At 56.9% G+C, this 69,824-nt stretch overlaps 1 protein-coding gene and 2 long non-coding RNA genes across 3 annotated transcripts in view; 2 read left to right on the top strand and 1 right to left on the bottom strand.

Annotated features, from left to right (window-relative positions):
* The first annotated feature begins 10,663 nt into the window (after positions 1-10,663).
* RTN4R (reticulon 4 receptor) lies at positions 10,664-36,953 on the top strand. Its single transcript, XM_058693056.1, has 2 exons — positions 10,664-10,986; positions 35,277-36,953. Exons 1-2 carry the CDS (start codon positions 10,965-10,967, stop codon positions 36,677-36,679), a joined length of 1,425 nt encoding a protein of 474 aa, XP_058549039.1. The 5' UTR covers positions 10,664-10,964; the 3' UTR covers positions 36,680-36,953.
* A 15,535-nt stretch (positions 36,954-52,488) lies between these two features.
* Positions 52,489-60,148, bottom strand: LOC131490559 (uncharacterized). The gene is made up of 3 exons (XR_009251125.1): positions 59,990-60,148; positions 59,433-59,499; positions 52,489-53,238 (listed from the first exon to the last, which is right to left on the bottom strand). It is a non-coding gene; the product is annotated as an uncharacterized LOC131490559 (long non-coding RNA).
* A 4,097-nt stretch (positions 60,149-64,245) lies between these two features.
* The window catches only part of LOC131490558 (uncharacterized), a 10,169-nt gene continuing 4,590 nt past the window's right edge, over positions 64,246-69,824 (top strand). Inside the window, exon 1 of the long non-coding RNA XR_009251124.1 lies at positions 64,246-64,336. This is a non-coding gene — a long non-coding RNA (uncharacterized LOC131490558). The remainder of the gene's footprint in view (positions 64,337-69,824) is intronic.

Raw genomic sequence — 69,824 nt, 5'->3', positions numbered from 1 at the left:
CGTGGGTGGGCTCCATGGGGCTCCTGATCCAGGACCAAGCCCATCCCTCTGCTCTTCCATGTTTCCTGTGTGAAGCCTGTTTCTGAGTCACCCCATCGAGAGCATAGCAGGGTCTTTGAGGCTCTTGCACTTTCTCTATGTCCTGTGCATCACTCACACTTTTTATCTCACCATAATCCACCTTTAATCATCTCCTCTGACTCCTGCAACTAGAAAAATGTACAGCAGAATTTTCGGGCTGCAGCCACTCCCTCCCACCCACTCTGGCATGGCAGGGGGAGAGGTGGCCATTTGGGATTCATTGCCTTCTCAGTGTAGCATTCAGGCATACCTGGGACTACTTCAAGCCTCAGTTTCCTCTCCTGCATAATGGAAGTGTCAATCCACTCTTTAACAAAAGTCCACAGATGTGTGGGCCCAGGACAGGACACCCCTTTGCTTCAATCCTGGAACTCTGGTGAGGGTGGCCAGTCATAGGGTTCCCTCTTGTCCCCACCTCCAGGCCAGCTGGACCAGTCAGGCACTTCCCCAGGAGTTTACAAATGGAAGGAAAGAAGCCAGAGGAAGGCAGGAGAGCTGGCTGCACCCTGGGCTGACTCCCTTGGGCCTGAGCTTTGCACCCACCTTCTGTGGCCTGGTCCCCCATCCAACCTGAACAGCGTGGCCCAGGGTAGCTCTCATTCTCACAGGCTGCACAGATGGTGTCATGGTCTTGACCCCAGGAGCAGGCAAGTGGTGTGGACACAAACAAATTTGGTTGTGCAGGTCAGGTCCATGTGACAGGGCACAGCAAAAGCCAGGCAGCTTTGCTAGATGTTGTCCCAGCACAGCAACTAGGCGACCCTCCATGTTTTACCTTAACCTCTTGGGAGCAGGAAGGTGTCCTATGACTCTACTGGGCTCAATCCTAGCAGACAGAGGACCACAGCCACCCCTAGGCACTGCCTACTAGTGTCTCGGGTCCACGAATGGGCAGTTTAAATGGACGAGTGTGCCCCACGGCTGGGTCAGGGCTCCAGGCTCCCAGGTGGGCCCCAGGTGAAGCCTCCAGTCTTCATAAAGAGAAACAGTATGTGTTAGCTGCCCCCCTTCTCAACCTGAGGCTGAGTCCTGGCCTTTGTTGCTTGGAGGCCTGCCCATCAGGCTCTGCTGCAGTCTGAAGGTATGCCCCCCAAATTCATATGTTGAAATCCCAACCCCAAAGGTGGGGCCTTCAGGAGGTGCTTAAGCAAAAAGGGTGGAGCCCTCACAGATACGATTAGTGACCTTATAAAAGAAGGTCCAGAGAGGTCCTTTGCGTCTTCTGCCATGTGAGGAAATAAGAAGCGTGTGACGCAGCAAAGAGCCCTACCATGCTGGCACCTGATTTCAGACTTTAGCCTCCAGAACAGTGAGCAATAAATTTTTGCTGTTTATAAACCACCCAGCCTGTGGTATTTTGTTATAGGAGCCCAAACAAACTGAGACAGGCTCAGTGCCTCTTCTCTACCGCATGAGCCTCCAGCAGGCCTGACCTGGGCCCCAGGTTGTGTCTGGGACTGACTGTAGGGGCCTCCGGCATGGTGCATCCTAGGGCCTGGCACATAGCAGGTCATTAAAAGAGCTAGGCCCTTCCCCACCTCCACCCCCTATCACTCACTCACTCCCAGACATGAGCTCGAGGACATCACCAGGGCTAATTTAGGCTCCCCGGCCCAGTGAGTAGAGCCCGGCTTGGCCCCTCCTTGGGTGGGCACAGTTGGCTGAGCACCGCTGTCCCTAGCTACCTCCCCTGTTGCTGCAAGGGTGCTAAAGGTCGCCTGTTCTACCAAGGTCACTCAGCCAAGAAGGGTTAAGGGGGTTTGAACCCAGTCTGTCTGGGGGTGCCTGTCGGTCCCCCACCACACTCTACTTTCTGTAGAAGAAACAGGAGGCCAGAGAGGCTGGGAGACACAGCCACAGCCTTGCAGGAGAGAGTCAGCTGGGACTGAGCCCACTGCCCCCACCTCCTGGGAGTTCAGATGGGGCTACTCCCTCCATCTGCCATCTATATACGGGATCACCCATAGGGGAAGGGCTGACCTCAGTCCACCAGGAAAGGGGTCCAGGCAGATTCCTAGGTGCAGAGGTACCCTCTGCAGAGTAAGAGCCAGACCAACTCAGAGCTCATCACTATGTCCAACAATGTGGGATAGAAGGATGGATTACACTCTTGGGGCCTCCCACTGCCAGGTAGAACAGTCCTGAGGATGTTCCAGGCAGGGCAGGTGTGGGTGAGAGGAGAGCAGAGGAGGGTGCTATGGAACTAGGCCTGACAGGGTTAAAAATGGGCACTATAAACCGCTTGAGCCATGGTCTGGGTCACCACTGGAGGGAGTGTGATCCCACTGCTTAATTCTGTATATCCCAGATTTTTGCTAACAGACCTTTTTATTTTTTTATAATATTTTTATTTTAGAACAGCTTTATATTTATAGAAAAAAATTGAGAAGATCGTACAGGGAGTTCCCATATATCACACACCCAGTTTCTTCTATTGTTAACATCTTACGTTAGTATCTATAATTGATGAACCAATGTTGATACGTTATTATCAACCAAAGCCCATACTTTATTTCTATTTCCTTAGCTTCTACCTGATATCCTTTATATGGTCAAGGATGTGCCTGATTTTTAGTCACTGAGACTCCCCAAGAAACAAAGAAGTGTTGGGGCGCCTGGGTGGCGCAGTCGGTTAAGCGTCCGACTTCAGCCAGGTCACGATCTCGCGGTCCGTGAGTTCGAGCCCCGCGTCAGGCTCTGGGCTGATGGCTCGGAGCCTGGAGCCTGTTTCCGATTCTGTGTCTCCCTCTCTCTCTGCCCCTCCCCCGTTCATGCTCTGTCTCTCTCTGTCCCAAAAATAAATAAAAAACGTTGAAAAAAAAAAAAAAGAAACAAAGAAGTGTGGTTGGCTGGGTAGGCCTCCAGCGGCTACCTCCCCCAGCAGCACTGCCCGCCCCCAGTTCCCCAGGCACTCAGGGACTTCCCCAGAAGTCAGACCTGGACAAAGTGGAGAAAGGGACTCACCACACATCTGGTTTGTTGCCTTTCCCACTCCTTACTCCTAGGGAGACCTTCCTGGGCCTCAGTTTCCTCATCTGTGACAAAGGCCCAGGCTGCTGCCACATCCACAACCCACTTGGGCATACAGCAGAGCCTTCCTCCTGATTTTGGCTGTGGCCAGATGCTTTTGGGGCTGGACTACCCCCTCCCAGGAGCCTGGGTCCCCTAGACAGGGTGTCCCTGTCTTAGGGTCTAGGGGAGGAGGGAGCACACAGCCTGCTCCACAAGGGGCACATAGGAGACATTTCCTGACCTGGCAGGTGGCATGGATCCTGGAGGCGTCTCTCCCAGTTCATACTCCCCCAACTGGTGCTGCCATCCTCCCAGCTCCAGCTCAGACTCAGCTGAAAAGGTGACCTTTTCCCCAGAAAGCTCTGACAGGACAAGACAGGCTGGTGAGTTATGGGGCAGGGGAGAGCCACATGCTCTGCTTTGGTGAGAGCTACTCCCACATCACTCTGGTCCCTGAAGTTCAGCCCTAGGGCTGCCCAGAGCTCCAGCTTGTCAGGCACCCCCTGCTTGGATATGAGTAGATGAAGGGTGGACAGGCAGAAGTAGCCGGGTGGGTCCCTGCAGAGTGGACACTCAACCTTGGCTACCCTGGCCTGGCACTTAGGGACCAGAAATCTGGCTCCTCCAGGCAGCCCTCCTGGATCACCATCCCCTTGTCCCAGATGATTGGCATCTCTGCACCTCCCGGATGGACATCACTAGGTAGGCCCTGAAAACTCAGGGACCCTTGACCTGTTCTGGGACCCCCTGAGAGAAGCTGTTTCCCCCACGTTCCACTCCTCTTTCCCTCCCTGTTCCTGTTAATTCTCCCTCCTATGAAGTAGGTCTCACCCCATTTTGCCATCAGAGAAACTGAGGCTGAGAGGGACCGGGACTGCCCAGAGACCATGCCCAGTCTGTGGGAGGCCTGGGATTTGCTGCCCACCTGTGACACATGGGTCCAGACAGCTGAGGCTGATAATACAATATAGGCAAAGCTGACTGGACCCAATGAGGAGGGGCAGTGAGGGCCGGAGGCCAACTAGAGCACACCCAGTTGAAACTGGCACTGCTCCCCAGAAGCAAGACAAGAGACTAACTAAAGCAGGCCACTGCCAGCACAGTGCCAAATGAGGACAAAGGGGGAGCAGGTGCTTACGGGTGCTTGTCAGCAGCTCCCCACAGGTGGGACGGCCAGGAGAGCCCCTGCCTGCTGCCTTGGTGTTGGGGGGCAGGCAGGAGGAGATGGTGTCATTAGTTTTATTTTAAAATAATGCTTTATTTCCTATTTTGGATCCCTGGGCCTGTGACATGGAATAAAAGGAACACAAAGAAACATCTCCCTCCCTCCCCATTTCCAGCCACCTGACACCCCCAGCCCTACCTTCAGGTGTCCTCTCCCTCCCCACCCCAAGCAATACATGTGGGTGTCCCCCTCATCATTCCCCCCACCATTTATACAGGTGTCCTCTTCCTCCCCACTTCCAGCCATACATCCATGTGTCCCCTCCCTCATCTCCCAACAGTACCTGCAGGTGCCCCCTCTCTGACCAGAGTGAGTCCCCCATCTTGATGAACTCCGCTGCGCTGTCAGAGGGCAGGGTAACTGCATCTTACTGTAATTTAAATTCGCATCTTTCTCATTTCAAGTGAAGTTGAGCCTGTTTATATGGGTTCATTTCAGGTCTTGGTCCATTTTTCTCTTGGGTTATTGGTCCTTTTCTTACTGATTTGTGAGAATTTGTTACATGTAACAGTGACCATTTGTGAGATAGTTGCCTATATTCCCAGTTTCTTGTTTATCTTTTTATTTTGCCCCTCCCTCCATGCCTTTTATTTTTCTGAGGATGAATATACCCATCTTTTGTTTTATGGCTTCTAGGTTTTGTATAATTCTTAGAATGATTCAAAATTACAGATTTTTTTTATCCTTCTAGTAGTTTCACAGTTTCATTTTTACTTTTTAAAGCTTTGATCCATTCGATACTTATTTTAGTGTCAAAGAGTGAGGTAAAGATCCAAACATTTCCCCCAAATGTCTGGTTAGCTGTCCTAAGATGGTATATTTGTTATATATTTTGAATTATTTCATGAATAACCCATTTTTCCTCCTGGATTTCACCTGCTCCTTTCTCATATTTGCACTGGAGTCTCTTTCTGGATTTTTTCCCCTGTCATCTGACTGTCCATGGGCTGTGTTAATTATTGTGGTTCTAGAACATATTTTAGGATCCCACATGGCTGGTCTACCTCGGTTGGCTTATTTTTAAAAATTTTCCTGGATTTCTTTGCTCACATATTCTTTCATGTGAACTTCAGAATTGCTTTGGCAGGGCCTCTTGATTTAATCAGAGAACAAGCAGTTAGAACTTTAGCAAGGCCCGAGAATACGCAACACCCAGGGCCCAGTTTTGGGCTCTTCTAGACGACCTGCGTGCCGCCCGCCCCTCGCCCCCACCCCTCGCCCCCACCCCTCGCCCCCACCCCTCGCCCCACCGCTCGCCCCCACCCCTCGCCCCCACCCCCTACTCTCCAGGCCGACCACGCCCACCCCTCCCGCCGTGGAGCGCGCAGGCGCAGTGCTGTCCAGGGTGCTGGGCTGTGGCTCTGTTCCTGGCCGTGGGAGTGTCTCAAAGGAGTGGTTGAGGCAGAGGACCTTCTCTCTGGGTGTCCTCACTTGCCTATGGAAGGAGAGTTAATCGTGGGATTCTTTAGGCCTAAATGTGGGTCATTCTGTCACATGCACCTGAGCTGGACAGCAAAAACCCCCTCACTGTGGCCCCAGAATGGGTTTGTGATGCCTGCCCTGCCCTCCACTCCTGTCCACTCTAGCTGGCAGCTGTGGCCATACCAAGGTCTGCCTTCCTTAGCCCACTGGGTGCTCTCCCAGATCCTCTCACCAGGTGCCCCCCCCCCCCCGACCCGGTTTTGACCGCCCGCTGGGCTCCTAGTGTGAACAGCGCATCCCAATTTAGCTGTCACTGCTGGGTGGGTGGCTCTGGAAGGATCCACATTCCCTGCAGGGGTGGAGGAGGGGCATGAATCAAGCACTGATGCCTTGGGCACAGCCATGGGACCCCACCTTCTGGAGTTCTGCCCCTGCATCAGACTTTGGGCCCTCAGAGACAGAAGTATCTTACTTATCCCTAGCTGAGAGACCACCAACTACTGCACCTGCTGGGAGAAGACCCTGAGCTCACCCTTCAGTGACCGCCAGGGAGCCCTGCGGTCTCACTCCACCCTTTGGAAGCCAGAAGGGGCAGATCTAGCCTTGAGGTCTAGGTGACAGCAGCTTGAGTCTCCTCCCTCTCCAGGGTCAGGCTCCCCTCCTGGAGTCTGGCCACAGGGGCTCCAGGTCAGTGGCAGGGGGGTGGGGGTAGTGGGGGAGGGAAAGGTGGTGTGGTGAGGGCTACCACTGTGCAATGCATACACCTTATCCACAGTCCTCAGCAACCTCTTGGAGGTGGAAGGCCTGAGAAGCACACCTATGGGAGGAGGCCCCTGTTCAGTGCAGAGGTGGGAAGCACTTGGAGATGAGCAGACCAGTGGGATTCCTGGGAATTCTGCCAGGGGTCAGGCTGTCGGCCCCTTCCCTATAATGGTTCCGATTGCTGCTGTGTGTGGCTTTGATGAATAAGAGATGAAGAAACAGATTAATTATGGCTTAATATGCACCAAAATTGGGCAGAGGGACTCCTCAGGGGTGCAGCGCTGATGACAGAAGACCAAGACACCCCCTGAAGCCATGAGGTTGCGGACAGTGAGGGGCTGTGGGGGAAGCAGTGGCTATGGGCAAAGGTGGCCCTGGGAGAGGTTTCCAGGAAGTGGGTCTACCTAAACTCCCCTGACCTCCATTTTCCTGCCTGTAAAATGGGGAATGCTGGTGGTGTCTACACCACAGGACAGAATGGAACTGTGCACTTAACAGGCCTGGTGCAGAGTCGTCTCAGGCCTCAGGCAGGCAGCCACCCTCTGTGGTACCAGCAGATGGCAGGCCGGCGCCCCCTAGTTCCCTGGCACCAGGACCATATTCCTAGCTGCCCACTCAGAATGCCAGCAAGGGTCACATTGGAGCAGTGCCTGGGTGGTAAGCACAGGTTTGCAACAACTTTGAGCTTCCTTCCAGGTCTCTCCCTGCACTGCCCTGGGGTGGCCCAGAATGTGTGCAACAGAGACCATGTTTCTTGCTTCCCCACCCCTCCCTGGGAAGGGATTGAGGTACTAAATGCCTGTGGGTACACCTCTGGGCAGCCCAAGCAAAGCCACCACAGGCCTGTCTCTCCAGGATAGAAATAATCCTCTGGGAGCCTGTGGAAGCAGCAGCCTTCTAAAGAGGTTGAACTGTGTTCCTGTCAGCCCAGGACCAGCCACAGCAAAAGGGTCCCCTTGTCCAAGCTGGATTCTATGAGTAAATGTGGATGTTTGAGTGAAAAATCCCACCCTTCTTGTTAGGGCCCCAATTGGCCCTCCCAAGGGATAGGAGAAGTAGACAAAGGAGAGACATTGACCAGCTGACCCAGCCCAGGAAGCATTAGCATCTACCTTGTCTACAGGCTTCACTGAGCCCAGAGAGGCCAAGGGGCTGGGCTGAGGTCACACAGTCAGGAGAGCTGACTCACACCTGACATGCTGATTGTGAAGACTGGTCCCCAGGATGGGGGTGATGCTGAGGCACAGTACCAGGCTTCACTGGAGGGGTGTGGTGGGCTGGATGAGCTAGCAGAAGGCCATACCCTATGTGTGGTGTGTCTGGGGGGGGGGGGGGGGAAATTCAGGCAGAAGGCCAGCCCAGGCAGGCAAGACAGGTCTGTTTAGCCTAGAGAGTAGAGCTATCTATAGGCTTCAGACCATGCCTACTCTTGGTCCCCTGGGCCATGTGTCCAGAAAGACTAGTGAACTCAGATCAGTGGGGCCCAAATGGCCTATCATCTCTGCATCCTTCTGGGCCTCCCAGAAACTTATCAGTACAGACTGCATTAAAGGGGCAGTGTATGACCAAGCTCTTCCCATAAGGTCTCTGGCTTCCCACACACAGGTTGATCCCCTAGGGTTGGCTGCAGCCCCTGTCAAGCCCTCTGCCCACCCCCGACCCTTCTCCAATTGGGGCCCTCTCTCTGTCACTCTTTGGACCCTGAATAGTAATGGCTCCGCACCTGCCCTCCTGGGAAGTATACCGTCCCTCCTGCTGTCCTGCACCTGCCCACATCCTGATAAATGTGCCTCACCAAACCCTTCCCATGTCTCCGGCCTAAGGAGTGAGCCGTATCCTGCTGGAGGCCAACTGACCTGCCACCCAGCCCTGCTCGGCAACCCCTCTGTCTGCCCTGAGACCCCTCAGCACTGGCTCACACCTACCCAACCCAGCCAACACCTGCAGCCAACACCCTGGCATCCCACAGGCTGGGTGTCACACAAGGAGGATGGTGGCCAAGGTGCTGACTGGGAGCACAGGAAACCTGTCCTGTGGCCCAAGGTGGTGGGCTCTCACCACACAGACCTATGGGCAGGTGGGAGGCCCAGGCGCCAGCCCAGAGCAGCCAGAAACATCTGAGCTTGGCAGCTGGAGAGGATCCCGGTGCCAGAAACCATACTGCAACACTGGTCCCCCATTCCCTCTTATGTGCACTTGGGCCCCAGAATGGCTATCCCCAACTGCCACAGGGCAGTATTTTGAATCTACAGGAAGATAGGGTCACAGTGTTCAGCAGTGGTGAGCCAGCCTGGCGTCCTGGATCATTGTAGCCACCGAGGAGCATGAGATCCTGGTCCACACCAGCTCAGACCTCAGAATGATAGCCAGTGTCACATGACTTATTATTTGGTCTAAGGCCATGCAGACAGAACTTTTCCTGATTTGGGAGCTGCTGTATGCAGGGACCCTGCAGGAAGGGTGCTAGCATGGGGATAAGCCTCAGTCTCTTGCTGTCTCTGTGAGTTTGGCCTCAGGTTTCTCATCTGTACAATGGGGGGACACACCTCCTGTGTGGCTGTGCCAAGGATTCACTCATGGCACTAGCAACCAGCACCCACTGGAGAGGTGACTATGGGTGCATGGCTGGGGATAGGAGCAAGTGCACAGGCACTAGAGTGGTCTGGGCTCCACCTCACCTCCCTTATGTCTGGGAATTGAATGTACTCCACCATGACCTGGTAAACCAAGGCTAGGATGAGGACAAAAGGGACAGAGCAGGCAAAGATGTGGTCAGAGCCACAGTGCCGCCTGAGGGATCTGGGCAGTGTGGCCTCTACACTAGGTCAGAGGGCCAGCCCAGCATGGGCACCACCAGTGGTCTCCATCCCATGAGGTTGCCTGCAACTCTGTGCTCAGATGGGAGCACTGGGCTCAGAGAGTTCCCTGCTTTCCTTTGGTGAGGCCGGCAGGCCAAAAACCCTGTACTCTACTGACTTCTCCCAATGTCACCTCTATGGTCAAGAGGCTTGGTCTTATGGAGAGGCAGAGTGCACTGGGCTTTCCAGTGACCAGGTCTCTCAGACTCATATAACCAGGTGACACTGGCTGAAATCCCAGGGGGACCACCAAGCCCTTGGCCAAGATGCTGTAGTCACAGGGAAGGGTCCAGAGCCTGCCCTGGGCACAGGGTTCTGCAGACCGGAACCAATTTTGCCAGCCAGTCTCTCATCCACATGGTCCTTTTACCCACAGGGTAGGCTCAGAGAGGCTCAGGCAAGGCTAATCAGCTCCCATCACTCCTCCATGTGCAGGGCAGCTGCATGGATGCTGGCCTGACAGCTGGCTGAAGATGCCAGGATGCACTCAGGAGCTTATTCCCTGGTAGATTCCCTGAGGAGAGGGACGGAGGGAGGTCTGTGTAGGTGCCCAGGGGAAAAGGACAGGGTCAATGGGTTCTTTGGTCCTTAAGCCTCGGCTGGCTTTGTGGAGCATGGGGATACTCAGCAGGTGGGCAGCTAGGAATCACCTGGGTTTCCCCTTTCCGAAGGAGGGAACAGGTGAGGTGCACCTGTGGTTCAGGGCAGGACTGTGACTGTGTCACCTCCCTGGGTTGGTCCAGAGAGAGTTGGTGCAAAAACGGGTCGGGGCTTCAGAAGTCTCTTGAGCTTTGAGCCTCAGTTTTCTAACTGAAAAAATGGAGCAATCCTATTCCAATAAAGGGTTGTTCGGCCCTGGCGGCTCCAGAGAAAGCGAGGGGGCCATTCCAGGCCTCCGGACAAAGTCCTTACCGGTGGCTGGACGCTTCGGTGACCCTCATACCCCGGCCAGTCCGGGCCGACACGCCCTGGAGCCCACGCCCTCCGGCCCGCGCCCCCGGCCCGCTCCGGCCCTCGCCGCCATCCCCGCGGCCGCCTGCAGGGGCCGCCGCCTCTTCAGAAATGCGCCGCCTTTGTCTGGGGCCGCGCGTGGTACCGGTGCACCGGGCGGGCTGAATACCTCCTGCGGCCCGGCCTGCGCGCCCCGGGACCCTGAGCCGCCCACGCTCCCTTCCCTTTCCCCCGCTCCCCTACCCTCCCCCCGCCGCCCCACGCACCCTTCAGGGCCGAAGTCCAGGTGAGTGCCCCGCCCGCCGCGAGGCCCCGCCCCGCCCCGCCCCCGCCCCGCCCCGGCCCGGCCGGCGGGGGGACCGGGCGGATTCCTCGCGCGTCAAACCACATGATCCCATAAAACATTCATCCGCTCCCGGCCCGCGCCGCGAGCGCCCCTCCATTCCGCGCCGCCGCCGCCGCCCTCGCCCTCCGCGCCCGCGGCCCCGCCAGCCCAGCCGACCGGGCGGAGCGGAGCGCGCCCAGCCTCGTCCCGCGGCCGGGCCGGGGCCGGGCCGGAGCGGCGGCGCCTGGATGCGGACCCGGCCGCGGGGAGACGGGCGCCGGCCCCGAAGCGACTTTCGGTCCCCGACGCGCCCCGCCCGACCCTTAAGATGAAGAGGGCGTCCGCCGGAGGTGAGTGCTGTGCCGCGCCCGATCCGGGCAGGCGGGGTGGGGACGGTGGGGGCGGCCCCTCCTGGAGCCGCAGGGCCAGGCCGGGGCTGCCGAGGCAGGCGGAAGGGTCACCGGGCGGCCGTGAGGGCCACCGCAGTGCCGCGCCGGACTGGGGCCGCGGGCACCCCGGCCCCGGGAGGGCGGAGCCCGCGGCAGGAGGAAAAGTTGCCGCTTCCCGGGAAAGTTGGCCGCGGCGGCGGGGCCAGGGGCGGCGGGGCCCTGTGGCCCCGAACTCCGAGCCCGGGCCGGGTGGGTCTGCTGGCTGGAAGGGCGGGGTCCAGCCTCGGAGCGCCCTGGCCTCTAAGGGGTTAATGAGCAGGGTTGCAGAAACGTGGGTACGGAGCAGGGGTGGGGGTACTAGGTTGCTTTCACCTTTGCCCCTAGTAGTCCGCTCAGGACCTCTGGTTTCTCTGGGGTCAGGCCGCAGCGGGATGAAATGGGGGCGTTGGCGACAGTAGAGGGCGTGGGGGGGGGCGGGGCTGGCCCAGCGCTCTACCCCAGGGGGTTGGCGGTGAAAGTAGGCAGCCTTAGCACCTCCACACCCGCAACCTGAGGGCCCCTTGGGGGCTCAACTGAGTGGTTCCAGAAGTGGTGGGGCTGGCAGCACCCACTCCCTGACAGCCCTCATGGGACCCCTGGTGTGAGGTCCTGAGAGGTGGGGTCTGGAGGGTGACTTCCTATGGGGGAAATTGGGCATGCCCCGCCTGGAGGGTGCTCCCCTGGTGCCCACCCGGGCTGCTCTGCTGATGTCCACAGTGCCGCAGGCTGCACACACGTTTCCTTGCACGTGCACGTGTCTACAAGGGCTGCACACTTGTACATCGCGTGTGCACATGCATGCCAGACTGCCCCAGTGTGCCCGCGCACACATGCTGTGGATGCACATCCATGTCCTCACCCCCGCCCGCACGCCCACAGCCACACATGCGTGCACATAGCGTGCCTGCTGTGGTCTCCCCACTTGGCACATGCTGGGGCCCCTCAGTGGGACCCACTCCCTTGCCTACATGCACATGTGTTGAGGGGGAGGCTCTGGGCAGCCAGAGCTCACAGATGGAGGGGCGAGAAACAGGCTGCAGGAGCATGGCCCCACCTCTGTCTGCCTCTCCCCAAGTCCTGGGAGTCACCCCTCCACAGCCCCTTTGGGTCTGGGTGTGTGTGTGTGTGTGTGTGTGTGTGTGTGTGTGGTGTGTTCATGTGTGTGACTCAGTATGCTTCTGCACGTGTGTGTCTGCACACATGACCATATGTGCCTGTGACCACATCGGCATGTGTTTCTTTGCCTCCATTGTTGGTGCCCCTGTATGCCCAGACAGGCTGCGACCAGGTTTTACCCAAATCTTCAGCAGAGGCACTAAGGATGTGTGCTGGGGAGCTAATTCAATGCGCCCAGACTAGGGCATGAGGCAAAGGGGCTCCCAGACACTCCTCCCCTCCCCCCCTTAACGGGGCAATGGTGGCCAATGGGGGCTGGGACCACCCGGGCAGGGAAGGCTTATTTCAAACCTCGAGGTCAACACAGTGACACATAGACCAGACCCTTCCCCCATGCTGTGCAGTCACTGCCACTAAGCCCAATGGGGGACAGGTATGTGCCCACACCGAGGCTGACCCAGGGTGACCTCAGGAAGACCCTGTCCCTGTGCCTTAGTATCTCCATGGTAGGAGCCTTATTGACGAGGTGCTCTGTGGTGTCACCGGCTTCAGATGCTATGTGCGGCACTGAGGTAAGGATGTTGGTGATCCGCTCTCACTGTGGTGAGGAGGGCCTTGGGCCCGGGCTCAGAGAGGCAGGGCCGTACTGCCTTGTCCCCCAGCCACCATCAGTGTCCTTGTCTATAGAATGGGGACAAGTGGGTCATCCTTACAGAGTGTGTGGGAGTAAAACAGAGGGGCAGGCTGGAGGTTGGGCCCCATAGGTGGGCAGGCTGAGGAGCTGGCCATTCCTCTTTTGTAAGCCAGTCAAGGTGAGGAAGAAGCAAGTTCTATGGGAGGGACTGAGCCAGGTGGTGGTCACACCCTACCACCTGGCAGAGGGCCACTCATAAACCCTGGCTGCTGGGTGTGGGATGGCAGAACGACAGCCTGGATTTGGGTCCTGGCTACGCTACCCGTCAGCGGTATGACCTTGGGTGTGACAGTTCACCTCTCTGTACCTCGGCCTTCTCTCCTGGGCCAGTGACATGGCCCAGTAATCCCTCATGGGTTGTTGGGGATACTTCCAGGCCAAGGTCCCCATGGGCTTCTGATGCCAGTACTTTTGCCCTCAAAATACCCAAAACATCACCCCCCACGCCACCCCAGTCAGTGGTTCCCACAAATGGAAGTCCTCCCAGAAACCTTGCACTGCCAACTGGACCTCCCTTGTGCCTATTTGCAGATGGGGAAATAAAGGCCCATAGAGGTCACAGGGGAGTTGGAAAGGAGTGATGTGCAGTTGGGGGACAGGGAGCGAGTGAAAGCACTACAGAAGGTGGGAGGTGGCCAGCAATGTGCTTCCCAAGCTGGGCAGCATCTCTGCTCTGCCCCTCACCAGCAGAGAACTCACAGAATACCTGGGCCTCAGTTTCTCTATGTGAACATTAACAGCCAGCTGGGTGTCCTGCAGTTGGGACTGACCCTCTCTCTGTGGTCATGGATGAAAGGTAAGGGAGAGGGCCCAGTGGGTCTCAAGAAGCAAGAGGGCTTGTGGGGGTGTCTGTAGAAGACCTCCCCCCCACCACAGGCTGTGCTGGGGCTCTGGAAGGCAGAAGAGGAAGTACCGCAGTCCAAGGAACCTGAGGGCTGGCCTGAGACCCATCACAGGGCCAAGAGTTTGTTTGTTGTTACTCGCTGTGAGCAACAGACTATGAGGGCCTGGCCATGTGTGGCCCTGGCTCCCCCATGCTCACTGCACTCCAGCTCCCCTCCCTCTGCTGCCCCCAGGCCAGAGGACTTGTGCTCACCCATGAGCAGTGCTGCCTCCTGGCTCCGTTCCCCCCCTTGCTCCCTGCCCCAGGCCCGAATTCATGGCTTTGTGGCATGGATGCCTGTGGCAGCTGGTGCAGCACCAGAAGGGTCCCCGCTGGTGGAGGCAGAGGGAACCCATCTCCCAGGACTGCATTTCCTGCTCTCCCGGACCTGTGGCCAGTGTCTCCACAGAGCCTCAGTCTGTGCATCCAGAAAGGGGTCAGGAGAACAGGAGCACGAGGAAGCAGTTCCATGGTGAACGAGTGAATTGCGTTGAATGAGTGAATGGGTGTGAGTTAGTGTGCATGAGTGTGCGACACCCCTGCCCCTGAGCCCTGTTGTGGGGCTCCTGAGGGCTCTTGACTGTGCCTGGTTAATGAAGTTCGTGTCACCCCGGCCCTAGCCTGATGGGCCCTGACTCCCAGGCAGGGCTGCCTCCCTCGGTGGCCACCTAGGGCCTGGGCCTCAAGGTCCATAATGAGCCAGGCTGGCTGTCCCCTGCTCTCCCTCCAGCTGTGCCACAGCACTGGCCCCCAGCCCCCCCTTCTCTCTCAAGGTAACCCCTCAACAACCTCGACACCTCTCTGTGTCCCCCACCCTGTGTCCCAGCTGCCTCATCCCAGACACTGCGATTGCTCCTGATCTGTTTACTCAGACACCCGTTCATTTACTCACTCATTTGTCCCTGTTTGGAACCAGGCAAATAAGGGGATGTGATCCTTGCTCTCCTGAATTTATAGGACTCAATGCTTTAAAGGACAGCTGGTCACAGAGCCAAAACTGGAAGCCCAGCCAGAGGGTGGGCATGCTGTCCACACCCGCTCTATCTCCCCAGGCCGTCACTGGCATGTGTGGGCCCAGCCGGGTGTTGTGTGCTGCAGTTTCTTCTTTTGTCGCTGTATTTTAAACATATTGCACGTCGGGAACTATTCTTGTGCATCATGGGTTTACTGGTGTGTGTGGAATCCCTTCCTGAAGATTCGCCATCACTTATTTATCTGAACCTGCCTCAGTCTCTCACAGTGTCCATGGTCCTGGAGCTGGCCCTCAAGGAGATGCATTTAGTGTATGCCCCCAGTGTCCTCAGTGCAGGACTCCACGGGTCTCCCCCAGGGTGTGGCCACAGGCCCCCTCCCCTGAGAGTAGCAAGCCCTGATCCTCACCCCCTCCCAACATTTTATGGATGGGCTCCCTGGGCCTCTCCCTTCCCTGGGGTAGGGTTTCTGACTGGTAGTGGTGGAATCTGCTTCTAGGCTTTGATCAGGACTCTGACTCCAAGGATGGCCCTTATGCAGCTGGGCTTTGGGCTACCTCTCTCCTACCCCCTTCTCACAGCCTCTGCCCTCAGCCGGCAGCATCCTGACAGTCCTGTCTCCCTGTCAGAGAGGGCCCTCTGCCTTGGGCCCTCTGCCTTGCCCTGCTGAGCGAGGATGGGGGATGGGCCCTGCGGCACCATCCTACACCCTTGATCACCTCACTCGCTCCAGGACAGGGCAGCCAGGCCGGGAGGTGGAGCTGAAAGGCAGGACTTAGGGCAGACCTCCTGGAGGGGCTGTGGAAGGTGCTATGTGGGCAGAGGCCAGGAGCTTGGGTTGGCTCAGGTGGGTCTGACAGGCTGTGAGCCCCATCTGGGCCTGGCATGTGGAGCTGGGCCAATGGTGATATGGGGAGCCCAATTGGAGGGGCTGGGGTGTCAGGAGCTGACCCAGCTTTGTTCAGGCAGCTCGCCCGGCACCCTGGGGGTGCTCCTGTGCTCACTGGTCAGCACTGAGGCGTTCCTAACTGGCCATCACAGATCACACTCCGTGTAATTGAAGTTCCACAGAATGTTGGTACGGATTGAACAAGGGTTTTGTGGTCAAGCAAATTTGGGACTGGCTGGGTTAAGTGGCACTGACAGAGCTCCTTTACTGCGGGGTGTCTCGGAGCCTCAGGTTTGCAAGTGGATTGGGCAGGGCCTCTGATAGGCACCCCATGTGACATGATTCAGGGACTGCTGTGCCCAGAAACTGTTTTGGGCATCAGTGGCTCAGATTCCTCGGAGGGCCTGGGAGGGGGACCTTTGGGCCCCTAGTAAAGGCCCCAGGGATGGGTGGGCCATCCCACACAAACCCTGCAGCCATGGCACTGGTGGGTGGAGGGACCACGCTTCTCCTGGCAGTGTGAGGCAATGTGCAAATTTAACCTTTGGGTTTATGACTCTATTTCTTTGCAGCAAATGTCACGGGAAATGTCAGGCTGAGGCTGAAACTGGTGAGGGGCCCATTGAGGAAGGGGATGGCGTGCATAGGGGCTCAGGCCAAGGCAGAGCTCTGGGTCCCTCACCTCCTCCAGGGAGCCTTCTCAGATTGCCCTTTCACTTGCCTGGGCCCAGCTCTGTGTCCTCCATCTGTCCCAGCTATTGTGACCTTGTTGAGATGTTGCCTTTATTCACCTCCTGCTGGGGCCCAGATGGGGCGGGCTCAGGGATCTGCCAGAAGTCTCCCCATCCTGAAGTCTGGGCAGGCGTTGGATCAACCTGTGCAGTGCCGGCTCACTCTGTGACCTTGGGCAGCACCCGCCCTTTCCTGGTCACCAGAGGCCTCATCCATAATCAGCGCCTGTTGACCAAACATGGTGCTTCCAGTTCAGTGCCTTTGTGGGTAGGAAAATGCTCCAAGTCTGAGGCAAGTAGGGTGCTGGGCTCTGGGGGAAACGGGTGGGGGCTGGGTGGCTGGCTCATGGTGTCATGTGGCTGCTCCAAGCACACAGTATGTGCTCCATAAAAAGCAGGGACAGTGAGCAGACATGAAAGGAGGGGAGGTGGGGGGTCTCAAGACCAGCTTGGGAATCCAGAGCCCCCAAACTTACTTACCTCCCTACCCACTCCAGCATGGCCAGCTCTGGGGCCTGGTTTGACCTGTCATAGAGTTCTGCTCTGGCCCTCTGGTCCCCATGATTGCTTAGTAAGTGTTTATTGCCTCCTTGCTGTATGCCAGGCCTATGCAATTGAGCAGGGATCTCAGGCCCCTATGCTGCCCTCACCCAGCAACTCCACATCTCTTTCCCCTGCATGTGGAGTTCCACTGGAGTTACAGGTCCCTCAGACCCAGTCGGTCTGGTGGTCATTACCCCTGTACCACCTGCCTTCCACCCCCATCATCCACACCCCAGGCCCAGGGTCTTTGCTGCCTCCCATCCTCCAAAACAAGTCCAGTGTCCAGTTGGGCCCCAGGGAGGTCCATCCCCTTTTATCCCTCACTGAGGGCCTGCTGCAAGCAAGCCCCCTCCCAGACTTATGGCCACAGATGCCCACAGCTGCCTGCCTGCCATCTTGTCCTCCATTCAGGCTCTGAGATGCTTTCTATAACATGTTACCTGACAGCCAAGCTCCTCCTGCTTAAACTCTGCCATGTCTAGATGAGCCCCCCTTGTTTTCAGGGCCTGGGCCAGGGAGTCTCATTTGGGAACCTTTTCTTCTACCCTCAGTGGGAGAGGCCCCCAGTTTCTGGTCTCAGCACCTGACATGCATACCTGTGCCTGCCTCCCCATCTCCACGTGCCCAAGTCCAGCCCAGACCTGGCACTGGGATACAGGGAGCCACGAATGGTGGAGCAGCCTCATGGGCAGTGACTTGAGTCAGTTCCCAGGAGACACAGGAGCTGGCAGTCATGGCCCTTGGGGATGGCTGCTGGGTGTCAGGTACAGACCAGTTGTCTGAGGTGGCTGCAAGAGGGCGGCCCCCCTCCAGGACTCAGATGAGCAAAGTCATGGGTCTAGAGAGAGACAGAGATGCCAACCTATAGGGGATCCCCTCCAGGCAAAAGCCGGGCAGGCAGTGTCTGGCATTGGGACCCTCCTGGCTTTAGCCCAGAGCCAGCTGAACACCTGGGTGTGTCACTCACCTTCTGAGTCTGTCAAAGGGGGGAGACTCTGAAGGGGGAGTCAATGTTGAGTGCTGCCCCCAGGGCCCAGCCCTTCATGGAAGCTTGATTGTCCCATTCAGATGGAACTTCCTGTGGAAATAGAAGCTGGTGATGGGGCTTCTGGGGCCCTCAGTGGGTCAGGGGGCCCCCATCTCTCAGGGGACCCCTCAGGTTTCCAAGTCCTTTGAAGCGGCCCTGTCCTGGGCAGGGGTGGGGGGGTCTGTGGTGTAACTCAGGAAGCAGGGTGTACAGCCACTGGAAGCAGAAGCCTCTGTTGAGCCATGGGAGCACAGAGGAGGAGCCCCGCCGGGGCCTGCCACTCCCCAGCAGTCCTGTAGCCATGAGGGTCCTTGCCGCCTGTCCCAAGGGGAGTCTGTGACATCAGTTCATACCAAGGGGAGCCAAGTCAGAGGTCAAGGTGGGACGTGCAAAAATCCAGGCAAGGCCAGTGGCAGGGGAGTCTGGAGGGGACGCTGGGACCCATGTAAGGCATCTCCACTTCTTAGCGAGGGGCCCACGTCCCAGCAGGGGCCTGGGTCAGATGGGCACTGGGCCTAGTCACTCCATCCTGACTTAGAAGGAAATTCAAGGTTTCTCTGCCTTCACAATGTGGAGACTTCTGCCCCACAGTTCATTTTGCAGCAGCTTTGTGGTCTGGTGGAAGGCGCACCCCATGGTCATTGGGCAGGGTGGGGTGCAGGCAGAAGAAGGGTGGGCCACCTGCCCCCAGGGTGTAGCCTCCAGCCCAAAAGCACCTCCCATCCCCAAACACATGGGTAGAAGCAGAATTACAGAGAAAGGCCAGTCCTGGCCAGTCACCAGAATGGGCTGGACACCACATCACAGCAGTCTTGGGAGGGCTGTGGGCCCCAAGGTCACACAGGATGCTCGCACCTAGCTCTCTCACCTGCCTCCACAGCACACCGCAGCCAGGAACTGGGAGTGGGCCCTAGTGCTCTGTCCTGCCCCCCCACCCTTCCCAGAGCCCTGCCAAGTTCCTCCTACAGCTCTCCACTGTCCACTTCCCTCCGCCATCCTGCTCAAGGTCTCCCTGCTCTCCCAAGACACACTCAGCACCCCTCTTGTCCTCCGAGAGCACAGAGCTGGCTAGTCACGCCCCTGCCCAGCCCCCACCCCGAGGCTCCATGGGGCTTTCCAAGGGATGAAGCTGTGTGAGGCAATGGCCAATGAGCCTGGTGAGAACTCAGCTCTTAGGTCTCCTTGGGAGCTGAGACCGAGACCCCAGGGCCATCTGAGGAAGGTACAGGACTGTCACTGCCCCACTGGCAGTGAGCACTTCTCACCCCAGGGCATGGGTGGCTTTCTCCACATGGCAGGAACTGATGAAGGAGCTAAAGGGTGCCCTGGGGCTGTGGTTCCTACATATGGCCTTGCAGGTGACCCCCCAGCCCATCCTCTGGGCAGGATCCTCCCCACCTTTGATGGGGTTAGCTAGGCAACAAGATGTACACCAGGGGTAGGGGCTGGGTGGAGGGGACCTGGGCAGGTCCCTGAGGGTCACTTGTTTCTCCTTTCATTCTCTTTGGTTAAGTGTTTTCTAGCCTTTAGTTTGAGGCCAGCCCTGTGTTGGGCCCAGCCCCAGCGGGAGGCCAGCCCACTGCTCTGTGTGCTCCCGGCCATATGACATGTGGCCCCTGCACACCTGTCATGTCCAGGCTGTCTTTCATCTCCCTGCCTCAGCCCCAATTTATGTCAGGCAGAGGCTGACACGGGGACAGGTGTGACAAGTGTCTGGCTTCCTGTTCGAAAATTGGCAAAAGAAAAACTCTCCCCATAAAGATATTCCATCTACATACCTCCCGGATGTCACTGAGAGGACCCGTCACTGCCGAGACAGATGGTGGCCCTAATGGACTCCATTCTTTACCTGCTGCCGGAGTCACAGCCCATCCCCCGGGGATGGCCCGAGGCAGGTTGTGGCAGTGTGTGTGTGTGTGTGTGTGTGTGTGTGTGTGCGCGCGCGCGTGCACATGCACTTCAGTGCCCCTACGGAGCCCTCCTTGATGCCGTGGCTGACTGCTCCCCCCCCACTCCAGATTACAGGAAGCCTGACATAGATATGACCTTCCCCACCAGTGATTAAGGAGGCCTGGGGGGTGGGGGAGACACGTTCCTAGATAGAGCAGCCTGTAAGAATTAGGGAGGGAGGGCCTACAGACCTTCATCCTCGGGCCCTTGCCGCTCATTTCCTGCCACGTGGCCAGCACCAGCACTGGTAAGCTCATTACCCCTACACTACCCCAAGGCCCAGGTGGAGTCAAGACCTGCTTGGCGTGTAACTCAACGCAGGACCCCAGGCCTAGCTGTGCTTCTTCCCTGCCAAGTACCCCATGGTGGGAGCCCATGGCTGAGACCCTGACCAAGCTCTAGGTCTCTACTTATTCACCTGCTCCTTAAATGGCCCCATTGGGGCTGAGTCCAGCATTGATGGTGGGTGTAAGAATGGACGGACGCCTCAGGCAAGACTGCAGTGTGGGAGGGGAACAGATTGGGAAGGGTCCTCTTCCTAGGCTGGCATGGTGGGACTGTGAGGAGAAGAGCCCTTCCAAGAGGATGTGTTGGGATAGGGCAGGCATTCTGGAAAGGGGAACTGCCTACACAAAGGCTCATGGAAGCCACAGGATCCGGTGCACATGACAGAATCAGAGCCTGGAGTTAGGCCAGGTCAGGCACCAGCATGCCCTTTATAGCTGTGACTTGACCTCCCTTCTGTCAGGTGGGGGCAGTGGGTCCCTGCCGGGGGGTGATATGACCCATCCCTCCTGAGATGACCACACAGGTGGGCTATGAATTTTCTGTACCCACTCTGCACCACCCCTGAGTGGGCTGTGGGGTCTCTCCATACCCTGTGAGGTGGGTCTTGGTATCTCCATTTTCCAGGTGAGGAAGCAGGTCCCAAGAGGTTGGAAGACCTGCCTGAGGCCCCAGAGAGGCAGAGGCTGCACCAAAGCCCTGGACTTTTTCTCCGGCCATCCTGCAGGGCTGTCTGTGGTGGGCGGGGACCCCATGGCATGGGAGTCTTGGAAGGGGGTCCTGCTGCCAGGGCACTGCCTCATTCACCCTTCTTGGGGCAGGGCTTCCCCATTCAGTGTTGGTACATGAGACCAAATAAACCAAACTAAAAGCATTTCTGATTTTACTGGTTTGTGTGCATTGTAAAAAAGATCTGGGAGATATATATCAGATGTAAGAAAGAAGTTGTATTAGTCAGCTCAGGCTGTCATAACAAAATGCCACAGACTGGGTGGCTTAAACAACAGAAATTTATTTTTTCACAGTTCTGGAGGCTGTAGGTCTGAGATCAGGGTGCCGGTGCGGTACGGTTCTGGTGAGAGCTTTCTTCCTGGCTTACAGATGGCCACCTTCTCACCATGTTCCCATGTGGTGACAGTGAAAACAAACCCCCCACTCTCTCTTCTTATAAGGGCCCTAATTCCATCGTGTGGGCCCCACCCACATGACATCATCTAGGTGCCCATCTCTCAAGGCCCTTCCTCCAAATACCATCACACTGGGGGTTAGGACTTCAACATAGGAATTTGAGGGCGACACAAACATTTCTGTAGCAGAAATGAAATTGCCTTTGACTTCCAGGGGCTGTTGCCACATACCCCCCACGGGGATATCAGTACCCCATAGGCTGTCTGGGCCTGCACATCCTCAGGGAATGCTGTTCCCACAGCCTGGCAAAGTCTGCCACTTGCCTGTAGTGGTGGACATTTCTTACATTCATGTGACAAACATCTATGGTGTGTGCTAGTCACCAGGTGTGGCCCTGTCCCTGTGGAGCCCACAGTCCATGGGGGCAACTGGCAGAAGCAAGCAACATGGAGACCTGCTCAGTTGACCAGCGAGGTATGTGGTTAAGTGGGCACCCTGGCAGTGGAGGAAGGTGTGGGGTATCAGGGACCCAGGTCCACCCAAGTGCCCCCAAACCCCTGGGGATTTGTCAGGTTCTCAGACCCAACTTCCCCATTTCACAGATGACCAACCCAGACCCGAGAGGCAAGGTCACTGGCAGTGCCTAAGCTGAGCTGGGCAAAGTGGCTGAGCTGGGAGGTGCCCTGGCCTCTCAGGCCTGTAGCAGCCATGATGGGACAGGGAGGCAGCTGGGGAGGAGTAGGAGTGGGGATAGGTGGGCACAGCCTGGTTTCCTGCAGCCTGGGCTGGGAGGGAGGCAGCTGACTGACTGCAAGGTTTTAAGTATGCATTTCCGGGAAGAGGTCTGCGCTGGCACATGCGCCAAAGGCGCCCTGTTCCCTGATCATCTGCTTCCTCCTCTGCACGGGGCTCTCCTGGCCCCATGTGAGGCCACCAAGGCTGCAGGGCCTATTTGAAGGGGGCCTTCGGAAGTGCAGTCTTTCTTACCTTTGCTTGGCAGTTACCGAGCACCTGCTGAGTGCAGCCCCTCACACAGATCAACAGACAATCATGCTGAGCCCCTGGGAGTTGGGGACCTGCCAGGGGCACTGCGGGGCCGGTGGGGGGCCCAGACCAGGTCTGACTGACCTGGGCCTCATCTCATGCTGGAGACCCTCATGTGTTGAACTGGGGGAGGAGGGAATGAGGATGGGGAAATCATTAGGAAAATATGTAAGAAAAAGGAAAATGCCTTTTCGGGTTTGATAAAGTTGAACCATCATTGGCCTGGGTTGGAGTCCAGCCGGGCACTGGGTATGTCCTCTGTGGGGATGAAAGATCAGGCTAGCCCTGGCCTCAGGGTTACATGGTGGTGGTGGGGGCGGGGGGGGGGGCAGTGAGTGGAATGTGGCCTGCAGATGGCCCCCTGACCCTGATCATCCAGCCATGCCCACCCATGCCTGTGGTGGAGGGCCTGGGCTTTCAGGGGCTCCTTTCCTGGCCTGATACTTCTTTGGCTCAAGGTGTATGTGCCCTGCGTCTAGTGGGGTGGGCTGGGCCTCTTTCAGCACTTCCAGCAGGTGTTGGAGGTAGGGAAAGGCTGTGCCGGAACACCTGCCTTGACCCTCCCAGATCCCAGGGGCAGGTGCTGAGGAATAAGGCCACCTTCCCTAGCCCCTGCCCCCAGGGCAGCCAACCCCCTCCTGCATGCCAGCTCCTGGCGCATCAGCCTCAGGAAGTAGCCGAAATACACTGACCTGCTTTTCCAGGAGGCAGTGGCACCTGGTCCTCCCACCCTCACTGGTGAGAAGCCGCCAACAATTTCCATCCCAAATTGATTTCAAATAAGGAAGAGTTATCACACACAATCATATAGGAATAATTTATCACTCGTTAATAAAAGAGCAATTACTTATTCACGTTGCCCCTGCCTGTGTGCCACGGGTTCCCTGGCAGAAACGTAATTGGGGCTCTCACTGAAGCCGAGGAAAGCCTGTTTGCACTCAGCCAAGGTCAGGGCAAGCCCTCCCCAAGAGCCACAGACCCCCACTCCGGAGGCACCATGTGCACACAGCCCCTGCCGGGTTTACCTGCTGGGCTTCCTGCTAATGGGGGTCTTGTGTCTGTGAACTGGCAGCAGGGTAGAGGTGAGGAGGAGCTAGGGTAAGGCTTTGTCTGACTGTGGAAGGTCTGAGCACACAGCTGAATTTTCAGGCCAAAGCTGTCCTGTCAAGTGTCTAAATAGCAGAGGCCTCTGAAGCCAAGAGCCCGGAGTGTCCCTAGAGTTGGGACGCAACTTTGATGACCCTTGGCAGAGCATGATGCCGAAGAGCTTTGTTCAGGGCCATGGAGATGCAGCTCGAGCAGTCACAGTCCCACTTTGTCCTCCTACACCTCAGACATGCCTGCTTCTAGACCACATTCATCTCCACCTTCTGGCAGATACACTTTCTCTTTTTTTATTTATCTCTATTTCTGACATTTCAGTGCCAAATATGCAGCCATTTTGAAAAGATAAAACGGTCGACCATATCTTGGTCAAAGTTAAAACCTGCACCCAGACCTCCAGGGCTAGTCTGGAGAATCGGCTTGCTCTGTCCCAGCCCCTGTTCCTCCTTGAAGGCAGCCACTGTTCCTGTTCCTTGTGTTTCACATTTCCATGCCCCCTCTTCTCTAGTATACTTCCTAGTATGGTTGTCTCACTACCATTAGTTAAATTCATAAACAGTGTTTCCCAACCCAGGTCACATAAATGCCCTTCACCACCCCACCACGATTGGGGGTGGGTACCTTGGTGGCCTTTCTTCTCTTGTATGGCCTTTGGTTTTCCTGGATTTACAATTGACTCTATCTTTTCTCTCTTGTCCCATCTACTACCCTCATGTGCTTACTCTTCTCCACCTCAGGTGTTCTACTGGGTCTCTCATTTAAACCTGGAGGTGTGACCCCAGGCTTCTGTCTTGCTGCCCCCACATGGACCAAGCATGCTTTGGCCCCCTCACAACTGCCCAGCAAACTTCCCAGCATCACCCAGTGTTTCCTGGGCCCCATATTTTCCTCTTTCAGGGTTTATATCCTAGTTTTGGCTGAAGCACATCCCCAAGTAACTCTCTAAGGAAGACACAGTGAAGAATCATTCTGTGAGTCCTCATGTGTTAACAAACCTATTCAGGCTGGATTGGCCTGCTCCAGAATTCCATATTGAAAATAATGTCCCTTAGAATTTTGAAGCCATTGCAATTTTGTTATCTTCTTGACATCCAGTGTGCTGTAGAGAGTTCTGATGCCACATTGCTTTTCCCTTGGGAGCTCTTTTGACCCCCCCCCCCCCCCCCCCGCCCAGAGGCCTGAAATCACATTGTGAATGTCATCTATTATGCTAGGCACTTGCCCAATGGAGGGCCAGGTCTTCAGGTGTAGGAGATTTTCTGGTATTATTTCTTTGATAACTTTTTTTCTCTTCTATTATCTCTGTTTCAAATAGATATTTGACCTATATTTGTCTTCTGAATCTGATCAATTTTTTTTCCTTCTTTCTCTTTTTGTTTTTCTTTCTAGAAGACTTCCTTGACCTTGTTTTCCAACCCTTCTATTGATTTTTTTGGTAATTTTAGCAATTCTATTTTTAACTTCCAGGTACTCTTCTTATTTTCTGATAGCTCCTTGTTCATAGCACACTGTTCTTGTTTTAAATCTTCTCCTATCCCTGAGAGGAAACTGATTAGATTTTACCTAATTTTTATCTCTTCCCTGCACTGTCTCTGCTTTCTCTAGAGTTGTTTTCCCTACAGTCTGCATTGGAGCCTCTTTCAGATGCCTGGTTTTCTGGGCACGTGTTCTAGGGAAGCACTATTGAGAATGGAACTTATCAACTGGCAGGTTTGGGGTGATCAGGCAGGAGCCCCCAGAAGCCCATGGTGGAGACCCTTTCTCTGGGTGTTTTTTCAGAGGAGCAGCCCCCATCTTCCTAGTCCTTGTCCCTCTTACCATATACTCCATCACCATCATCTTGGCTCTCAAGAAGGGGGAATGAACACCTGTTTCTAACATGGGTGGTAGGTGGGTAAGGAGGAGAACCACTGAGTATGCCAGTATTGCATGAGAAGCAGCAGCAACTTGAGGTCATGCTGAGCACAAACAGGATCTCTCATGAGGCGAGTCATGCTGTGCTGGGCTCCAGGCCTGTCTGTGAGCCTCCTCACTCCACTGAGGATGAACCTGGCAGAGAGGGTGGGGGAAGCAGCTCTAGGCATCCTTACAGTACAGCCTGGCTCCTGGGCCCTCATCCCACACCCATTCTCCTGCCTGGACTCAGCCTCTCCTGGAGAAAGCAGGGCCATCAGGCCAGGCTGGAGTGGCCTCATGACTGCTGGAAGCAGAGCGATCAGTATGGCTCTGGGATGCCACCTCTGAGCTGTGGGCCTTGACTCCCCAGGTCCCTTACCTGAGATGGGGCTGACTAAAGGTCTTCTGGGAAGGTGGGACCCCAGCCACAAAGCTGGAAGCATCTCAGGGTCCCAAGAAGGCAGGTGCTATCCTGCTGTCATCCTCATGTCACGGGTGTGGAGACAGTCTCACAGCCAGCCAGCAGCTTCTCCAGCCACTCCACGAAGGAGTACAGAGCAGCTCGCATCTGAGCCTGGGGCTACCAGACTCCGGGCCCACCAACCCAGGGAACAATAAGCTTGGGCTGAGGACGAGGTGCAGTAGGGGTCAGGGAGCCCAGAGCATAGGGGGTGTGCTCAACAGCTGGCCCTCTATGGGGGGAATAGCTGTCTCTCTACCTTATGGATCTCTAGGGCTCAGGGTCTGTTTTGGTCACCTGGGGAAATGGCAGGAGTTCTTAGACCCTGTCCCCTGTCCTCAGCTAGTGTGTGTGGTCACCTCACCTCAGTAAGCTTCAGTACCCTTGTCTAAGGAGTAGGGTTGATGGTCATCCCCTTGCTATGCTGTGGGATGTTGTGAGACCTCAGGAAGTCTGTGCCTTGGGCAGTCCCAGGGAGGCCAAGGGCTCATCTCTCCCCTCTCCCTTCCTCTTCCCTGGTGCTGGGCCCTGGGTGGACTGACAGGGCCTCAATGGGAGACATTCTTGGCCAAGAAGCCCTACGCAGCCTCAAGGCACCGATGCTGGAATGGGCATCCTGTGGCCCTACTCAGGGGTGTCTGGTGTCCACCCTGTGCTGGCCTGCTGTTCAGTCACTTCTGGGGCTCCTCACTCTTGTGTGAGGCTTACTGCACTCCAGATCAGCCTCAGGTTGGTCCCAGATTTGTCTTGGCTGTCTGTGATCTGAGATCCTTGCGCATGGCCAGTGTGATGATGACGGCATTGGTGACAAGGATCATGGGCCTCCACAGTCCACTTTCCATTCAAGATTCTGGCCAGGGGTCCACAGGATGATCCAAGGAAGCCTGCTTACAAGGAGGCCCCCTCACTCCACTGCCTTTCTCCTTTTCTGGACAGAGTCATCTCACCTTTACTTTTTCTTTGTCCTGAAGATTCTGTCAGCCCAGGCCTCGACCTTACCCACTTGGGAAGTGCATCATACCTGACCTGCCATGTCCCCTCCTCCCAGCCCAAGTGGACAGGCTAATGGTAGAGGGTCAGCAGGCTGCCCTCAGGGTGACCTGGCCACAGAGCCCCTAGAGGAGGGCACAGGGTCCCAGTGTTGTTGGAATGGCATGGAGAGAGTTGTGGCCCAGAGACCACCCCCCCCCCCCCCAGCCTGAAACCATCCTCCTTAGATGTGTCTCCCTGAAGCACAAGCAGGTGCCACAGGGATCGGTGCCTCCCACCACCACCCCATTGCCTGGGACATCCTTCCTGTGCTTCTTACAGCCAGTTTTGTTTGTCAGTGTTGTAAGTGCCCTCTTTGATGTGTGTTTGACCACTAGCCCCTCAACAGCCTCTTTAATAAAATCATTGTGGGGCGCCTGGGTGGCGCAGTCGGTTAAGCGTCCGACTTCAGCCAGGTCACGATCTCGCCGTCTGTGGGTTCGAGCCCCGTGTCAGGCTCTGGGCTGATGGCTCAGAGCCTGGAGCCTGTTTCCGATTCTGTGTCTCCCTCTCTCTCTGTCCCTCCCCCGTTCATGCTCTGTCTCTCTCTGTCCCAGAAATAAATAAATAAACGTTGAAAAAAAAATTTTTAAAAAAATAAATAAATAAAAATAAAATAAAATCATTGTTTCTCTTTTGACCTGCACACCATTTGGGGGTCACTCTCCCTCCTTCCCCCTCTCCAGCCCTGCAAGAGGCCACCAGCCTCTGTCCGTCCCAACAGTGTGGTCTCAGCAGGACAGTGGCCTTCTCTGATCATTGGTTTCCTTTTCATTAGGTGGGGGTTCAAGTGACCTCCGTGAGGCCACTGTGAGGGTGAAGGCGGCAACACCCACACGCAGCAGGTGCTCTGTGTGCTCCAGTCACAAGCCAGGTCAGCAAACTGTTTCTCAGAAGGGTCGGATCCTGAACAATGTCAACTCTGTAGGCCACAAAATGCATCGGGACTACTCCACTCAGCCATGGTAGTGCTAAAGTGGCACAATAAACACCCAGGTGTGCCCATATGTTGATAACCTATTATTTACATACCTAGACAGGCAGTGGCTGGTGGACTGGTTTGCCAGATGCCGATAGAACAGGAGGCACCAGGACCCATCAGCTCTGATGAGGGTTTCACTGATCACCTGAATGTGGTGCCCTGGCTGGTGGTGACCCAAATGGGAGCATCTCATTCACTGCCTCTGGAAACCCTCGTCCCCTTGAAAGGGCCAGACCCCATGGTCCCTCCTACCTGTCTCTCTCCAGGGGTGCTCACCAGCCCCCACTGGGCTTCTCTGTGGTCTCTCTGTGCTGCCCCCCATCACCACCCTGGCTTAGTTACAAAACCCCCGAGCAGCCTTCATACTTTACACACCTTCCTGAGGCCTGACTGCCCTGGTCAGGGGTGTTTGCAATATCTCAGCTGTCCTGGGCCAGCTTGGGTTGGCTGCAGTCCAGCTGCTCCCTCAGGACTAGGGCTGATCCAAGGCAGATGGCCGAGAGGCAAGACTGGCTGATCCCAGAGGGTGAGGGGGTGCAGGCCTCCCGAGACCTGCACTTGTCTTTTCAATACTAGAATAAATCCCACTCAGGCAGAGGCCACCTGCCTGCCTTGCCGGTGATGTTTGACAAGTGCCCAGGGCTCCAGAGCATGCGGGGATATGCCCTCTTGTCTTCTCCCACTCCAGAAGAGAGCAGACCCTCTGTAGCCCTGCGTCCTGGGAAGAGGTCCCCATGTCTGTCTGGTCTCATCACAGCAACCCTCTGCTATTTGGCCGACTCACTCACCTCGGCCCTGGCAGTCGAAGGCCCAAAAGTGTCCTCTTTATTGTGTACTCCTATAGTGTGCACCCGAGTGTGTGTTCCTATAGCATGCACCACAAACGTACATTCCTGTAGCATGCACCCCAAGTGTGCGCGCCTGTAGCATGCACCCCATGTGCTACTACAGTGTGTACCCACATGTGTGTTTCTATAGCATGCACCCTGAGTAGGTGCCCCAGGTGTGTACCCCAGGTGTGTATTCCTGTAAGTGCCCCCAAGAGTGCACTCCTGCACAGTGTCTGCCCTATTGGAGGCTGATGCTCTGGGCCTCGCAGGAATGGTCAGCTTCTGGCAGGTAACAGATTCAGTGTCCTGGGAGGAGATGGGATGTATTGGGGTGGGGACAGGACCCAGCACTGTTGGCCCTGCCAGGCTAGGCACCCAGTCCTGGACAAGAGCTGGCAGTGGAAAGGGGTCAGGGAGGGCAGATGGGCATGGTGACAGGTATGTGGAAGTGCAGGTCCCAGGCCCCAACACTGGGAGTGCCCTGTTCCTGAGCCCCACTGTGGGGGGAGGCAAGGACATATTGGCCAGTCACTAATTCCTCATTTACATCCTCTGGGGACTCAAGCCCACACTGGCCTCCAGATTGAATTAGTTGAGGGACCAACCAATGAGCAGTTGTGGAGACAGATTCTGCAGATAATTAGGCAGCGGGTGTTTGTTGGTGGCCTGATGGAGGGAGGTAGGGGATGCCCACCTCCTATGAGGGAGGGGATGCTGGCTGAATCCCTAGAGTGAGGGGGGTGTGCCTTGTGCCCTGGGCAGGTTTTCAGCTGAACAGAGCCTCCAGATGCTGGCATCATCAGTCCCCAGTGTGGAGCTCCCTGGGGTGGGGGCCAAGGGAGATGGGCATCAGGTGGAAACATGGCTGGACAGGGTGAGTTTCCAGAGCCCTCTGGTCCAGCAGCCCAGCCTTGACCAAGGATGGATTCCCAAGGCATGGTCACCAGGCCAAGAATCCTACTCATCAGAGGGTCTGCCTGGATGCTCACCCTAGCAGTGGGCTCTGGGGCTCCTCCCCTGGTGACCCCTGATGTCTGGGGCCGGGTCAGGGCTCCCCGGCCCCTTAAATCCCCCATGTAGCACATGCCATGCAGCAGAGTGACCAACGATGGTCAGCCTGCTCTTTGACCATAAGTGCTATAAACCAGGGACTGGTCTTGTGCTTACAGTGTTCAGTGCTGCCCCTATCATGGGGTGTCCCCTTAGGAACACACCCTTAGGGTGAGCTGTACATCCAGAGCCTCCACCTCACAAGTGGGCCAAACCCCTCCCCTGGCAGCCTTTGTTTCTTTGATTTGAAAGGAACCCAGGGCCCTCCCATGTACTGTGTTGGCTGTAAATTTTAAGAGGGAATATGGGTTTGGGGTGGGGGTGATAATAAGCTGGGGATGGGGGAGTGTTAACTCTCCACGGCCAAGCGAGGCCTTTCAGTGGCTGAAAGGCCTTCTAGTCCTGGGGCTATGAGCAAGTGGCTTCCCCTACCAAACCTCATTTTCCTCCCCTGTAAAATAAGAAAATAAAGTAGGTCCCTAGGAGGGTTCACTAGACCTCTGTTGGTCCTAAGTCCACCTGTGCACTGAGTGCATTCAGGAGGCTGGTCCTGCTGGCTCTGCCCATGCTGGGCCTCAGTTTCCCCCACTGCACACAGCTTTGCCTATTGGAACTGCTCAGCCCTGGGTCCAGTGTCCTCCTTCCCTGGCAGGTGACCTTGCCTGTATCGACCTGGCCTGCCCCTGCAACTGCCTCCCCGAGAAGATCAATAAGGAGTGGGGCCTTGAGGGGCATGACCGGCAGCAGGGGCTGGCAGCCACCCCACCCCCAGGAGATGCAGGCCTCCTCAGGGGTGGGCTGCCACCCTCCTCCCCCTAGAGCCAGAGAAGGGGCCTAGGAAATGCCATGGGCATGCACACTGCCCCCTGCACGTGTCTATGGGCTGGAGGACAGACAGAAGGTGGGAGGTGATTGTGAGCAAGGAGTAAAGACCAAGGGGGACAGATGGACGACTGAGGGGGAAGGTGGGTGGGTGGTGAGCCAAGCACTGATAGAGGGCTGGAAGGGATGGGGAGCAGTCACGGGACAAGAAAGAGTGAGTGTAGCACTGCTGGGGTGCCTTGACCCTCTGCGGTGTGTGGACGCCACCAGCCCCCCACCCCCGCCCGGAGCTATTTCTGGCCTCGGTGTGCTGAGCTGTGGCCTCCTGTTCTGCCGTGTAACTGCGGTCTGTGACGTGACCCTTCTCGGGACGTTCTTGGTGATTGAGAGGGTCCTGAGCTGACCAATGTCCTGGCTGTGCTACAGCTGCCCAGGCCTTCCACAGCCTACTGACCCCAGCCTCCTGGGGGGGATTGGGGGGCAGGTAGCAACTCAGATCCTCCATGGAGATGTCCCCTACCTGCCACAGATGACACAGGAGGGAGCTGTATACCCCCTGGTGCCTGCCCACACCCTCGCAGACTGGGCTCCATTCCTGTGGAGGCCACATAGCAGCTGCTTTTCAGGCTTGGGCTGGACACGCCTTCCGGCCCCTCTGGGTGGCACTGTGGCCGCTTCTCTTTCCCACCTTTTCCCCTGGACCATCTCTAGGTGGGAGAAGTCCAGGGCTTAATCACTCTGCCTCAGTTTCCTAATCTGTAAAATGGGTTTGTGATAGTATTAAAAGAATTCTTATGCAGCTCTGACACATGGCTTTTATGCTAGCTGGTAGACCCTCGTAATGCCCCCTTGAATAGGGTGTTTCTGCCACCCCATTGCAGCGGGGAGGCCCAAGGACATTGAGCCGGTGCTCTGGGCAACAAGGCTGCCAGCCCTGTGCTATCTCTATGACCTCACCAGGGGAGGGGAAGAAGTGTCCCATAGGACCTCAGGGATGCTGCACCTGCATACCTCAGCCCAGGGTAGAGGGCTCTGAGAGCAGTAGAGGCCAGGGAACACACCAAAGACATCTCCTGAGCCTGCAGCCTCTGGCAATCCCTGCTTCTGAGCTGCTGACCTCAGCAGCCGCCTGCCCGCTGCCCACTGGCTCCTGCAGCTGCTGGTGAGTCCCCAGAAGCCTCCTGCCCCTCCTGGCTCCCCTCCCTTCTCCCCACCTTTCTTCTTCCTCTTCCTTCCTCCCCTCCAACCCCCAACCCCATTCAGTGACCATGAAGGAGAACCTGGGCCCTTTGCTGCCCAGGAGCTGGGGCAGGGTGAACAGTGCAGGTGCTCTTTAGGCACCTGGGCCACACTCAGGCCTGTTGGGATTTTGGCTGCATGGCCTCATCAGCTGTCCTTCCTGCCCCATCTATGGCTGCCCTGGTGGGAGAGGCCCTGAGCAGAATCTAATCATTGCCTCCCTCCATATCCTCCCAGGCAGGAGTGGCTTATCCTTCCCCAATGGTGACCTTTGTGCCATTGCCACTGCTCCTGAGGCAGACCTGAGCTAAGGTGGGAGCCCCTCCCATGACCTCATGGGGAGGGCACTGTAGAAGACCCCTGGAAGGGCCATTCTGCACTGAGGCCTAGGGAAAGAGGAGGCAAGAATCAGCCCCAGGGATGGCAGGAGGGTGATTGGTCTGGGTTTGTGCAAAGCTCAGGTGGCCTGGCGGCCTGGTATGGGAGTGTGACTCACTGTGGTTTCTGTGTGGGGGCCAGGGTCATGGCAGGGCTGTTTTCTTGTCACTTGTTTGGAGGTGAGCTGGTATTGAGTGCTTACTGAGAACAGGAGCCCAGTGAGGCTGGGCATGAGTGGGAGATCGGGCTGAGGGGATGGGACAAGGGGATGGGCTGGGAAGACAGATGGGGGGACCAGATGGGGGACAAGATGGAGAGGCCTTTTTAGGATTCTGAGGGGTCAGATGAGTGACTGGGCCCAGCCCCTGGGGTGGGGTCAGGGAATACCATCCTGCAGCCTGGCAGGGCCTTCTGCGTCCCTAGGGCCCCTGCTATGAATATGAACACAGGCCGCAAAGTTGGGTTTGATTATCTCATAAAAAGATGCCCCCTCTGCTTGCTCAGCGGAGGGGTTGCCATGGAGACCAGCAGACAGGCCCCAAGGGGGTCCAGGCTGGAGCCAATTACCGTGGCTGCAGCGAGGAGGCAGCCCACCACTGGCCACTGCACTGACAGCAGGTCCGTGCAGAGGGACCAACCCTCAGAAGTTGGTTTCCGAAAAGCAGTTGGCTCAGCGGGAATGGAGCCATGTCTGCTCCTGATGCCGGATTCCCGGCAGGGCTGAGCCACACGGCTGCCCTGCCACTTACCCCCATGGTGTGGCTCAGCCCTGGAGCCTTGGGCCATTCTCAGAGTGGGTGTAGCCCCAAGCACGTGGCTTACAGCCTCGTGGGGGCCCAGACTGGGGAGGGCTGGAGGCTGGAGGAGCGGCTGGTTCTGGTGAAGTCAGCTGAACCTGACACCAGCTGAGCTCACAGACCATGGCTCCAGGCCTGACAGCCACCGGACGGCTCAGACGGTGATGTAGCAGGCGTGGTGACGATGGGTGGCTGCTGACATAGCCCGATTGGCGGTGTGGCCCGGTTGATGACATTGGCACAGTAGCATGGTTGGTGACATGGCACATCCGTGGTAGTGAGGTCCAGAGCCCAGCCCGGTGAGTACCCGGGGCCCCCATCCCACCCTGCCCCACGTCTTCCTCTGCTGTGAGTCCTCAGGGACAGGAAGTGCTGTTTTCATAGCATAGTTACATCCGGTGGCAGGTGAGATGCTCGTGAGAGCTGGCATGATCAGGCCCGACTTGCCCGAGAAGCCCCATAAGGAGAGAGCTTGGAGAGGATGTCAGCAGTTTAAATAGAACAGCTGGCTGAGATGCCCCCTCATAGCCTCCTGTGCATGGCCAGCCTGGGGAAGGGTGCCCTAGGCTTGGGGAGTTCTGGGCCAGGACTGCCTCTCTGGACCCCCATCCCGGGGCTGCCATGTACCCAGCCGCTAACAAATGACTCGGCATGGAGGCCGGCAGAACACAAGGGACAGAGGAATCCCCCAGGATGTGGGGCACACTCCAAGAGGGCACACTCCTTATCCCCAGCTGGCCTTGCTCAGGCTCTGGGCTTGGGGCATGCATCTGCATCAGCCCAGGCAGAGAGAATCCAGTGTGGTGAGGGACCCAGCATGAGTGGGGGTCCCCAAGGTCACAGTTCTGGGTAGGGGAAGCTGGCCCACAGGCCTCTCCTTCCTCCCATCGGGCTCCGGCCCCAGCACTTAGCCGGCCTCATGTCTGCAGAATCCTGCTCTTAGCTAACTGCCAAGAAAGGTGTTAGCTGTCAATGCAGGTGTTAGCTGTCAACGAAGGTGTTAGCTGATAACTCAAGTGTTAGCTGATAAGCCATAACCCTCCCAGGGGGATTCACATTTTAATAGACTCACTCCTGAAGGAGAAAAGACTCTTCGGCATTCAAAGAGGGGACTCTAATGGTGGGATGATAGGCAGTGAGCTTCGTATTGGGGTGTGTGTCCCTGCTGATGAGACCAGGGTGGATACAGTGTACCAGGAGTATAGGTCTTTGGTGAGGCCGTGTGTGTGTCTGGCCCCCAGATACGGGGGGAGGGCATATGAGGAATTATGCAGACATCGATTGGCTGGGAAGGAGTAAGCTCCTCACCCGGGGAGGAGATCAAGCAGAGAATGAGGCCGAGGGGAGGAGGCTGCAGGAGGAGTTCCATGCCAAGTCAGGATGTGTGGAGGAGGGAGCAGCCTGTCTGGAGGGGGCTCACAGGGTAGGCAGGGCTGCACCCCTGCCCTTTGGCATCCAGGCTCCTGATCCTGTGAGAGTAGAGTTACTCTGGAGTCTGCTGTGCCTGTAGCAGTTTCATGTGCCCTGTTGGTGGGACCCAGACCCCCTACAGGAGGGCCACTGGGGGTTGTGGCTCCTGGCTCTAAGGCTCTTGTGGTTTCCTCATTAAAGCACAGCTCTCTGCAGTGGCAAGGCCTCCTCAGAATCCAGGCAGCCCAGGAGCTCCAGGGGCTCTGGAGCCTGGGAAGGGGGCTTGGACAGGGCACAGGGTCTGAGCCACAGCCCCTCCCTTCCTGCAGCCTGAGAGGGCCCTCAGGAGGGGCTGCTGCGGAAGCTACTGGAAGTCCGGCAGCTGGCTGCCTGGCAGGCCTGGGAGTGAGCCTCTGCTCTGTGTGAGCTTGGCCAGCCTGATCCTCAGTGTTTATACCAAGGGCGTCTCTCCCAGCCTAGTCTGTGGGCTGGTGGAGCAAGGGACAGGCCAGGGACAGTGCTGGGACTGATGGGGAGGGTGGGCAGGTCCAGGGATTCACTGGAGTCTCGAAAAGGTATTTGCAGGCATGAGTGTTTATCTCAGGAGGCCTTTAAATGGGCTTCGGTGGTGACCCAGCTAACCCTGAGTAGCTGGGGTGCAGGCATGGCAGCTTGTGTGTTTGAGCGCTGGGCAGGGTGGCAGGGTGGCATGGGAACCAAGGTGAGGTTCCTCGGTGCAGAACATGTAACTCCCCTGGCAGGTTTTGGTGAAGCGGTTTCTGTGTGGCAGGTGGAGCAGGGATCACAGCACCTGTGTTTTCAGGAGAGACAGCATGTCCTAGGCCCGGCTCTAGGCCCTCCTGAGGCCCTGTCTCAGGGGCCAGCCTGGCTCCAGCATGACCCCCATCCTCACAGAGCCCTCTGCCTGTTAACCACCTTCTCCTCTGCCCACAGGGAGCCAGCTGCTGGCCTGGGTGCTGTGGCTGCAGGCGTGGCGGGTGGCAGCACCGTGCCCAGGTGCCTGTGTGTGTTACAACGAGCCCAAGGTGACGACGAGCTGCCCGCAGCAGGGCCTCCAGGCCGTGCCCACTGATATCCCGGCCGCCAGCCAGCGCGTCTTCTTGCACGGCAACCGCATCGTGCACGTGCCCGCCGCCGGCTTCCGTGCCTGCCGTAACCTCACCATCCTGTGGCTGCATTCGAATGCACTGACCCGCATTGATGCTGCTGCCTTCACCGGCCTAACCCTTCTCGAGCAGCTGGACCTCAGCGACAATGCGCAGCTGCGTGCCGTGGACCCCACCACGTTCCATGGCCTGAGCCGCCTGCACACGCTGCACCTGGACCGCTGCGGCCTGCAGGAGCTGGGCCCCGGCCTGTTCCGTGGCCTGGCTGCCCTGCAGTACCTCTACCTACAGGACAACGGTCTGCAGGCGCTGCCAGATGACGCCTTCCGCGACCTGGGCAACCTCACACACCTCTTCCTGCACGGCAACCGCATCCCCAGCGTGCCTGAGCGCGCCTTCCGTGGCCTGCACAGCCTCGACCGCCTCCTTCTACATCAGAACCGTGTGGCCCATGTGCACCCGCATGCCTTCCGTGACCTCGGCCGCCTCATGACGCTCTACCTGTTTGCCAACAACCTCTCTGCGCTGCCCGCAGAGGCCCTGGCACCCCTGCGTTCCCTGCAGTATCTGCGGCTCAATGATAACCCCTGGGTGTGTGACTGCCGGGCACGCCCGCTCTGGGCCTGGCTGCAGCAGTTCCGAGGCTCCTCGTCTGAGCTGCCCTGCAGCCTGCCCCCACACCTGGCCGGCCGTGACCTCAAGCGCTTGGCTGCCATCGACCTGGAGGGCTGCGCTATTGCTGCCAGGCCCTCCCGTCCCATCCGGACCGGCGGGCCTACTGATGACGAGCGTCTGGGTCTGCCCAAATGCTGCCAGCCTGATGCCGCGGACAAGGCCTCAGTGTTGGAGGCTGGCAGTCCAGGCTCAGCCGGCAACGCGCTCAAGGGACGTGTGCCATCCGGCGACAGCCCACCAGGCAATGGCTCTGGCCCACGGCACATCAACGACTCCCCCTTCGGGACCCTGCCTGGCTCAGCTGAGCCCCCACTGACCGGGATGAGGCCCGAGGGCTCCGAGCCACCGGGGCCCCCCACCACAGGCCCTCGCCGGAGGCCAGGCTGTTCCCGCAAGAACCGCACCCGCAGCAGCCACTGCCGTCTGGGCCAGGCGAGCAGTGGGGGCGGTGGGGCTGGTGATGCAGAGGGCTCAGGCGCCCTGCCCAGCCTCGCCTGCGGCCTGGCCCCCCTAGGCCTCGCGCTGGTGCTGTGGACGGTGCTTGGGCCCTGCTGACCGGCCACTGATCGCGAGGCCGTTCTCAGCAGTCAGGTGTGTGTACATATGGGGTCCCCTCCATGCCGCCAGCCAGCACCAGGCGGCAGGCCCTCCCTGATGGACACCTCCCGCCCACCCACCCCATCTCCACCCCATCATGTTTACAGGGTGCAGCGGCAGCGTTTGTTCCAGAACGCCACCTCCCACCCGGATCGCGGTATATAGAGATATGCATTTTATTTTACTTGTGTAAAAATATCGGAAGACGTGGAATAAAGAGATCTTTTCTTAAGCTATGGCCTCTCGGGCTGGGGTGCTGTGGGCAATGAGAGGCATGTGGGTCCCAGAGGTGCAGCCCTGCGTCAGTCACAGGCACACGGAGGCCCCGAAAGGGGAGGGATTTGCCAGGTAGTGCAGGCTGCCATTTCACTCCAGTAGCACCCAATGATGGTCAGCGGGGATGTGTCATGCCCCTGCCCTCCACCCTAGCCATGAAGGCTAACATCAGTGTGCCTTGGCCACTTTCCCTTCTAGCTAGGCTGACAGTGGCATCTGCCCAGGGAGAAGTGTTTGTCCTGCACAGAGCCCACAGGAGCAGGATGAGGCTGCCTTTGTGGGGGATGTCTGTTCTGGTGCCACACAGAGTCCCTGGAGCTCCTAGCCTTCCACCCTAGCCAGCGCCGCCGCTCCCCAGCTCCATATGGATTGGGTGTAGGTAGACAAGGTGGCCCTGAAGGACAGCTGAGTGGGCAAGGCCAGGCCCCTGTCTTCCAAGACCTGACAGGGGTCATGTGTACCCTCATACCACTGCTTGTGGTCTCATGCCACCTGCAGCTATGCCTATGTAGGCATGTGCCCAGGCATGTGTGCACATCTACCACACTGCATCCCAAACACGTGGGTCTGCATGCCCCTGCACACACATGAGCACACATAGCACGTACACAAGCAGGGCAAGGACCACACGTATGCACACACATGCACGCACACGTGTGCTTGCAAACACAACACACACAGCACAGGCAAAAATATGCACATGCACGTTTTCTCAAGGCCTGGGCCCGTGAGGACTTAGAAACAAAAGGAAAAGAGGCCATGTGGCCCGTGACTGAGGCTCCCCCATTCCCCTGGGGCAGGGGCCTTTGGGAGCAGGGTGAGGGAGGAAGCACAGTGAGTTGGGGGAGGGAGTAGGGGGAGCGTTGCTGGTGGAGCCAGATGGCGGTGGGGGCGGCCAGGGCTCCAGAAGCCCAAGGGAGGGAGGAGGAGCGGGGAACGTGTGCAGCAACCAGGCTCTCAGCTCCCCTGCCCAGCTCTTCAGTGCCCATGGTGTGCTCAGACCCTCCCCATCCTGGGGGCCAGGGCAGAGTCAAGGGCCTCTTCTTGATCCTGGGCTCACCGGCACTGCCTGCCCACTATGTGGGTTCTGGCAGTTTGCCCCTCTGCACAAAGGACACCAGCACATCCAAGCTCAAAGACCTGACTGCCTTGCCCCCGGCTCAGAGGGGGCGGCTCAAGCAGGCTCTACAGGAATAGGGACACTATTTGCTCAAAGCTCCTCTCCCAGCCCCTCTGGGCCTAGGAGACCCCATTGCTCGCCCTTGATAGCCTTCTCAGAAGCAGCTCTGTGGAATCTGGTGTCGAGGTGTCAGACAGCTTCTGTTGTTTAATCCAGTGTTCACCTGAGCAGACCGTGCCATACCTAAGAAGGTGTAACCAAAGTGCTAGATCTGGGGAAGAGGCAGGGCTCCAAACTGAGGCTGACAGGTTTTTGCACAACACAGTGGCCCCTGGGTTCCCACCACTTTCCTGGGAACCAGAAAATGGCAGATGACCATCTGCAAAGAGCTTTGAGGCCCACCTGAGCTCCTCAGCTTGCATGCCTCCCAGGACAGGACGTTCTCTACCTATGTTGAGCCTGCTCTTCACTGAGTGATACCTCAAGGCACTTTTAAGGCTAACTGTATCTGTCACCAATGGCCCTCCCTCTGGCAGCTCAGGAGACTACAGGGCTCTATGCTGAGCAGTGCCTTGGCTGACCGCCCTCAGATGCCTTGATGGGCCCTGCCTCCACAGCCACACATTCATCCTTCCTGGTACTGTCAGAGCCCACAGCCCATCTCTTGGGACTCTGCACCCCACCTCCTCCAGAAGGGAGAAACCTAGACCTTGACAAGGAATGGGGACAAGGGACCAACTAGGTCTTCAGAAGCTGAAGCAGGTGGATGGGTGAGCCCAGGTGGAACTGGAGGAGATAGAGGGTGGCATCCCACGGATCTTGGAGACTCTCCTGAGAGGGGCTAGGACCTGATCTGATTTCCAGAGAAAGTCCCTCTGGCTGCTGTGTGTGCAGTGGAAGCTTGTGCAGTGCGGGGCGAGGGGAGGAGGAGGAAGGCTCAAGCAGGGTAGGGTGGGAGGATCAGGAAGGACATGGCCGCATTTCGAGTTGGATCTGGCAGAAGGCAGAGATGGTGGGCAGGGCTCCCGGCGTCTGCCCTGAGCAGCCGGCATGGGGTGCCCATCCCCAAGGTGGGGGTGCAGGAGGAGCGGCCACCGTTGTCGAGGCCCAGGAGACATCTGGGCGGGGGTGTCGCGTGGGCTGTGCGGGCTGAGCTCAGGAGAGGGGCCCAGGCTGGAGGACAATTTGGGAGTCGTGAGCGTTTGGGTGATATTTACAGCCCAGGAAGTGATGAGATCACCGGCCGGTGCTGGTGAGGGGCAGGGAGGAGTGGTAGTGCTGAGCCTGGGGTGGCAGTTGCTGATTCCCTGAGGTGGGGCCCCTGGCTCCAGGTGGGTGGGTAGCTGATGTCCAGCCTCAGTCTCTCAAACCCTGAGATCTGCACAGGAAGCTAATTAAAGCCACGAGAAGTGGTGTTGAGTGTGTTAACCTCCCCCAACACCGGCTGCTGGTTTACAGTGGATGCTCCTGGCCCCAATCCAAAGATGCCAGGCCAGCCACAGGGCAACCTGTGGACAGAGCATCCTTCACAGCTCACAGGTCAACACCGCCAAGAGCAATCAGTGGAGGGTTACCCCGGGGCCAGGGCTCGCTGAGGATGAATTGAGCGGGTGAGTAGCCCTCTCAAGGTGCTGGGGTCAGGGCTGGGCTGCTCCAGAGAGTCACTTCTCTGGCAACACTGACTCTGGGGCCCTGGGACAGCAGTGAGGCACAGCCACAGGCCTTCTTGAGGGCCAAGAGGTCCCTGGGACCACTCTATGCTGCCATCCACCCAGGGGCTACATGGTTGGCTCAGATCCTGGGATAGCAGAACCTGCCCCCATTTATCTGGCTTCTGGGGCTTTTTGCACAGTAATCGAAAGAATTATTTTTTTAATGCTTAAATTAGTTCTGAAATGATAGAAGCAGCAGAATGTTCAGCAGCTGATGGTAGACTGATGTCCAGTGAGACCAAGAACATGCCGGAAACATGTTTACAGGGAAGTGCTTATTTATTGGATGAACTGGGGGCTTCAGGCAGCAGGTTGGAGGCCCCTCCTCACAGCCAGGGCTTCTGCCCTGGTTACAGCGCTGCCCCAGCCCTGCCCCAGCTCTCACATGCGTGTCCTCCCAGGAAGAGGCTGCTGACATCCCCAGTGTGCAGATGACGACACTGAGGCCCAGAGGCATGAAATGACATGCTTGGGCAGCAGTGGACCTACCTGAGGCCACCATGCTCATTCAGACACACCCACCGCCCACGTGGCTTTGCCCCAGAGCGTTGTGTGGCTGGCACATGGCTCCCTCACCACACCTCAGCTTCCTCACCCCAGTGCCAGGACGGCACATGAATGGAGCATCAATCTCTCCACCTTGTGCCAGTCAGCCTGGCAGTGTCACCCAGCCTGGTGGTGTCCCTTAGCCCAAGGGCATCACTCAGCCCTGTAGGCAAATACACTCTGATCTGTGGTGGACATGTGACCACAATGACACAGCTTGTCCCACTCCCACACAGCATCTCTGGCAGGCTTGCTCTAGGTCCTGCCTTGTTCACCACCTCCCATCTCCCTTTTCCCATCCTGCACTGGGCTGAGGCTGCCCTGGAGCCCCAGACGACAGGGCCAGTCACTGTGTGCAGCACAGCCCAGGGGCTTGGCAAGGCTCCCCATACAAGGCATGGGCAGACCCAGGGAGAGAGCAGCATTCTGGATGTGGCCCTCCCCATGTGGCCAAACTGGAATCCTTTGGGAATCCAGGGGTCCTGCCTCCTCTCCTGGCACTACTGCCCCCTGCAGCTCCCAGTGACAGAATGTCTCAGGATCATCTTCCCAGTACCCTCCACCCTGCTTCAAGCCCTTAGCTCTGATACAACCCCTTCCCCCAGGAAGTCCTCCATGATCCTCCCGGGCTGATAGTCACCCAGCTGGGAGGTCACAGAATGGATCCATAGCACCCAGACCTTACACAGCCAGGGCTCAGGGAGGTGCAGAATTGGGTCCTGTCCTAGGGCAGGTCATCACACCTCACTAGCTCTCGGTTTTCCTGCCTGTCATGAGGAATGAATAAATCCTCCTGGTAGGCATCCCTGCCACAAACCTGCTGTGAGAGGGGCTCAGTTCAGACCCAGCACTGGAGAGTCTTAAAGACTGACAGGATAGCTGAAGCCCCCAGCAAAGGAGCTGCATCAGGTGTTCCTGCTGCACCATCCCAAGGCTATCCCACCCTCCAGGTAACCCACACACAGCCGGCTTGTCTTCTCGTCCCTCAGACCTCTATGCAGAGCACACACTTGGATTCCCAGGCCCAGGCAAGCCAAGGGAGTCCCCTGAGGCCAGGCAGCAGGTGGTGGGGCCAGGCTGGGCACCTGAGCACACCTCACCCCTGTGGGGTTGCTGGAGCTGGCCTCAGGGACCCCTCGCCCTGATGTCAGCTGAGTGCTCAGCCTGCCTGCAGTCCTGAGCATTGCACACACAGCATTTCCTTCCTTCCTTCAGCCGACTGGGGGTAGGGAGGCTAGGCGAAGACCATGGGAGGGCAGCAGGACTCACAGCCAGCTGTGCAGATGACTGGTCAGCTCTCCCCCAGCACATGGCTGGTCTGGCTCAGTGGAGGGGGTCTTTATGCTCTGGCCCATGTTGGGGAAGGGTGAAGCCCATTCATCCAGAAACCTACCAGTTCACCACACACTTATTAGGTACCTACTGTGTGATGGGTAGAACTAATGGGACTCCTTCCTGAGGACCAGCAGGGGTGCTGCTAGGGCCTCTGCCATCAACTCTCTGGGCCACCTGGGCAGCAAAGGGCCAGCCTGGGACTGAGTGTGGGGAGACCGGTTACATGGTCTGGCATGTTGAATCCACACAGATGGATGCATGAGGGAGGAGCCTTCTGTTGTCCCTGCACGCGCCCCAGCTTTGGCCCTCCTAGACAAAGCACAGGGACAGTGAAAGGCCCCTTCCCTGGCCCAAGCCCAGCCCGCTCCTCTGAGGGGAGGGCTAATTAAACCTGCCGCCGACAAACACCGGGGAACTAGAGGCCTCCGATCTGTCTTCACAAAGGGCTGTGCAGAGATTTATAGGCAATAAAGGAACATCCATCTCGGGGCAGTCAGAGGAACGGCAGTTGGGGCAGGAGGGGTGGGTGTGGGGAGGCAGCCCCCTCCCAAGGAGCACGGCAGCTGCATTTTGATGCTCACAAAGGAGAGGTGGGGGCCAAGGCTTCAAGGGACTCTCACCAAGGAGGGAGAAAAATTAATGTGAACAATTAGGGAATGATGAAGACCTTGCAGGGAAAACACCTTGACACACGCATCGCAGCCTGGGAGGGTCTCAGGGATGCAGAGCCAGTAACGGCAGGGTGGGGGTTGGGGGGATACCACCTGACAGGGAGCAGTTCAGAGACAGCTTGATGGCACACAATTATTTTTGAAAAATGATGGAACAAAGAGAGAGCAGAATTGGGGGGATGGGGGGTGCTGCTGCAGCCTCCGGGGTTCCAGGAGCTTCTGGAGGGCAGTTGCTGTGTCAAGTTGGGGGAGGAGTGTCTCCTTTTCAGGACCACCAGGGCTTCTGAGAACCAAGAGAGTGGGGTCCCTTGGCCACTCAGGAGCAGCAGCCACACCTGTCCACCTGGAGGCTCTCACCAGTACTCCCTGGATCCCCGTACTAACCCCTCTGCTCCAGGACCTGTCTCCTGTGGCCAGCCATCAGAATCTGACTCTGCCTGAGTTCCAACTGCCTGTTCATGCATCCCACCCTCCTGTCTGTGTACCCACCACTCGGCCCATCCATAACACCTTCCCTGCTCTTCTCAATGAGCCCCACTCTGTCCATCAGATCCTGGTTGGGGGGACTGTGGTTTTTCTGTCCCCAGGGTCAATATCATCCAGGACATGCCCCCCACTCCAACCACAAACCCCCTCCAGTCCTACAGAGGGACAAACTGGTCACAAGACCATGTCCCAAGCCAAGCTGACTCAAATGACCACCCAGGCAAAGGCAGTGGTGCTATTGCCCCCATTCCTGCCTTGTCCAGGAAGGCCTGTGGCCCCCCACCCCAACTGCTGGGTCTGAGCTGTTCAAGGGCCTAGGCCTTGGGGATGTGGATGACTTCAGCCCTGACATGCCCAGGGGGCAAAATGCCCCCCAAACCTGCAGGTTTACTGGAATACAAAGGCTTGCAGATTTTCCTACCCCATTAGGTTCATTCTGTAAAAACCAACCCCAATTAACACAACCAAATAGAAGCACCCGGCATGCCGCATTCTAGAAATAGGACATGTGCTGGGGTGAGAACGGCAGTGCGGCAAAGTGAGGGGGCGCCCGGCATCCACCGTCTCCACAGTAGCATCTCAGGAGAGCCTCAGTGTCCTCACTGGCTGATGTGGGCATCACAGACAGCAAGCACAGGGTCTGGCACCCAGCATTCTCCACCCAGTGAGTCCTACAGATGCTTTAAGACCAGGCTCTGAGGACACCTCCTCCCGGAAGCCAGTCCTGACTACACCCACTCACCATGGAGTCTGAGCCCTCATTCAGCACTCTTCCCACCACTGATGAAGCCCTAATTGTATCAGGTATTGTCTCAAACCCTCCAAATGTGGCCCAGGGTGACCTTGTCTCCTACATATGACAGGCAAGTGTCAGGCATGTGCTGGGTGCTCCTGGAAAGGCTTCCTTGGTCTGGGCAGGGCATAAGAACAACCAAGACACCTAGAACAGCATCCACCTTCCTGGGACCATGGACCAGCCTGAGCCAGACCCAGGCAGTGAGTGACATACGGCCCTGTTAAGGGGGACCTTGGCATCCACTAGCCTTGAGTCTGCTCCTCCTCCTGATGGCTGAGACATGGCCACCTACCATGCTATTAGTTGTCTGTCTCCAGCAGGGTCTCTGTCCTGTGGCCCTTAGCGGCTGGGACCCACCATCACCAATAGGAGGAGGGGACTGAAAAGGACAGAGAAGGAAAAGTTGGTGAGGGCAGTGGGGGCCAGTGCAACTTGGATAAGAGAGCTCTCATCTGGGATCCCTGCACAAGCAGCCCCTCATCTTTCACCCAAAGCACTGCTGAAAACCAGTGAGAAGCTAAGAAGCAGTGGACCCTCCAGACAAGGGGCATCCTAGCCCTGCTGGAGATACTGAAAGTAATTTTTTCAGCCCAATGGAGAGCCAGCCTGTGGTAGCTGTCATCCTCCCCTGTGTGACACAGCTGCTCAGTCCCCAAGGGCCCCATGGAATGAGGGACTCACTCCTCCCCACCCCACCTGGCCAAGCAGATGCCAGGAAGGCCATAGTGGCAAAAGGAACAGACTGTGCCAGGCACCAACACAGGAGAGCCAGAGCCTGATGGCTTACTCTGAGCTTGGGGAGCCTCAGTGGGGGATGGGACTGAGCAAGGACCTGAGCCAGGTGTGCATGGGCTCACCTGGCTCCCTTTCCTGCCTCCCATGAGGAGTGGGGGCAGGATCTCCCCAGGGAATCCAGTGAAGGGTGCTGAGGGTTAGAGTAGAGGGAGGTGACCCTGGGCCCCGGTAGAAGGATGAGGCTATAGGGTTTGCCCCACCTGTCTCTGGGGTCCCCAGTCCCCTTCAATGGGTGACTGCTGACACGTGACACAGAGCCTTCGTTGCTCCCACCTGACCTCTTATTTGGCTGGCTGCATATCAAGCTGGAGATTGGAGCAAGCACTCAATAACGCAGAATTTGACTTGCAAAATCTGCGAAGCCGTGCTAATAAGAGGACCTGTGCATGTGAGAGTGGGGGCAGGGACCTGAAATCCAGGCTTTAAGGGCAGAACACCTCTGGGCTCAGGGGACCCTGGGCCTGCCAACCTGGCCCTTGTCTGCTCAAGACCCAAGGGCATAGAGTGTTTTGAGCAGGCAGGCAGCCCAAAATAGGGGAACAGTTCACTCCACCTGCCAGTCCCCCAGCCTTAAATAGGCAAAGCCTTTGGGGCCAGGATGGGGACCCTCAGCCTACCATGTGTGGCAACTTTTCCTTCCCTACACCCTTGCAGGGAAGGGGCTAGGAGTGGGGGGTCTTGCCTGACCTCTCCCTCACACCATCTAATTTCTGAGGGCCTCACACACCCCTCCTGCCCCAGCTAGGACCCCCATTGTTGTGGCTCTGAGTATGGGTCATCCTCAGTCCTTATGACAACAGCTCACTCCCTCCTCTTGGTTCCCCATGGGGGCTCAGGGGCTGGCAGAGTAGGCCTGGCAAGGTCAAGAAGCTCAGCACGGGCTGAGCTCAGCACACAGATGGGGTCGCCTAAGGGTGACATGTGGGGAAAGGTGCTGCATCAGAGGTGGGTGTCTCCATGGGACAGGCCATAGGCATGTAGCTGGAGTCAGGATTGAGGACACCTTCCTGGACCATGTGCAGGCTGAGACAGGTCTGGTCTGAGTTGGGGGCCACAGACCATGAAGAAGCTCTTTTGTGGACCCCTTTAGCGCATGGCACCTGTGGGAGGGGGATAGAGGGAAAAGAGTGAGAGGCAGGCCAGGAACCCCACTGAGCCCCAGGGAGAGCAACATATTCTCCTTCCCCTTCTCAACATGTTCCCATCACAACACTGGCCACGCCAAATTGTGGGTCAGTCCTTGGTGCTGATGAGGACACAGTCTAGGCTGGATACTGTGGCCAGCTGTTCGTTTAATAGGAAATTCCCCAATTATGTCTCTGTCGCTGAGGCCAGCAGGTATGCTGGCTGTGTGTGACCGTGGCCTAGAAGCGGAGCTGATTTGGGACACCCAGCAAAGGTTTGCAACCATGTGTCATTTTCCCAGCAATGGCTGAGTGGATTGGAGGGCTCCTTATTCCCCAGCTCCTACTGCCCACAGGAGGTCCTTGTCCTCCTGTGTCCTGCCCGGGGATGCTGTGCCCACCCTCCACCTCCCCTCTGCACCAGGCTGGAGCCTGTGCATCCAGGTCCTGTACCCAGAGCAGACCCATCCATCACACTGGCTTAGGGGCCCAGCAGGTGTGGCATCAAGTGGACATATGAGGAGAAAGACTCCCTTTTGGGTATCCAGCATTGTCACCACAGCACTGTATAGTCCACCTACTGCCACTGGTGCCCAGAGGCTGTGTATGGCTGCCTGGGGCAGGCTGGGCCCAAGGGCCCCCCCACCACCCCCGTGCTTGGCCTGGCCTGCCGCACCCCCACACTTCCCCTTTTAATTGGACCTTCTCCCTGACAGAGTGCCATGTAGGCCTGTTCTGTCAACGTCGGCACAATCTTTGCTCACTGAAGCCTGGCGGAACGGAGAGGCCAGTACAGCAGAAATAGCTCCAGGCCCCTGGGAGCCTCTAAGCAGGAGCAGGGAGAGGCTTAAATCCTAGGTGTGTCAGGGACATCCTGGGTCTATGGAGGCTTCCTAGACCTCCCCAGGCCAGGGCGTGGTCCAGGGCCGAGACACCTCTAAGAGACGCAGGGAGGTTCTGCACCCAGCTCAGGCCACAGGGGCACTGGGCGAAGACAATGTGCAGGGTTAGCCCTGGTGGGGCATCCAGCCTGGGCAGCAGGACACAACAAGACTCAGGACAAACTGCCATCCTGCCTCCTCCTCGAGAGTTGGTGTGGGGCCTGCATGGTACTTGAGTCTTTTCCCTCCACCAACCGCTTCTTCCTACCTACCTGAAACAGAATCCCCTGGTTCTTGTTACAAATGCAGGTCCCATTCTCTCACTGGAAGGTGGGACAGCGAGTCTGGGGGTCCGGAGCTGAGCAAGTGCCCTGAGTAACTCCTATGACTGGGCACATTTGGGACACGGACCCCAAAATGCATGGAGGACTAGAGAGGAGTTGAGCGGGGCTGTCGGGCTGGCCTCTTGCTGGCCTCCTGCTACCAGGGGGGTTGCAGCTATAACTTCGCTTCCCCAGGCCTCGGTTTCCTGGTCTGTGAAATGGAGTAAAGATTAAACTCATAGCAATGCCTTCAGACAATCACCAAAAGGCCCTGGCCCAGGTCCCCCTTCCTGGCCCAGCCAAGCACACTCACTGAGAAAACTGGGCACCATGGGCTGCACCCAGGGAGGGCCAACCTCAGGTGCACAAACTGCATGCACACGCAGACTCTCATGCACACACAATGTGTGTACAATGTACAGAGGGAGATCCCAACGCCACACCAACACGTCACCTAGCCCATCAACTCTCAGGCTGAGATTTCAGCGGATTCGTTCTCTTCTGGGATTCTTGTGACTGTGGCTCCCCTCCTCCAGCCTGTGCCTCCCCTCCTCCTGTCACCACACAGTCCACAGCAGCAGCTAGCAACAGACACATTGTCAGCCCAGGGAGCCTCACCAGGGTGCTAGGTCCCCATGGAGAGACTCCAGTTCCTGGGACTTGAGCTCCTGCCATGTGCTGCCTCAGTCCTGGGAAGCAACACTTGTGCCCACATCGGGTGTGCTGTCACCTCTAGGCACTCACTGGTGTTCAGTGCTAAGACACAGAGATGAGCAGGTGGGCCCCACCTTTTAACCCTCCCCTCTGTGGGCTGATCCCACACAGCAAACTGTACTCAACTTACAATGTTGACCTCCTCCCCGGGCATTGCCCACCTTGACTGTGGGATCCCTGTGCCCAGTTCGAGGGAGGGAGGGTGGCCTGGAAGGGCCTGTTCCCAGAAGGCTCTAGAAGCTAAGACCCCCAAAGTCTCAGCCCTGTTCTGTATGCTCACACACTCTTCACCTATTCAGGGTGTATTGTTCACAGTTCGCTCAGCATTAAAATCAGAAGCTGCTGCTGAAATTCCAACAAATTCTGGCCCCAAAGGGCAGTCACTTCAGTGAGCCATGGAATGTGATGAGAGGGGCTGGATTGGCCTGAGATAGGCACCAAGCAGCAAGCGTCCACACTAGGGTGAGCACTAGCCAGGAGCCTCCCGAGAGCTTGGGGGCCTCTCCAGAGACAGGCGGAAGCAAGCCTGGGCAGGGCAGCCACAGATCTGGGGTCAGCTCTCAGTAACTTAGCCTGATCTTGTGTCTTCCCCATGTGATGGTACATAGGCAACAGCTGCCGCAAAAAGGGCCAGAAGGAGCACAGCAGTGTCTTCGGTGACTGTTCCCACCAGGCACATTCTCAACAACTGAAGCTGGGCCTCCAATTCCATGACCACATCATTGGATGGCCTCCAGGACCTAGACAGAACTTGGTTGTGTCAGGGTGCCACAGCCCACAGCCCCGTGGCAGGGTCTGTGGTTGTGTCAAGGTCTTTGTCCCTGGTCTCTTCTTTACCTTGCCAGGGGGTCAACATGGCCCCTGCATCTGCCCCCTATGCCTGTCTCTGGAGAGCACACCCTCCAGGTGGCACCCCACCCACACCTCTTGCTTCTCTCTGGCTGAAAGCTGGGCCACAAGGAACCCTGGTCTTCTTGCCCCAGCGTTCACACTCAGGTCCCCTCCTGGGCCCTTTCTTTTCAAGACCCCACATTCAGATCTGGACTCCCAGGAGCCTTAGTGACCTAGAGGGAGCAAATGGCTTCTTGGCCACTGTGGGGTTGGATCTGGGAGTCCCCATGGTGAGTCTCAGACCTAAGTCACCCCCTTGCCCATGCCTTCTGGCCATGCAGTGCCGGGGCCTGCTGACACCCACCCAGTGCCCCTCCAGAAGTCTTGTGGGTCTCCCAACCCCTGCCAAAACTGCTCTGTGTGTCTCCCGTCTTCCCAGGAGCCCCCTTCCCAGCCTTGGTACTTCTGCAGGGTAGGATCGGGATGGAGATGGGCATAACCAGAAGAAGCTTGGAAGTGTAGAGGTGGATGTGGCCTCTGGGCCATTGTATGCTGGGCTCACCCAGAGAACAGTCCAAGGCTCCAGGCAGGCAGTGGGAGACCCTGAGTGTGCACATCCTTGTGCCTCAGAGTCCCCTGATCCAGACTGTCATTTTTCAAATTCAGCAAGTATTTGTGAGCACCTTCTGTGCATGTACATAGTTGAGGGAGACACTGGTGTGGCCCTCAGGGCAGGCACAGGTCTACAGAGTGGGAGGAGCTTATGGGTGTCACAGAAAGCCTACCCCTGGGCCTTGGCACTTGCCAGTTCCCCACCCCCACTCCCTCTCTGTGCACTCTCTCTGGTCACACCCTCCCTCCTGCTCTGGGCCCATATTTCCAACCCACCTTCTCAGCAGGGCCTCCTGGAATACCCAACTACCTCAGTGGTCCTCCCTGACCTCCTTGAGTTCACTGTGTATACACAGGATCAGCCCCAGAGAATGCTACTATATCTCCATTACCACTGCACTCTACCAGGCCAGTGTTCAGGAGCCTTAAGGCCTACCTATGACAACTGCCACGGGGATATGGACCTGGGGGTCAGAAACATCTCAGTGTCAAGGAAGTGGCCAGGAAGAACATGGCCCAGCCCTCTATGGTATCCTTTGCCCATTCTGAGACTAGGCCTGGCATCACCCTTCTTTATACAGGAAGCCAACAGGAAGCTGGATCCAGTAGAATCACCACCCCAGGGAGTGGCTCAGACATGCTGACTGTAAACAGCTGTTAGTTTCTTGGAGAGCAAACTTAATTGTTTTAATGGCAGAGTAGTTATTCCTCACTGTGCAGCTTGGGGCTGCGGGCCTCGGAAGTTTTGTGTCCTGCTAGTTGGCCCTCACCCTGGACAGCCCTGCTCGGCCTTAGAACCTTGTATAAGCCAGTCAGGTGAGTGATGGGTCCTTCGCAGGAGTGGGCTGTCTCCCTGAGACCCTCACAGGGCCCCAAGCCAGGTGTGCATCTGTGAACATGCTGGGGGGTGGGAGGTGGGCCACAAGTGCATGTGGATACATGTATGTCTGTATGTCTACATGAGTGGCCATGTGTGTGTGCATGTGTGTCCACCTGTGAGGTCATGGCATCCATCCTCCTTGCTCAAACCCCTGCATTTGTCTCCACCTGGCATCTTCCTCTTCCCTTCCAGGGGTCCCTAAGTCAGCCCCCTGGCCCCAACTCCCCACCCAGTGCAATGGGAGGAGGGATCAAGGACCAAGAATGTGTACTTCTCCCATCACAGAGGGCCTGGCTGTGTGATGCTGGGTGGCTGATGACCCTTCTCTGGGCTCACTGACACCATACTACCCTCCACATGAGGTCAAATGTATGCAGAGCTCAGGGATTTTGCCCCAGTCACTCCGGCTCTAGAAAGGATCCTGGGGTGGTACAGAGGGTCCTAGTTGGGGAGAGGTCTGGGCTGGATAGCTGTCCACAACACAGGGTAGGGTATAGTGCCCATGCCAGGTAAGGAGCCCCCAAGCCATAGGCAGGAGGAGAAGCAGGAGTTCTGGGCAGCTCAGGCCTGCTTGGCCCTCCCCAACCACAGCAGAAAACATCCCGAGGCTGGAGTCCACTCAGCAACTACACCGGTCGGCACAGCGGCCTCGGTGAAGACAGGAAATCCATACTAAGCTGAGCAATATTTCCAGTGAAGTCAGACCTGTTGGCAAGGGGAAAGCTAGTTGGGGGAGATTGAGCCAGGCTGGCTACCCTCACCTGCTCACAGGCTGAAAGCAGGCGGAAGTATCCAGGCCAGGTCCCCACGCACCTCTGTGAACCAAGTCAGGCCATCCCAGGGCCAGGCCCTGCCTGGCTCTATCTACCCTTGGGAGGCATCCCACACATGAACCCTGGGGCCAGGTCCTCTCTTGTAGGTGGCAGGGTCACAGGCACCATGCATCTGCCTGCCCCAGCACAGGGGAGCAATCAGGACAAGGAGCCAGTGCAGCTTTCTCACAGCAGCCCCTTCCCCGCTCCTCCACGGGCTCCAGGGGCTGGCAGAGCTTCAAAGGTCCCTCCTGGGGTCCCTCTCCACTGTTGCCTTCCACAGGAAGCTGTAGTCCTGGATATACCACCTGCACCCTACCTGTGGCTATCAGTGGCAGCTCGAAGATGCTCCTTTGGGCCACCAAATACCTTGGGCAGGCAGGGTGACTGATGGGATCAGGGTCCTCTGTCCCCCAGGAGATCTACTTACCAAGTGTGAGCCCTAGCTGTCTGGCCCCAGGTGGGGGTGGAGTGGTGCTTCTGGGGTGTTTGCGAATGACCAGATGAATCAATGAGTGAATGAATGAAGAAAAGTACACATGCCTCAGGCTTCCCTGGGAATTGCCCCAGGTGATGACAGGACCCAAAAGTTCCAGGGTCCCATGGGTGGGGGTGCTCCACTTAGGACCCTGGACCCATCTTTGTTTGAGGTTCCTGTCGGTGTTCTTTGGCTATCACAGGACGGCCTGGGTGTCCTGGCACCAATCCCCCACTGCACAGTGTGGGCAGGCTACTCTGTGCAGCCCATGGGGAAATAGAGGCTAGAGGTGGAAGCTCCTGTCGCTGCTCCCCAAGTGTTTCCCATTGGCACCTTCCCACCTGCAGGAAGCAGCCCAAGCCACATGGTTCTGGACAACAGACTATTGGGCAAGAGTGGGGTAGGACACACCTGGGCTGGTTCAAGTCCTACAGATTCTCTCTCTCCCTCTGCCCAGAAGCCAGCAACATAGCTGTCCATCAGTCTGGGTCAGTAAGTGACTTAGAACTGGGTCCCTCTGCCAAGCGCTGTGGCATTCAGTATAAACAGAAAATGCTCCTCTGTTGCTTTAAGATTTGGGACTGTTTGTTTTGCCAGCATACCTTGGCCAGCCTGACTGATAGGGGGACAGCTGTTGGGTGGGTTCCTCACTAGATACACAAACAGGGCCACAAGCAGGGTCTGAGGCTGCCCCAAGGAGGCAAGTGTGGAACCCTCCCTCCCAGGCAGATGTTGAGTTGATGGGCCAGCCAATCTGCAGGCTTGAGGCCCATGAAGATGAACCCAAGAGAGAGGACTTGATTGGGGCAGGCCAGCAGGACAGATATGCTGCCACTGGAGGTGGGTGAGCACTCCGTAAGACAGGGAAGAGACTGGGGCTGTGGCCCCAGTGTGGTTGGACTCTCCCTCGGGAGCTGTGTCCCATTGGCCCAGTGGGGCTGGCTCGCTGGCATGTCCACCGAACTGTCCCCTGGACTGGGTCCTCTCATCAGGTTGAACCTACCAGCCTTCATCTGTTTCTCTCCTCCTCTGCCACCTAGCCATGCCCCCTCCCTGCTCTCACTTCCCTCCTCCAAGTCAGACCCCACCCTTCTCCCCTGACCTGACCACAGAAGCCAGGCATAGAAGCATGTGCACTGGCCCCCAATAGTAACCAGCACTCACTGTTCACTCTTCCAGGCTGGTCTGTCTCCTTTGTCCCCTGTTGGGTCCCAAGTGCTAGTGCAGCCTGTGCCTGACACACACTGAACAGCCTTGAGGGGGTAACATGGTCACCCCATTTTACACAAGGGGACACTAAAGCTCAGAGCCACGAGTCCTGGCCCCACAGGCTCTGCCACACAGAGGTCTATCATCTGAGGCACCCAACCCCCCCACCACCCTCAGGCAAGGCTTATCAAGGAGCCCCTAGACCTCCATGGCGGGGTGGAGGGGGGGTTACTGTGTCGCCTGCAAAGGCATGTTTTCATTAGCAAGAGATGAATAATTAATGCCATGGCGCCTTTGAAACTGTTTGGGTTTTTATTTTAAACATTTTTTCTATGTATAGAAACAACACTTCCGTTACTTACCAAATTTATTTTTTAATAAACACGGCAGATATTTATTCAATCCCTAGTGCTCCCTGGGGTGGACTGGCCCAGGGGCATCAAGGACCTGCCCGGCACCACCATCAGCTCCCACCTTGTGCCAGTGCAACCTCCAAAGTGCACAGTGGTGACAGAGGACAGAGGTCATGGGTAAGGGGACACAGCTCTCCTGCTGCCTCTCATCCCCTGTCACAGGCCTGGGATGGGGTGATGGGTGGGTGGTACCAGGTCTGACATGGGGCAGGATGGAGCCCAGGGTAAGATGGGCCCCAGGTGGAGTTCAGGTGGAGGCTGGGAGCTCCCATTGCAGGGGCAGCACGTGATGAGAGGCAAGTCATCTGTTCTGGGAGGCGAGGATGTGAGGTCACTGGCCCCAGGGAAGCACCTGCTTCCCACCATCCATGAGGCCTTCTTCCTTCTCTTGCTGAGCCTGGGACCCAAGCTGGGGGCCTGGATTATTAAACTCTGTGATTCTCTGGGCCGAGATCGGCGAAGCGTTGATTCCTCGGCTCTGCAAGTCCATCCTCAAATGCTTGCTGCTTTCTCAGAGAGTAAGTCAGAAACACTTATTTTTAAATTACAAACCAAGCAGTGTGGGCAGCAGCAGAAAAACAATATGTTAACACTTCCCAGGCTTGAGGCTCTGAGTGCCAGGATGCCAGAGTCCCTCAGTCCATCCGTGGCCAATATCATGGAGTGGACATCTCGACCCCATGCCCCTGTCTTGCTCCCCAGCTGCTAAACCATGATGCTAAACAAAGGAATTAGGACGTAGACATTTTTTTCTTGCAAGAAGTCATCATTAATTTTTTAAAGTGTGCAATATTGTCCTCCATGAAACATGTGAAAAATGAGTTGTCTGTTCCTAATAAATATTTTCTATATTAAGTATTTGTAATGCTATCAATTATTTATCTCCATATATGGAGAATGCATAATTTGTAATAAAATGCAGAAAGGGTTTTAATTTTTCTGCACAATATATGAAATTGAGTTTTTGACTAATACACAAATAAATTGACTCTAATCCCATCCTGTCACAGTGTATGGTATTGTTTTAGGTATAAATCTCTTATTTTATAGATGTTTTCAAAAAATTAATCTCCAATATTTAAGGATCGGAGTAAATCTCCCTAATGGGGTGTTTTCAGCGGGTTCCCATTTATAAAACTTGTCGTTTCCACATGGCCCCCTCCACCCTCAAATAGTCAACTGTACATGCCAAAATCTCGCCAGGCCACTGCAAACACTTACAAAGGTTCATAATTTACAAAATAGATGTTGTGTTGCCTGTAATGAGGAGACTCCAGGCCCATCAACAGTAAGATGCACGGGGCCTGGCCCCATCCTGTGGGCTGGGGTGTCCATGTGGTTGAGGGTCCCCGGTCTGGTCGCTGATGGCAAAGTGGAGGTCAGGCCCATCCCATGAGCGGGTCCCAGCTGAAAAAAGCATGTCCGGGCCCTGTTTGTGTGGCGCAGAGACTTGGGGAGGGAGGCAGAAAGGGCCCAACGTGTGAAGAAATCAGCAGGGACCCAGGAGAACTGGCATGTGGCTGGGTGAAGGCCAAAGAGAGACAGGGGAGAGAGCCCAGCCACAAACATTAACCTATAATCATTAACTCCACAAACATCCGGGTCACGAGATACGCCCACTGAACCCAGTAACTGCACCAAGCACTTGTCCTATTCTGGACATTGGAGACAGATGCATAGGGGGAGCGTCTCCCCTTCATAGTGTGACATCCGGTGCTGACCACCCCAGGCCCAGCTAGGCCAAGCCAGGAATGTTTCCCCCGAAGAGGTGTTGCAGTATAGTGAGTGGCACCCAATCACACTCTGACTTGACACAGCTCGCTGTGTGACCCCAGTGAGTCTGTCCCTGACCCGGACCTTGGTTCGTCCAACTGGAAACACAGAGCCCAGGTTCAAGCCACCACAAGGCTGCAGGTCAGGCTGTCCACTCTCATCTCGGAGCCCAACTCCCAGTGAGGCTGGCGGCTCTGCAGGATACAATGTTGTTGGGATGTTGATACCCCAGGCATCAGGGTGGGCTGTAGGCCCAGGCCAGGCCAGTCCCAGTACCTCCCCCTCCTAGCCACATCACAGTGATTGGGTGCAGGGAAAGTTGCATGACTCAAGCCAGGCTATTCAAGATGCCTTCTTGGAATTTTTCAGGTGGAAGCAGGAGGTGGACCCCCTTTCTCCCTGGAGTGAAGTCAGGAGGTACAAGCCTGGCACTACGAGGGCCACAGGTCCAGCTTAGGGATCAGCCACTCAGAAAGGTTGACCATGTAGGGAAGTGGCAACAGGGGCTTGGAGGGGTCTCCTAGGCACTCTGGGTCCTGAGTTCCTGTGTCCCAGGGCCAGCTCATCCCTGTGGTCCTGAGGCCATCTTAGGAGCCACGAAGTCTCCACTCACACTGTCCTGAAACAGTTCCCTGGGCCCTGGGGCGGTGGGGTGGGGGGGGTCACATCAGAGCCTGTGTGCTCTTGGGGCCATGGGAGCACACACTCATGGAGCCAATACTGATGTTCTAATAACTCAGGGAATGGGTTGGAGGGGTACAGAGCTGTCTGAGATGCCTCTTCCAGGCTCTGCACGTTAGGAAGCGACAAGAATTGTTTCATCAGGGGTATTTGATAATTGGAGAACCAGAGGGTAAAGTGTATTTGTGAAAACCAGGACTCAAGCCCTGAGAATTAAGAGCAGGACATCTATCCACCTGACCACCCATTGCTGCAGAACACAGAAAGCCAAAATGCCAGGCAGCAAAAAGGTATAAAGCAGAGGGGTGAAATAGGCCAGTCACAAAAGGACAAGTACTGTAGGAGTCCACTTATGTGAGGTCCCTGCAGCCATCAGATTCATAGAGACAGAAAGCAGATGGGGGTGCCAGGGGCTGGCGGAGGGGGTAGGAGTTGTGTTTAATGGGGACAGAGCTTCAGTTTAAGAAGATGAAAAGTACTGGAGGTGGATGGTGGGGGCGGATGCACAACAATGTGAGTATGCTTAATGCCACTGAACTGTACGCTTAAAAATGATTAAGACGGTAAATTTTATGCTACATGTATTTTACCACATTAAAGAAAAAAAAAGAATGTTTCCCCTCCAACCACCCTCTCCCCAACATTATAGGTCTATATGCCACTGGATTTTTTAAATACATAAAAATAGGTCTCTGGTTCATTCTAGATTTACTATGCAGAATCACCTACCGAGTGAATGTCCTGAATATGCAATCTTTAACTCAATAAATGGATCATTTTAGTTTAAAAAAAAAAAAAGGAAGGGGAGGAAAAGAGCATAAAACAGGGCCCATAAAACTGGATGACTGAAGCAAGACACAGCACCAGTCATGAATGATGTCAGTGTCTCACATTGTCCTTCTAGAAGGCAGATGTCCTCGGATGGGGACAAAGCAATGGAGCACCATCTGCGCAGCCTCAGCAGAGTCAGCGAAGGAGTTCATGCAGGTCGTGTCGAGAGGGAAGCAGGAAGACAAGCGAGGACCTACATTCGGAGGAGCTGGGTTCCAGGTCACAGTGGTAGAGGGACATTCTCGGGGGACACAGACAGAGCAGGAAACAGAAAATGTCCCATGTCTGAGATGTCCCCTCCAGAGGGGATGGCTCCTTCTTCTCTTACTCCCAAATTTTTCCCAAATAAAAATTGTAACGAACGGTCACAACAACCATGGGAAGATGGGCAGCCAGGAGAGACACGACCTAGGAAGGGGGCTCTGCCCACCCCCACTCAGGCAGGTCTCTGGGCCCCAGTGACTCTAGAGGATGACAGACCTGAATGGCTCAGTGGGACAGGCATGGAGGGTGGGCCCTCAGCAGACTGGGTTCCTCAGCAGACAGGGGGCTCCAGGCGTCAGCTCCCGTGAGGAACCATCCCCATTGCCCTGGGCCTTCCCAGAAGGTACAGCGTTAACCAGGCCTTTTATTTTCTGTATACTGATGCTTTGACATCTCAGGTTCTGGCCGCCCCTGAAGGGACTGTCCCTCCCAAGGTTAGCCAATCCCTAGAGCACAAACAACTCATCCTCGAGCACACATTTCATAGACAAACTAATCAATTCAGAGTCCACTCCCAACCACCTCTTGCCTGGCTCCCACACTCTGAGCCACTGCCTACCTGTCCAGATCACCCAGGCCCGTGTGCCAGACAACCAGGGATAGCCCCTATGCCCCCAGTGCTGAAATCATTCAAACTAACCAGTCCTAAGACTGCTTCCCTGTAGCTTTCCCTCAGAAACCACAATAAAGGCTCCTGCCCCCAGTATCCCTCTCCCACTCTGCCGCTGACCTACCCTTCCCGGTGGCCCCCTGGAGCACGGTATGCCCCCTCCTTTTAGGATCTGTGAGTAACCAACTATCTTCTCAATGACAGTTGTCTCCTGCTCTGTTGGCTTCAGCATAGCTGAATAATAATAAAACCTAGATTTCAAACAGGCAGTTCATGACAACAGGGACAGTGGGGGGGGGGGTCATCAGGGGCGGGTGGCAAGTCTTGGGGGTGCACAGGGGCATGGTGGGCCCCATCCCTCTGGGCCAGCTCCTCCCTCACCTGGTTGGGGCTTGAGTGTAGAGGGTGGGATAGCAGCCCTCCCTCTTGGGCTTCTAGGGCCTCCTGGGGACCACCAGTGTCCCAGAATGGCACAGAGCACAGTGGGTGTGCAGGGGTGCCGGGAGGGTGCCGAGAGCTCTGCTGGGCAGAGGCATCTGTGCAGTGGGGGTGCAGTCTGTGGTGGGACCCTGAGACCAGAGCCACCATGACTGTGGCCTCACCCTGAGCAGGACTGCCCATCATACTGGGGGGGACCCAGCCACTCTGCCAGGTTCAGTCCTTCAGCCCTGAACCCTGGCACATCTGTCTAGCACGGAGGTCACCTCTGAGGCCAAGGACATGGAAGGCTGAGTAAAGTGGTTACCAGGGAAGCTACACAGCCTCCATTTCCCTGGGGGCCTCCTCATCCTGGGCTGACAGGAAGGAGAATCCGTCTCAGCGATGGTGACAGGCAGGATGGCGCTGGAGCGGCTGAGGCAGAGCTGACAGGTATCAATGAAAACCATGTTTCATGGTTTTCAGGAGCGCTAGGGCCAGGAGGGGCTGAGGGCTAGGGTGCAGGGTGGATGCAGAGCAGGGTTGGGGGGGATGCACCCCATGAATTCATGCAGAGAGCGCAGGAGAAGACATAGTGTGTTTCCCTGCCCCCACCCACCTCTGCCCTTACCCCAGGTGGTTGGGTGGGAGCTTGAGTGTGACAGCAAAGGATACTGGACTGGGCTGGGGGGCCCGAAACCCCAATGGGCTGAGATCGAGGATGTGGGGGACTCCAATGGCCCAGGGTCAGGGACATGGTAACATGTGGGCTAGAGCTGGTGTGAGCCACAGGTTTGGGGTGTGAGCGGGCAGTATAGGCCAGGGGACAGTGAGAATCAAGCTGCTATTCCCTGCACGTGACACCCCACCTGCCCCCTGGGAACCTCTCAGAGCTCTTCTCTCGGTGGTCAGTCCCTGTGAGGGGCCTCAGGGACATCAGAAGATGCTCCTGCAGCACAGCCAGCACAGTGCAGGGAGGCCAAGCAGGAGAAGGCCAAGTAGGAGGAGCCTGGGGCTCTTTCAACCAGGAGAGGGGGGCCCAGGCTCCTCCTGCTGTTGGGTAGCCCTCTGGGAGCTGGACGGTGTCCATGGGCCTGGTGGGCACAGGAAAGGCCCCAGTGACTGGCCACCCATAGGGTTGCTGGGTAGACAAGCAGAGGAGCCCGGAGTCACAGTGCAGCATCTTAAGGGCTTTGGGGACTGACTTTTGGAGGAGCTCTTGAGTCTGCAGCCCAGGGCTTGCTGTGGTCAGCAGCACTCAACCCGTGGCACTGCTGGTCATGAGTGTACTCCCATGCCCAGTCAAGTTTCATCTACATACACTGTCCCTCCAGGGCTCATGGCTCCTTGGTCAGCCCATGACCGTGGTGCAAGGGGGTGGCCCACTACACTGGACACAACATCCCACAGGCCTGATGTACCTCCTCTGTGTCTCCTGCACCCTGGGTAGTAGGATCCCATGTGCCAGTTGGAAGGACTTGTCTAACACCTGTGGCCCTGAGCTGGGATTCAAATCCCCGGCTCAGATGCCAAATCCTGGCGCCACCGGCTCACTTCCTCCAAAGAGACCCCCCCATCAGATACAAGGGAAAGTCTAAGCCTTAGCCCCAGCCTGCCACCAGGCCTTGCTTTCCTGGGCCCTTGCTAGCCATTGTTTCTCATCTGGCCTCCCTGCCATGAACCCCACTTGTGTGTGTGTGTGTTTGTGCATGCACTCCTGTGCACCAGTGTGTGCTTGTATACACTTATATGTATACATGTATGTGCATGAATGTGAGCCTGTGTGCACGTGTATGTAGACAATCAAAGTATAGTGGCTGTCCCCAAGGACTAGTCTCTGGAGAAGCTCTGCTCCCAAGTGCTCATGTCATTATATATTCAGAACATTGTGGGAACTGATTCTTAAATGGACTGAGGCCAAAACAGCACCACACTGGCAAGGCACTCATGCCCAGGGCCAGGCTGCAGGACACCCCTCAACCCCACACTGAAGTCCAAGCTCAGGGTGTCAGGAGCAGGCAGAGGTAGGTGGGCCCTGGGAAGTACTCAAGTATGGATTGTATTACTTAGGAAAAGACAGGCACTTCCTGTGTCTGAAAGAGGGCAAGACAGGGCACTCACCTTGGATGACAGAAGCCCCGCCCACCAGTGAAGCAGGTCCCAGATCCCCAGATGAACCGCTTGCCTGCTAAGGACAGAGACACAAGACAGGAAGAGGCTAGAAGCCTGGAGAAGCACCGTCTTCTCCCCCACGTGGAGATTAGGTGCCATTTTATTAGTGGAAACAGACTTGGGTGTTGCAGGCCTTGACCAAGGAGTCAGAATTTTCTATGGGGCCTCAGAGGAACTCCCAACTCTTTGAGCCCCCAACAAGGGCCAGAAACTGTGGTGAGGTTCAATATCTATGGCAGGATCCCTTCCCCATGAAGACAAGGGTGGCTGGAGGTGGGTTTAAGGACAGGAAATCCAGAAATTGCACACACATGACCCTGGCAGGGTACCAAGACTGGGAGGGCAGTGTGGCCCCAGACAGCAGGGCTGCTCCACTCGAGAGGCTGGATTTGTACCCAGTTGCCCCCAGACTCAGTTCCGTAGCCATTGTGGGCTGTTGGGCAACCTGGGGCAGGCACCATCCCCTCAGGCCCCAGTCCCATGTGTGTGGACCCCTCTGCACCTACCTTATCATGTTTAAAAATTCACAGATGCTGCTGTGAGCACCAAGACACTCCTCTTGCCTTACAAATGGACGGCACAAGTAATGTCCCATCAGGGCCCCTGGCACCAAGGATCTGAGCCCCCAGAACCTGCCAAAACCAGGCAATCCTGATCTCCATCATTCCCTGCATATAAAAAAATGTTTTTAACGTTTATTTATTTTTGAGAGAGACAGAGACAGAATGCGAGTGGGTTAGGGGCAGAGAGAGAGGGAGACACAGAATCCAAAGCAGGCTCCAGGCTCTGAGCTGTCAGCACAGAGTCCAACGCGGGGCTTGAACTCACGAGCTGTGAAATCATGACCTGAGTCGAAGTCGGTGGCTCAACCGACTGAGCCACCCAGGCGCCCCCATTCCCTACATATGGATGGTGCAGGGCCCAGCTGGACACTCCTCTTCATGCCAACCACAGCCTGTGCCCACCTTGGCCCCTCTGTGACTCAGTTTACCCTTTCCTCCTTGCCTGGAGCCTGTGGAGGCATCCCAGTGGTCAGGCATGGGGCAGGTGGAGGCACAGCCCAGCAAAGTTCCCTGCCTCCCCCTGGGCCAGGACTGACTGCAGCCCTTGCCCTCAGCTCCTGCCCCATTCCCTGCAGGACTGCAGTGCTGATGATGCTCCCAGGGATTCAGAGTCAGTAATGCCCCTTCATGATTGTGATATCCCCTGCCCCAGCCACCTATGTGATGGGCCAAACAACACCCTATTCTTTCAAAGCGCACAGCTTAGATAACAGTAAAGCCAAATCCTCCTCCTGTTCCCTAAGAATCCTTATCATTCTGTTTGTAAACTACAGAGCATGCCATTTGCCCCTTTTCTGTCCTTTTCCCTTCTAAGCCTCAGGGGCAGAGTGGAGTTCACAGTGGCTCATGAAGATCTTTGGACGTCAAGCTCACAGACCTGCTGTGACTTGGGCAGCAAATATTTCTGAGAAAATCTTCCTAACAGTCCTTGTTGTACTCCAGCGGTTCCTGGGAGACAACCCCAAGCAAGGACGAGAGGTGACAGAGGACGGTGTGTCCCTCCCACCCTGGGGATGCTGCCAGAGTCTGCAGGTAATATTCAGCAACAGAACAGAGTCAAGTAATGGCAATGACAGCAGAGACACCTCAACCCACAGCCAGCCACCTCGGTCACTCTTCACTGCAGCCCCAGGACAGGCTAGCAGGGTCGGGATCTGAGCCAGGGCCACGAGGCCGGTGGAAGCAATACCAAGATTCCAACCCACCTGGGCTGATTCCAACCCACCCCACATGATGTGTGTCCCACAGGCAAAGCTCCTGCCCCAGGACCACCACGGAGTCTCTATGCGTGGTGCTGCCAGCAGGCATGGACGCAGGACCCGAGTCCCCCAGCAGCTGTGCCTGCCCCGGAGACCCTTCCTCTGGCTCTTGCCCACCCGTGAGGTCCCCATCACGCCACACCGCCCCAGGCTAGAGCTGGCTCCCTGAGTGACAGCAATTAGGGCCGTGGCTGGCAGAGCAGCCCGCTCCCCACAAAGCACCTGACGTGGCAGCAGCTCCCCGGGGGCTGCCGTGCTCCGGCTGTGGCTGAGGCGCTTGGAATCTCTGCTTGCTGCTGTAAAAATGGAAACATCCCCTACGTGAGACACAAGCTGGCAAGGAGAACACCACTGTGAAATCTCGCACCCTGAGGCGGGCGGGCGGCGGCCAGAGGCCCCCCCAGGCAAGAAAGGCTGTGGTGGTGGGGGGAGCCAAGAACTTGGGGGCACAGGGGCGAGGCGCAGACCCCCCAGCCAGACAACCCTGCTGGGAACATGGGCTAGGCCCTCCCTGCCTGGAGAGACCATTTTCCGGAAACGCCAACGAAGCCAGTTGCACCCGGCTTTGAGCACCCTCCCTGTGCTCCTGGAATAGCTGTGAAGGAGGGGGCAAGTGGGTGTGGTGGGGGAGGGGACATCCAAATGGAAGGTAGAGTGGCCCCCCCTGGGGTCCGGAGGGGCAAGGCTGGCCCAGAGTCTACAGTTCTGCTGCCTGTAGGGGTATGGGGTCAGCGATGGTGTATCTGTGCCACAAGGAGGGTCCCTGAGGTACGCCCAGCTGTCCCAGCCGGGGCTTCAGAACTGAACATGCAAGCCAAGCACACACAGGACCTCAGCCCGTGTTCCCCAGGCTCAGTCAGGCTGGGGACCCTGATGATCCCCTCTGGCAGCACTTTCCTGGCCAGGACCCTCCTTCTTCCCAGCACCCCTGGGCACTGCTCAGCCGCAGGCTTGGCAGCTCAGGTCTGAAATGTTCTTCGTGCTAACTAAACTAGAGCCTGCAAACACCCACTAGTGCCAGGAGCCTGTGTTGTGCATGTAACACACCCCCACCCAGCAGGGCTGTTCGCGCCCCCAGATTCACAGAGAATACTGCACAGTGCCCATGTGTTCTGCTGACGGTGGACATTGGCCAGTGCAGACCGTGGGCTGTGAACCCCAGGTGACCCGGGGTGGGGCGGAGCCTCACCACTGGGGAGAAGGAAATACAGCAGCCATCTCTGCGGGATGTGGTCAGGGTGGCCCATGGCAGGTCTGCCCTGTGAGCACTTTCCTTGTGAGTTGCTGGTTATGAGGAAAAGAGGGTCAGGGCCGGTCCTCTAGCCCTAGGGCCCAGGCCCAGCTCCCAGGCCAGTAATGACTTCCACCGGTCAATACCATCTGGCCAAGGGCTCCACTCTGAGGGCCCCTAGTATCCTGGGCACGGCACCCAATGCCAGGAACCAGGCACTTCCGCCTTAGGACTGCCCCAGGGCTTAGCCACCCTTTTGGGCACCCCAGCTGTCAAAATTAATTCCCTGGAAACCAAAATCAGTGTAAAACCTGGACCACCTACCTGTACACTCACACATATCTGCACACTCACAGACATTTGTCAATATATACCAATTCACATGTGCACACGGACACACTCATCACAAACATACACACTCACACTGATGCACATTTGGTGCACACTTGCACGAACCTGCATACACGCCACGTACTTGCATGCTCACATGCACCCGCACACACATCACACAGGCACATTTTTATGCCTGCTCACTCACGTTCTCATATACACATACATACACATATACACGTACACATACTCACACACATGTGTGCTGACATGCTCTCGAACATGCAGCTTTGCACACACACATGTTCAGGCTCACAATTCACATGCACACACATGAGCACATTCTGGCTTTTCATTCTCACTCAGACTCTGTGCAGACCCATCGGTGACATCCAGAGGTGGGTGTCCCACCTGCAGTTATTGCCAAGTCCCTTTCCCATGTGTCAGGCAAGCAGCCGAGGGCCCACTAGCGGTTCCAGACCTTCCTCTGCACCCCAGCAACTCTAGGTCTACCCTCATCATCCAGAGATGCCTTGGGCTGAGCAGTGAGGAGGTGGGTGGGGGGTGACTTCAGGGGGCTGGCAGGCGGTTGGTGTGTCTGCTCAGTTACCCACATGCTCAGTGGCTGTGGAGATGCAGCCACTCTGGGGACCACCTTGGATGGGGCCCCCAGGTGGGCATACAATGGGGTACAGGACAGGCAAGGACTTGGGTTCTGTCCCATAGAGCTGGGAAGACGGAAATAAGGCAGCAAAGATGAGAACAAAGGTCTCTCTCTCTCTACATAAAACTCATCCCTGAGGTTACCAAAGGCCTGAAAGACATATCATCTAGAGGTGACCTCCTGATGAGTGGCTTTGCTGGCCTTTGGCAGCACAGGCCAGCGACACTGGGTCTGGGTACTGGGCCAAGACAGGGCAGAGGTCAAGGCGAACCCTGGAGCCCAGGCACTGGGAGTCAGACAGAGGGGCATCTTCAGGTGGACAGCAGGGGGTCAAAGCTGCATGCAGACCCCCTGCCTGGGGAGGCACCGCAGGTCTCACTGTGGCACCAGGACTACCCAGCCAGAGAGAGGCAATGGTCTGCCTTCCTACCCTCACTGGCCATTCTGGGGGAACCAGGAACTCCTTCCCTGGGGAGCTGGGGTCTGAGTCTGGGGAAAGGCTGGCTGGAGGATGAATAAGAGTGGGCTGCAGGCTGTACCCTGGTGGTGGCAATGTGAGAGCTACAGCCACCGTCCATATGGACTTCTGTGCCTCTGGCTGCCAGCCTGATATGACTTCGAAAGTGACAGCCGCTGTGAGGCCCTCAGGGCCAGATGCTGTCATAGAGGCCAGCTCCCTGGAGGCAAGGGTCATGATCCTGACCACAGGTCAAGGCCCAGCCAGGAAGGTCTCCTCCTCAGCCAGAGGCAGCCCGCCACTCCAGGTGCCAAGCAGGAGCTTCATGGCAGTCGCACTGGCAGGGCAGGTGAGGGTGGGGCCGGACGAAGTGGGAAGGGAGACTGGGGGACTTGCTGGTAGTTGCCTGTCTTAGTGCAGCCATGCATGGACGGGGACTCTCAGGAGGCTCTGTGGGGATAGTGAGGGAAGCTGCACAAGGGACGGAAGCCGAGCAGAGATGAGCACTCAGTGAGGCCAAGACCGGTTGGTTTGATTTCATGGCAGCATAGAGCGTGAACAGCATCCAGTGTTGTCTGGCCAGCTCTTGTACCCCACGCCAGCCAGACACTGACTGCAAGCTGCCCTAACGGCACCCTGTGCCCAGGCCTGAGCCCACTGACCACCCTCCTGCCTGCCCAGCCCCTTTCCATACCCGAGCTTTTGATGCAGAGCAAACAGGCTCGTTGACCAAGTTTGCACTGGGTTTGCTCAGTGTTCTCAGCCTCCCGCCAAGGACCACCTACAACTTCAGGCCCTTCCCAGTGCCCTGGGCCCACCCAGCATGGCCCAGATTCCATACTCCCAGCTTTGGGGGTCCAGTTCCAAAGTGGTTGTCCATGGGAGCTGCCCCCACCCTCAGGCAGAACGCCAAGCTCATTCACCCACTGGGCTTGGGGCAGGACCATCCACCACCAAGAAGTTCCAGTTTCCAATAAAGAGGATTTGGGCTTCTAGGACAGCACCCCACGACCAGCCATGCCTGTACTCAGAGGAAAAGGTGAGGAGAAGCTCACCCAGCTCTTGAGGGTTGGCTGGGGCAGGTGGAGTTTCTGACTGATGTGCCAAGCTGTCCTCATCACCTGGGGGAGCCCAGACCCTCTGAGAGTAGACTGCGGTGGTGAGTTGCCTGCAGTGCTTGTCATGGTGAACAGAGATGTGTGGTGCTTCAGGAACAGAAGGAAGCAAGTCTGGACGGTGTGACTCAGCCAGCTGTCATCCCTGCAGTGGTGGGGGACAGCCTGGGGGTCTCCGCTTATTCTCACTTTCTGATTGTCACGTGGCTCCCAGGCCTCTCCAGCTGTGAGGAGGAATTGGCCTGTGGAGGGGGCCTGGGCAGAGGCCAACCCACCGGTGGGGGGTACAGTCATATCTGGGCCTGGTCTAACCTCCTCCTCTCCCAATTGCCTGCTGTGGCTCAGACACCCAGAGATCAGAGACCAGAGCTTCCAGGGGTGGGGGAGTGAAGACGTGGCCAGCATGGCAGGGCGTCAGCTCAAGCATGGTTAGCATCATGGGCACCCAGTATCCCATGTGTCCTGCTACTGGCCAAAGTAGGCAGTGGCCTGCTTTGCTCTAGTTCCCTTGTAGCTCCTGAGGTCACCCAGGGAGGCTGGCCCTCAGCATGCCCTTTGGTCTCACGGGTCAGAGTTTCACCTGTGGTCCATAGGGCCACCAGAAAAGGTCAGAGGCCATCGTCCGATTGGGAGGGGCTACCAGAGATAACTGGACAGGTGGTACACAGGGGTCCTGACTCACCCCGGGCTAGGGTCTGCAGCCTGCAGGGGTTAATACTGGTGATTGGCTGCTTCATCGCACCCTTACACCAACCCTGTAGGTCAGGTTGCCAAATGCAGGGGGAGACTGAGGCTCAGACACACACTTGACAAACCCCGGGATCCCCAGCCAGATTCTCAGAGATGGGGACAATACAGAACTTCCTAGACAGGGACCAGTCTGGGCCTAGAAATCCCAGCCATTATCTGGACTGGCTTGGTCACTACTACCAGGGTTTTATTTGTGCTTTCTTTTTAGAGAGGGGCAGTGTGTTACAGGGTGTCCAGGGATGAATGTAACAAGGCTGATCTTGCTGACACTACCCCACAATCCCCAAACACAGGGCTTGGAGTGCCTCTCTTCCAGGCTCCAAGAGGCCTTCTAGGCCTCCAAAATGCGCTGACCCACTGCCTTGGGCCTCCTGGGCCCATCACAGTCTCCCAAGGTCAGACTGGGGTGGGCCTGTGGCACTGGGGCCAGTCCTGGCACTGGCTTACCTCCCCTTCCTCAACCAGTGCCTGCCAACAACACCTGTCACGGTCCAAGGGAGGGCACAGCGGAGACCACACTCCAGCTGCTCAGGAGCCTCACCATGGCCCAAGGCCACCTGAAGTGCCCACAGTGTCCCTAGCCATAGTCTCAAGCCGCAGGAGCCAGAACAAGAGGGTGACTATCCTGCTCATTCCAACTCAACCCATGCCTGGCTCCACAGCAGAAGACGGATGGGAGGACGGGGTGGGGACTGCAGAGCAGAAAGCACAGATGAACTCCAGCAGGTGCACCTGAGTGTGGAGGGGAGGGGTCCCTTGCCTGCTGAGGCTCCCCACATGGGTCTGGACTGTCTCAGTCGCCAATGTGCGTCCTGTGGAGGCTCATCACTATCCCTTCGCCACAGGGCTTGTCAAATGCATGAATGAATGAGTGAATGAGTTGAGTCACTGGCTCCCCTGGGCTTATGCCAAAGCCACCAAGGCTCAGAGGGGACAGGATTGGCCAGTTCACACAATCCGTGGGACAAGGGTTCAGCCTCTGGTTCCTGCCCAGCCAGAGGAGAAGGGACTTCACATAAGATTTCTCCAAGAGACTAGGCTGGAGCTTGAACCCACCTCTGTCCCCAGGGCCTCCCTCTCACCTCTGCCTCTGTCCCCAGGGCCAGCCCTACCCAGGAGTGGATCACCTGATTGAGAGCAGCATTTAAGTGCCCAGGGAGAAAAATCAATTCTCCTGATTCTACTTTAATCTATCAGTTCCATTTCTGATAAATTTCCTGGTGCCCAGGGTCACCATGGATCTGCAGTGCCTGGCAGAGATTAGCTGCCAGGTCAGGACTGCTGAGGTGGCAGGGGCTATCCTGGAGCCTCAGCTCCTCCCCACATATGGACAGCTGAGGCTCACTGCAAGACCACCCCAAAGCCCACACCATGCCTGTCAGGGGCCACTCCAGCAGCTCACTCTCTGTAAGGTGTGAGTGACTAGCCTCAGTCTCAGTTGAGATGGTTGGAGGCATTGCACAGGTGGGCCTAGAGGACAAGAGCCTGAAAAATGAGTGGATGTGCTTTCCTCTGCTTAGGGTTTCAGGGGTACCACTCAGGGAAGCCTGTAGTGTACTGCATCAGAGGGCCATTGAGACAGGACATGGCTGTCCCTCCTGAGTCTAGATGACCAGGAACCAGACTCCAGGTCCTCTGCAGACCCAATTCAAGGTTCCACCATGCAGTGGCCCACAAGCAACGAGTCATGACAGAGGCACAGTGCCCCTCAACACTCCCCTTGTTGACCCCTCCCTGACCCCTTCCCAGCCTCCTCAGGCTTGAAACCACACTGAAGGTACAGGGGTCTCGGGCAAAGAGTGTGAGGGGCAGAGTCAAGTTAGTGGATAAGGCAAGGGGAAGCTCTTAAGCAGACAGGAGCTGGTCCAAGGAGCAGCAGGAAGAGCTTAGAGCACACGCTGTGTGCCCAGGGCATCCGAGCCTGTCTTGCTGCCAGAGAAAGGACCTTCACAAGGAGTGGCTTTATCCTACTTTCCATCCAGTCACCAGGCCCCGCTAAGGTGCCCTACACAGGCCCAGATTCAGGGTATGCTGGGCTCACCCAGCCTCCCACCCTAGAGGTCCAGGCAGAGTCTCTGGCCTCTCACCAGCTTGACCCCTGGCCCACCAGTCTTGGTAGACCCTCCTCTGGCCCAAGCCCCCTCTTTATCCCCCCAGTCACAGTCTGTGGCTTTTGGTGGTCTTCCTGCGTGCAGAGGTCAGACCCCAGCCCTGGTCCCATCTGCTGGGGGCCTGGCAGAGCCTCAGCTCCCTCACTGTGACCCAGTGACATTGTTGGGGCCAGGATTAAACGGCTTGATGCAGCTGCCATGCTGGGAACCTCAGAGGAACAAGCCAGTGCTGAAGGACGAGTGGATTAGACGGTGGTCAATATTTGTGGAATTGAATTGAATCTGTCATCTGGGAGCTGTGCGTGTTCTGGTTAGTTTTGTGGTTTCTGCCACGGCAGGCAAAACCCAGTGCAAGGGCCTCTCCAAGGCCCCAGTTGAAGCCCAATCCAGGGGCGTGAGGCCCATGGGAGCCCTGTGTCTTCCGGGCATAGAAGGCTGGAACGGATGGGCAGGGAGCTAAGGCTGGAATGGACAGTTAGGGACAAAAGGATCCTGGGAGTGCCAGCACAGGGCGTGGATCAGCTGGGGTCTCAGGCTGAGGGCAGTCTGCCCTGGCCCCCCAGTGAGGCTGGGGTCTCATGATGCAGGTCCTGCCCCACTGCTGACTCTCATCAGTCCCTCAGGAAATGTGGTGCATCAGACCTGATGCCCCAGTGGTCAGTCTGCAGGGCTGTGCTGTGTACTATGCCGGTTATCATCTAGGCTGGGCATACAAGGAATAGTGGGGACACAGCAGGGACCAGAGGCACAGGGTGGGGAGCTTGGTCAGCATCCTCATAACAGCCCTCCTCTGAGGCCAGGCCAGGCACATGGTGTCACAGGGAGGGGATCATGACCCTGGCCCAGAACCCACCCTCACAACCCCAGCCATGGATACTCCGAGGGTCATCCACAGGCTGGAGCTGCCCACCTCCAACCCCAAAGCCCTAATTGGATTAGTTGTGTTTAGAAAGCAGCAAAGCTGCTTATATTTGAGCAAGGGCTCAGTAGATAACACTGGGCCAAGAGGGTGCTTATCTGCAGGAAGGGGGTTTGACAGGGAAAAAACTGCACCAAGCAAGTGTTAATTGAAAACAAACTCAAGGGAATGATCCATCTGAGCTCGGGCTTCTGTCCACCTGGTAAACACCTTCTCCACTGTGCGCTCCAGGGTCTCAGGGGAGCAGGTCTCAGCCCCCGGGATCCAAGGCTGCCCACAAGAGAAAAGTGTGGTGACCGACATGGTGGCAGCTCAGGTCACATCATGAGCCTGTGACTCAGTTGCCACCTGTCACCCTGGCACATGGGAAGTGTGATATGTTTTCTTATCACATCCATTCCTGCAACTGGGAAAGCCTCAGAGGGGCAGAGGTCCCATGGACCAGACCTGGTCCAAGGGCCCTGAGCACAGACCTGAGCCTGCAGGGGACACTGAGGCAGGGCCTGTTGGGTGAGCTATGGAGTCATATGGCTATTCCTGACAGTAGTTTCAGGGGGAGACCTCTCTACCTTACCCTCCCCAGGTCCCTGCCCTCAGTGCCACAGGAAATAATCCACTTGTGACCCTCCAACCCTTAGCCAGCCACAAGAGAGGATAGCAAACATTTATTTAATAAAAATGCAAATAAAATCCCTCCACTGTAAAGATCCTGGCTGGTTTAGGGAGAGTAAAGTGAGCAAGAGTCAGGGTGGGGGACGGAGGGGTTTGTGATCACCTCCCTTCCTGAAGGAATGTCACCTTGGGGTGGCCAAACTGTGATCACTGACAACCCTGCTAAATGAAATGCTCCCCAAAAATGAAACGCTCAGGGAGACGGCATGCCCAGGCCTCATGGTGGCCTGGGATCCAACCCGGAAGCCCATTTGGTCTGGCTGGTGTCTC

Source organism: Neofelis nebulosa, chromosome 11 (genome assembly GCF_028018385.1).
Source record: "Neofelis nebulosa isolate mNeoNeb1 chromosome 11, mNeoNeb1.pri, whole genome shotgun sequence".
Lineage (NCBI taxonomy): Eukaryota > Metazoa > Chordata > Mammalia > Carnivora > Felidae > Neofelis > Neofelis nebulosa.
Note: the sequence above shows the minus strand (reverse complement) of the source record. Positions and strands in the feature narration are given on the sequence as shown.

Excerpts from the sequence above, each read along its gene's own strand:
- RTN4R (XM_058693056.1), top strand. The coding sequence starts at position 10,965 with ATGAAGAGGGCGTCCGCCGGAG. Across the intron at positions 10,987-35,276 it reads GAAGAGGGCGTCCGCCGGAG|GGAGCCAGCTGCTGGCCTGG; the intron begins GTGAGTGCTGTG and ends CTCTGCCCACAG.